The following is a 72,089-nucleotide window of genomic DNA, read 5'->3' as shown; positions in this document are numbered from 1 at the left end:
GGGGTGCAGAGGTAGCAGTCGCTACCGGGCGCAGGAGCCTGAGGGCAGGGCCGTCTTTAACAAGGGGCAAAAGGGGCAGCTGCCCCAGGCCCTGTTGCTCCTGGGGGGCCCAACGCAGCTGCCTCTTGAGCCCTGCTAGCCACTGCCCCGGGTGTCAGGCTGTCAGCTAAACAGGGGGTGCTGCCATGCCTGCCTGCCGGCACTCCAGGCAGCGTACTGTAAGAGCTGTGATTCTCTATGACCTTAGATGACATAATCACTATGTGACCAGTAATCTAGCAATATTACTGGTCACATGGCTATGAGGTCATCACGGTCCTACCAGGAGTGTTGCTGTAGAAGTTTGCCTTAACTGTGGAGCTTTTTTTGTGTGAAGATTACATCAGAAAAAGGTGACAGGGGCTGTTATGCTAGTATACTGTAAACTACTGTATAGTGGGGTGCTGTATACTGTGGGGGCCTGTATACTGTGGGGGGCTGTATACTGTGGGGGCCTGTATAGTGTGAGGGCTGTATAGTGTGGGGGGCTGTATACTGTGGGTGCTGTATATTGTGGAGTGCTATACTGCTGTACTGTATAGTGTGGGGGGCTGTATACTGTGGGTGCTGTATATTGTGGAGTGCTATACTGCTGTACTGTATACTGTGGGGGACTGTATACTGTCGGGGGCTGTATACTGTGGGTGCTGTATATTGTGGAGTGCTATACTGCTGTACTGTATAGTGTGGGGGTCTGTATATTGTATACTGTGGGTGCTGTATATTGTGGAGTGCTATATTGCTGTACTGTATAGTGTGGGGGCTGTATAGTGTGGGGGGCTGTATACTGTATACTGTGGGTGCTGTATATTGTGGAGTGCTATACTGCTATACTGTATAGTGTGGGAGGCTGTATACTGTATACTGTGGGTGCAGTATATTGTAGAGTGCTATACTGCTGTACTGTATACTGTGGGGGGCTTTATACTGTGGGGGGGGGCTGTATACTGTATACTGTGGGTGCTGTATATTGTGGAGTGCTATACTGCTGTACTGTATAGTGTGGGGGCTGTATAGTGTTGGGTGCCGTATCGTGTATAGTTTGGGGTGCTGTATATGGTGAGGTGCTATACTGCTCTACTGTATACTGTTAGGTGTTATATACTGTGGGGTGCTGTATACTGTGGGCTGCTATACTGCTCCACTATATACTGTGGGGTGCTGTATACTGTGGGCTGCTATAGTGCTCCACTATATACTGTGGGGTACTGTATAGTGTGGGGTGCTATACTGCATACTGTGTGGTGCTGTATTCTATAGGGTACTATACTGCATACTGTGGGTTGCTGTATTCTATAGGGTGCTATACTGCATACTGTGGGTTGCTGTATACTATAGGGTGCTATACTGAATACTGTGGGTTGCTGTATACTATAGGGTGCTATACTGCATACTGTGGGGTGCTGGGGTGCACTGTAACACTAGGGTGAGCCAAGCCCTGGTCTTCTTCCTGCAGAGCGGTGCCCACTTCCAGCCTGAGCCCAGCTGCCCAGAGCACTTATCCTAAGCAGCTGGAGTCTTCAGAACTGGAAGTATTTACAGTAACATAGTAATATAGTACATAAGGCCGAAAAAAGACATTTGTCCATCCAGTTCGGCCTGTTATCCTGCAAGTTGATCCAGAGGAAGGCAAATAAAAAACCTGTGAGGTAGAAGCCAATTTTCTCCACTTTAGGGGAATAAAAAATTCCTTCCCGACTCCAATCAGGCAATCAGAATAACTCCCTAGATCAACGACCCCTCTCTAGTAGCTATAGCCTGTAATATTATTAAGCTCCAGAAATACGTCCAGGCCCCTCTTGAATTCCTTTATTGTACTCACCATCACCACCTCCTCAGGCAGAGAGTTCCAGAGTCTCACTGCTCTTACCGTAAAGAATCCTTTTCTATGTTTGTGTACAAACCTTCTTTCCTCCAGACGCAGAGGATGTCCCCTCATCACAGTTACAGTCCTGGGGATAAATAGCTGATGGGATAGATCTCTGTACTGACCCCTGATATATTTAGACATATTAATTAGATCTCCCCTCAGTCATTCACTGTACTCTACCAGATGTGTGGATTTTGTGTGTGTGTGTGTGTTGTGGGCGTGATTGCCTGCTAAGGTGTGGGAAGGCGGGATCCAGGGGGCCCAAGAAAATATTTGCCCTGGGTCCAATCAATATTAGAGACGGCCTTGCCTGAGGGGGGGCCCAAAGACCCTTGTGCTGCATAAGAAGACACACAAAGCACTGAGGGAAGGGGGGCCCAAGCCTAACTCTTGCACCAGGGCCCATGAGCCTTTAGCTACGCCCCTAGACAACAGACAGTATCAGGACTCTGTTTACTGCCACATTCCCTACTTTTATACCCCTCTCCCATGCAAGGGAAACACCTACAGAAAATTATCCATGCTTTAATCACAGACTGGTTACAGGCCACACATCCCCTCCCCTCAATCTGTGAAGTAATTTAATAATCAACAATCCATTTGAGACATCCATTGTAGCCATTGTGTTTCTACCACACAACCAGACGAATACTCAACAGGTTACATACTGATTAGGTAATTAAACCTAACATTGTAAATCCATTCAACAGTACAGATGAAACATCCATTGTAGCTGAAACGCAGTCCGCTACAACCACTAATGAAATGCAATCTCAAGGGAGATCTTTATCTTTTAGTTCAAAAATGATGATTTTACATAGAAGAGTGCTTTTAGACACTGAAGATGCGAACGATAAACTCTGCTTAAATAGCATATTAAAATTAATTCCTCTCTCCGCCTTTCTGCAAGCGACTTTAGCCCTCCGTCTAATAATCAATTGACTGTGAATACTAAATCAACAGGGAGGGAGGGCGTGCTGGCCACAGATCTTCAAAATGCGGCTTGGCAGACAGTGTAACGCCGGCAGATACAAATATTATATACCCACCATAACAACATCCAGTAACCCCTTATCTAATTTCCGAACAGTTGCATGTTTTTAATAAAAGAACTGGGCACTCTCAGGATATAGGGACAATAAAAAGAGAGAATATGGTCCTCCTATTGTACTAAACAGCACTTCCTCACTATAACTAGCACTCTGAAAGTACTAATGACTTTGTATGGCATATTCCTGAAATAAAACAGCAATAAAATTGTACAATCAATAACTAAAACACAAATTGTTCACACAATAAAAAACACATAAATAGCGTGGACGCTGAATGTTCACTGGGAAAACTCCAAATGTCACTGTTGCAAGTTATTCCCAAACTCACTGATAAAGTTCTGAAGCTCCAAAGTAACAATTATTAAAGGCACCGTGGCGTGATAGTCCCACAACAAACAGGTATAGCGGCGTCCCGCTCTAGATTCAACCAGTAACGTCCCACTGGGCGAATAGCATTCAAGCCTTGTTAAATCTCCTGTCAGCAAATATTCGATGAAAAAGATGGTCTTACCGGAAAAATTTTCCTCACCACTTCACTGCACACCGTTGCTCTGCTGGGTCGCGTTTTATAAATTACCTCCAGACTTTTTGGAGCGGTCAGGTTGTTGAAATCCCACGTAGGTAAAAGTTTGGCATATGCAGCCCGGTCTCTGCTGTAGGCCGTCACGGATTCCTTATACTTTAACCTTATCGTGGTGTTGAGCGGTGTGGTACGCGGATCCGGCACTATCTGTTGGTCCTCACTCTTTCAAAGTTTGGGGTTCTGTTAGAGCTAGACGCGTTTTGGGGCTTAAGGTTGCCCCTTCCTCAGTAGTTACCAGTCCCCCTAAAAATGCTTCCTTTTATAGTCCTAGACTACTTCCTCAAAACCCGTCATGGATCCTGACTGGAATCCGGACCCACAGTTTACTGGAGCTAATATTCGCTCCTAAAACACATGGAGCTTTTTTCTTTTTTTTTTTATGCTTCTAGCGTATTAAGTTTATAAGCATTAGTATTCAATAACATACAGCCTGTTTATACAAAAAATTATTCAAAAAATTATTAAAAACACATCAAAGCAATATCAGTTTAGAAAATTATTCATACCAGTGACTTGTCTCTCTCTACTGGTTATATTGCACCAAAAAACACATCTGCACCCATGTGGTTTTGGTGCGATTTCCATGTGTTTTTTATTTAATGTTTTTTTCCTGTATGAGTTTTTTGCAAAAAAAATCTGCTCATGTTTTCTGCTGTCTTTTGGGTAGTAGACATTACATAAAAATTTAGTCTATAACTCCAAAGTAATAAAAACAATTATTTTAAGAACATATTTCAAAAAATTACAAAATTCATCAATAAAAGCTACTAGGGAGCAGTTTCAATATGACTTTGGGTCTTGCCGTTAGGTATTTCCAATAATTTCAATGTTTCGTAAAGTTGTGGGAGTGGGTGGGGGGAAATATGAGGAAGGGTCAAGGACCATCCCACCTAATAGACAAAATAGGTTGGGTTGGCCTTCAGCAGGGGGCACCCACCCCTGCTTTAGAGAAAACCAAACAACTCAAATTCTGCATTTAGCCCTCCCGGGAGTAGAGTGTTTAGTTCGAAGATACGCTGTGTCTCCAACCTTGACATTTTGTTGATGTGATTGCTTCCCCTTCAATCTCTATTCACCTTATCAATGGTCGCAAATTTCAGACCCTTTGGATTTTTATTATGCACTATTTTAAAATGATTGGACAAGGAATGTGTCTCCAATCCATTCCTGATATTGACCATATGGTCAGAAATCCGTTTTTTCTATGTCCTTTTCATCCTCCCCACATATTGTTTTCTACAAGGACATTCTATGATGTAAATTACATCAGTGGAATTACATGATAGAAATTCTTTAATTGGGTGTTTATGCTTATTGGTGGTGAAGATAATTTCACTGGTTTTCCGTGGAAAATCTGTATTTTTGCAATTACCGCACTGCCCACATTTAAAAAAAACATTAATGTTTGCCCACCCTTGGACGGAGCACCCCTGTTTGATTTGCTGTTTAATCGTTGGGGCTACTTTATTACTTAGGCTGGGGGATTTTGTGAATGTAATCAAGGGATTCACAGGAATGGCAGGGCCTACGGTTTTATCCTTTTATTAGATTAGATTAGATTTATTAGATTAGATTTATTAGGTGCCAATGTCTCCATATTATTTTTTGTACCTTTTTATAATCACTGCTAAAAGGTAAAACCATCCGTATTTCTCCTTCCTTTTGTTCTTTGTCTTTTTCTCTATCTTCTCTTTCCTTAAAAAAATCTTCCCTCTCCATATCCCTAACCTTATTAAGGGCTCCTTCCAGAAGACCCTAATTTTTCTCCAGAAATGCATCCTTTATTTCTTTTGCTTCTATTTACTTCTATTTCAAAATGCTCCTTTACAGTGCAGTAGCGCTTTAACCTTCGGAATTGGCCCTGAGGTATACAGTATTTATTAGCCAACTCGGGAGGTGGCAACTGCTATATAAAATATAGCTGTTCTTGGAGGAAGGCTTCGTACAGGTACAACATTTCACCCTACTTTCTTCCACATAAATACTTAGATCTAAAAATTCCACTTTTTCAGTACCAATGGCTCCTGAAAATTTAAGTTTATATTCGTTAAAATTAATTTCTGCTAAAGAAATGTCCAACTGCTCCCTTCCAGACTTCCATATAAAAAATATATCATTGATATACCTTTGCCAGAGCACCAGGTCCGTCCCCAGTCGGGGGGCGATGGTGTGCTCCTCCCTATTGGCCATAAACAAATTGGCATAACTGGGGGCGAACCTGGTGCCCATGGCAGTGCCCTGGGTTTGTAAATAAAAGTCCCCATTAAAATTAAAATAGTTAAGATGCTGGCCCCTTCCAGCCACCACAAGAACCCCGACCACTCCAGAGGATGTTGTAACCAACCCCACCAAGAGGGTAAATATGTGCACATAGCAATATAATTCTATATCGATACCCCGTAATCTGAATTGCAAGTAATATAATTTTATTTTCTAATCCTAACAGTACTGCTGTTTTTGGGAAAAAAAATGAACTTAATCAGCGAGAACTTGATGACGGCAGGCGCCAAATGCAGAGGCTGATTGCCAAGCTGAAGGAACCTGAAACAAAAGAGGGACATGTTGATGGTTTATAATCAAGTTAAAAAGTTGCCATGGAGGCATGTTTGTTATTTTGTTAATAAAAAAAATTTGGGTTCTGTTCTAATGTCTGACTGCATTCTTTCATATTGTTCTGTGTTAGCATAATTTCTGTCTGTCCTGATCATATTGAGTTTAGTGTAGACCGTACCCTCCACTGTTACCTTAACCTGCTGCTGCTTTCTGTCCTGATCCGTATGACTTGGCACAAGGACTGAAGGGTCCTTCCTGCAACCTGATAACTTTAAATATATATATATATATATATATATATATATATATATATATATATATATAGACACCGCAGCACATCCGTAGGTGAAAAATGGTGGATCTTTATTCACCCTTGCGACGTTTCAGTCCTCTTACTGGGACTATTTTCAAGCTTGAAAATAGTCCCAGTAAGAGGACTGAAACGTCGCAAGGGTGAATAAAGATCCACCATTTTTCACCTACGGATGTGCTGCGGTGTCTTTCCTTGTTTTATATCATACACCCTGGTAAGGTGTTTTCACCGCTGGCACCCATCGGTTTGATACTAGGTGTGCTGCCCTGATTCTACACAGTCTATATATATATATATATATATATATATATGGATGTATGTGTGTGTGTATGTATGTATGTATGTATATGTGTATGTTCCACAAAAACTCCAAAACACAACCATCAAATTCAATGAAACTTGGTATACACATCCCTTGCTACCTGGAAAGAAATCTTGCGGGGGTCTCAGCTCTCTAGGATGTACCGTTCCCAATATATGCCCAAAATATCATCTGCATTAGCCAATACAAGCCTGCCAGCCTTTCACTTAAATCCGAACTGGCAACTTAAGGGTGCTGTGGAGTTCACAGTTAAAGGACCGGTCACTGTGAAACACTGTTAAATGCAGGGGCGTTGCTAGAGTCTGAAGAGATTCGGGGCACGAGCCCACGTGAAGCCATGCCCCCACCCCATGAAGCCACGCCCTCATCACCACCGGGGGAGCTTCACAGTAGTTATTAACCCCTTTCAGCAGTCCCCCTTCAGTGAATGGGGGACTGCTGAATGGGGTTAACAACTACAGTGAAGGGCCTAGCCGTCTGGGCAACTCCACAGATCATCCATAACAGTGCCATCCACAGATCTCCCATAAGTGCCATCCACAGATCCCCCCATAAGTGCCATCCACAGATCCCCTCCTCGACCAGCGCCGCCTCCTAGCTAATTTATTCACGTCACTTGCCTCTGTGTAATCTCGCACAGGCGCACTGGGAGAGGCATCATTGAACGAGGTGCGCTGGAAGACGGCGCATGCGCACTTCGCTCAACAATGCCTCTGCCAGTGCGCCTGTGCGAGAATACACAGAGGCAAGTGAATAAATTAGCTAGGAGGCGGCGCCGCGGGCTCGTGCCGGCCCTGCATTCGGGGCACTGGTCAAAACATCTGGGGCTTTAGCCTCAAATGTTTTGACCTAACGACGCCCCTGGTTAAATGGCCGGCCATTGCTAAAGTCACTGTTATTTTATATAAATTTGCAATAAATAAATACCAGAGCAACGCCGGTCAACAGCTAGTTTATGTATAAAATAACAATATCAAACACATGAAAGCAAACGTAATAAAATATTTATTAACAAAAACAAATTATATAATATAAAAAAAAGGCCTCTAAGGCAAATTTTTGAGTTCCTTCTGGATGTCCAGCAATTCCTTATTACGGAGCTTTCTATGCTCCTCCAGCTTCCTCAATTGAATATCCAGCTAACGCTGATGCTGCTTTAACCGGGCTTGAAGTTTGCGTATTTTATTTTGGTTTGCTTTTATAGCCAGCATTTAATTGGCTTCTGCCTTCTGATGCTCAAGGAGCCTTCTTTTCAGTTTCCAAAAAACTGTTAGGGAAAAAAAAAAGACTTTCAATTATGATGAAGGCAGTAAGTAGTTTGTGTGGAACTTTTTTACAGCACTGTCCATTTACAGAACCATTTTTTTTTATTACATTTTGGAAAATTATATAGTTGGTTATTTAGTATTTCAGTATAGTATAATGTTATTTAGTGGGTTAATTCATGCAAGTTCAGTAGAGTATAATAGTATTTAGTTTCTTTGAGATGAAAGAAGAATCTACACTTTTGTGTTGCTAAGCATTTCTGTTGGCCATGGTCAATATGAATAACACATGAAAGTTCTTATCTTAAAATATAACTTCTAATACAAAAGAGCTATAAGATTTTATGAATGTAAAGGGCTTTTGGACACACTACAAGATCTAAATAGTCTTCTATAGACATAGTCGTGGCACCAGGTCTCGGAGATGCTATCAATTTAAAGACAATAATACGTACTCAGCCCCTTATCTGTTAGATAACGTACTTATTATGATGGTCTTTGATATGTTTTTCTATTATATTTAAAATGCCTATTCATTCCGCCATGTATCCCTTCTCATAGTATATATGACAGATGAAGGAACTGGTCAGTTCTCGGAAGCTCGTCGCCATGTGATATAGTAATTCATTTTTTTTGTCCAATAAAAGGTATCAATCCACCATAAATCTTATTTTGTATTTCTTAATGACAGCACAGAATTACTCTGTAATAATTATGTAATTTTTAATATTAATTAGTTGGATATTATATGGTTTTTATGTAGATTACAGAGTTATTGTGTTTTTAATTTTTCTGTCTGTCTCTCTACTTTTTTCTATTTAGAAAAATGTTTGGTCCCTTTTTCTTGTAAACATTGTATTGATATTTAATTAGCTAGCTTTGTGAACAAATTTACCTTCCTGATGGGGGGTGTAAACCGGCTCCTCCTCCTCTTCTGCCAGTGGTGGCGGAGAGGACTCCCCGGGTTAAGGTGGTTCCTCTGACTCCAAGGACATATGGGAGGGTCCAGGCTGCTCCTTTGCCTTCTTCTCCAATTCTTCCTCCTCATCAGATGTGACCACCGTCTCCTGCGATTTCCTTTTTTTTTACTGTTGGAACAGGATCCCCTGTAATTCCGGAATTATGTGAATTCAGACAAACAAGTAATGAATCATAACAAAGCTAAAAGCTAAACTAACAGGGGTTATTGGATGGTGTTATGTTGGGTATATTATTTTTTGGGGCTGTCAGCGTTAGTTATACTGTCTCGCCAGCCGTATTTTTTAATACCTGCCGTCCGCCTTCACTCCCTGTTGATTCACACGGTCACTTTATTATTAGAAGGAGGGGTAAAGTTGCTTGCCGATAGGTGCCAAGCGGACTTGATTTTTAGATGGTATTTAGGAAGAGTTTATCGCTGGTCTATTCAGTGGTTAAAGGGGCTCTTTCATGTAAAATTATGATGTTACACCAGTAACATCATGATTTCCCTAACCTTCCCCTTATTAAAATTTTACCTTTAATATTGCTGTCCGTCAACTGTATTCATCGAAAAATGCTTTTATTTTATTGTTAATTAGCTTGTATAGGTGCCCAGAGGCGGTGTTGATGTGTGTGCTGCTGCCCATGCCCCTCAGCGCTTTTCAAAGCAAACCACTTCCCTTTCACCCCTCTGGCCTGCCCTAGGTTCTTCAGTTTCCATAATCTCTTCAACCCTAGATCCTGCTCCTGCGCTGTTTAACATAATCCTTGCGCCTGAACAATACATTACCCTAATTAGTCGACTTTTTAAAATTTTGGTTCCATTTAACAAAATATAAGCATTTTTGAACCCAAAAAATCATGTTTTAATCTGAGAGCCGTATTTTATTTAAATCTTTAGCCATTTGTCTTAGGTAGTGGCTCATTTTTTGCATGATGGGGGGGGGGGGGTATACCATGGATGTAGCTATAGGGGATGCAGAGGTAGTAGTCGCTACTGGGCCCAGGAGCCTAAGGGAGCCCAATGACCCTTGTGGTGCATACAAAGACACTTGTATTATAGAAAGTGTATGCTGGTCAAGTTACACCTCTGGCTGGAGGGAAGGGGTTAGGTCAAGAATTTGGCATGGGGATGGGGGGAGGAGGTGCTGTTTTATTTTTTCCCTGAGGCAGCATGAAGGCTATGTGCTTCCCTGTCCTTGACCACTAAGCACTGAGGGAAGGGGGCCCAAGCTTAACTCTTGCACCAGGGGTCATGAACCTTTAGCTATGCCCCTGAGGCATACATCTTTTGGATTGCTTAGTGTTGCACTTTTAGTGATAGCACTTCTGTAAGGTGACAAAAAAAATTTTTTTCTAACAAATATATATTTTTTTCGGTATAATATGTAAAAGATGGAGGGCACTCAGATGTCTGTATACATAGAGAGAGAAAACAATTGGAATAAGGTATATCTCTTTTCTTTATTATTTCTAAAGTTATACCTTTCTATAAAAAATATCAATAGGTTAGTACTCTTCAAGGATAGTAGGACATAGAAGAATAAGATCTTGTTTCACAATGGTACAGATTACTCAACTTGTATCAGGAACACTGTGGTCCTTCCTATTGTGACCAATTCTACCAGATAAAATGTTTAAAATGTTTAAAATAAATCAAATATACTGTAGGTCCTTATATGACTAAAACCTACTCCTGCAGATGATCAGTCTGCATGTAGGAGTCATATATCATGTATTGAAATCCTGGGGTAATAGGTCCGCTTATGTCCTGAAAATATGTTCACTTTTAACAAAAAGCCGGAACAGTCTTACCCCATATAGGTGAGTTCCAAGGAGCAGCTGTAGGGAGGTATCCTTACTGTGTTGTCCGGTCCTCTGTGGCATGTAGCGGTGGTGCGCACGTGTTCTTCGGTGTCTTCGGTGTCTTCTTCTTAGATCGTTGCGTTCCTCTCCGCTGGACCGGAAGTGATGTTCCTATAACCGGAAGTGACGGTCCGTTGTTCCGACCAGCTGACCGATTTAAACAGCGGAATGCGAATACTGTTCACCTTTATGTTCTAGGAAGGACTGTTTTGATTTAAAAAGTCCAAGTACTATTCTTGTATAAGACCAAACGCGTTTCGGTGCACTCTTGCACCTTCCTCAGTGGTGAATAGTACTATTAATCTACCTCCTTTTATAGGGGAGGGATCATTAGAATGTCCAGGTTAAATCCAAACTGTGGGACGGAATTCCATGAGATCATGTAGTAATGCACATACTGAATTTCTTTCTACGTAAAACTAATAGTGTCACGAAGCAATGGTTAAAACGGAGCAGTAGTTAAAATATACAACTTTACAGCATCAGGGTATGTAATCATAAATAATAAAAATATATCATCATAAATATTATAAATATCTTAAATATTCGGCACCAATATTATTTTACTACAATGATATATATATATATATATATATACTTCCATATGTTACACTCATATGACAATCTAAAATTCATAAAACATGTTAAAAAGATAAATAGATGATAGGAAAAATGTATAATTGATATTATATAAAATCTATAAGATGTGTAAAAATGTAAAAAATATAAAATATAAAAATATACTGTATTTGATAGAACATAGATTATTAGGATACTTTCTTCTTTTTGCTGGTCTGGATCTGGATCTGTTCATACATCTATCTTGATTATGTAAATATGTAAATATGTATGTGGATGGGGGGGGACATCACGGTTATAGGAACATCACTTCCGGTCCAGCGGAGAGGAACGCAACGATCTAAGAAGAAGACACCGAAGACGCCGAAGAACACGTGCGCACCACCGCTACATGCCACAGAGGACCGGACAACACAGTAAGGATACCTCCCTACAGCTGCTCCTTGGAACTCACCTATATGGGGTAAGACTGTTCCGGCTTTTTGTTAAAAGTGAACATATTTTCAGGACATAAGCAGACCTATTACCCCAGGATTTCAATACATGATATATGACTCCTACATGCAGACTGATCATCTGCAGGAGTAGGTTTTAGTCATATAAGGACCTATATTTGATTTATTTTAAACATTTTAAACATTTTATCTGGTAGAATTGGTCACAATAGGAAGGACCACAGTGTTCCTGATACAAGTTGAGTAATCTGTACCATTGTGAAACAAGATCTTATTCTTCTATGTCCTACTATCCTTGAAGAGTACTATCCTATTGATATTTTTTATAGAAAGGTATAACTTTAGAAATAATAAAGAAAAGAGGTATACCTTATTCCAATTGTTTTCTCTCTCTATGTATACAGACATCTGAGTGCCCTCCATCTTTTACATATTATACCTTATCAAACATTTTGGCAATTGGTACTGCCTTATTTGGAGAGAGCACCTAGCCGTGTTTTACAAGTCAGTAGAGCCTTTGCAATCTTTCCCATATATTTTTTTCGATCTTTATCAGAGTCGTTAGGTCATGTGATATCTTTATTGTGCCGGTTGATACGGACGTGTCAATACGTAATATGTCTACTTTAATTTTTTTCATTTATTTTTAACAATTTCTTTATTTGGTAAGACAAAAATGACACTTAAATTTTTTTTGGGTTGGAAAAATAATTTTTTTTAAGTTTTATTTTCAATTTATTTTGGGTCCCATTCTGGGACTTCAAATTTTGGGGTCTGAACCCCTTTACAATGCATTCAATTACTTCTGTAATGGAATGCATTGGCTGTAGGAGTATTACAGTTGTAGGAGTAATACAGCTTCCTGCCTGTGAAATCCAGGGGCTGGATCTCACAGGCAGTTCACCGGAAGGCAGCCCCGATGCCTCAGGAAGGTATCGGGCTGCCTTCCAAGCCATCAGGTCCCCGTGGTACAGCAGCACGGGGACCCGATGGAGACACCGGACCAGATCCCCCAAGTACCACGGTCAGCGCTGGGGTTAATGCGCCGGCATCAGTGATTTCACCGATGTGGGCATAAGCAGCAGGTGTCCGGCCATTAGTGATGGACAGAACCCTGCCGCTTATCAGGTGGTCGCAGAAACTCCTGCAACCGACCGATCAAATCCCTCTACATGTACGGCGCTGGTCGTTAGTTGTCAAAAGATGAAATACGGATGTAGTAGAGTTAACACACATGCTTTATGAGACATATAATGTAAACTAAATTAAACTAAATCCTTTTTTTTGTATGGCTTTTGTTTCAAGATAACGTAATAAGTTATTAAATTTGCCTTAAGAGTTTGTGTGTTAACCTTGATACATCATAGCAGCATCTTTGAATATATACATTACAATGTTGTAGAGGAAGATAAAGTCATGTAAGCAGCACTATACCTGGGCATATTCTCTCACTTTCTTTATGGATGCTATCCATACGGTGGCGCTTTAAATCGCACAATTTTTTTTGAATAGATGCCTTTGTGGGCCTCCGATCAAATTTTTCTGCTATCTCCTCTATCAGCTCCGTGATAATGGCGTCCTTCACCGCATGTTTCCTGGTGCGATGGTAGCCCTTTTCCAACATGCGCTGCAGAATAAAGATGCAAGCATATAATCCCAATTATTTGAAATACAAGTTTTCAACAAAAAGGTCCTCAACAAAACAGCAAATAGTAGTTACGTATTTGAAGGGAAAATATTATATTTAATGTTACAGTGATAATTTAAGATCAGATTCTATTGCGATTATATGTGTGTGAGCTATCAGATATTGCCCAGCTGAGCTGCGCTGTACCTGTCTAATGAAGTGACGGGACGGCATTGGGTGTACAGCAGGTTCGCCTCCCCGTGGTGCACCCTGGGTAATGTTAAATTAACCAGCAAATACTTACAGTGAGACAAAGAAAGCTCATGGACATAAAATATAATCTCTCTCTCTCTCTCTCTCTCTCTATATATATATATATATATATATATATATATATATATAGTTTGTGTGTGTATGGTATATAGTGTGTGGCATTTAGTGTGTGGTATTTTGTGGCAGGAAAATGGATGGGCTATGGGCATCTGAGCAGTGTCGAACTGGGGTACCTAGGGCCCACCAATAAAATTAATTTTTGGGGGACCACCGAACGGATACATTTAAGTATAATAAATAATCTAACACGTTTTTTTATATGAACATAGGCTGGTTGAGGTGTTGTACATTGAACCTATGTATGTAGTGCAGTAAGTCTACTGTGTTATGTGCCATTTGTGCAGGTGGTGGGAGACTAGGGGCCCGTCTTGCTCAGGGGCTCACCGGGGGATTCCCCTGTACCCCTGTGGGCCAGTCCTAGCTTGCATCTGACAGATATTTATCTGTTGTCCATACAGACATACATGCTACAGACATAGTGCTGTGATGTCACAAATATTACTTATGCACCAATCAGTAATATATACTCTTTAGTGGGGGGGGTGGGGGAGGAAAATTCGGATCAATAATGAAAATATTCGCATTTACGAATATTTAGAATTTAAAGATCGATTCCAGCCTGCTTCTTGCGCTAATGGGCACTGGGCAGGGAGGAATCAATATATATTCTAAACAGAATTACTGTTCTGCGAAAAAAAATAAAGAATGAAACTAGAATATGAAGCACTGTTGAAATTATTTTAATATATTCGTTATTTCGAATATCCGATTATTTAAAATTTCTAGAATAAGTACAGTTTTTCGCAAGATAGAATATACTGTCGGATCTGAGTTTCTCCTGCAGCTCAGATCCGATGGTATATTCTAACACACAGGCGTTCCCATGGTGACGGGGACACTTGTCGGGGAAGATTATTCCGAAAAACTGTGTACTACAGATTGAAAGCAAAGGTGAATATTCTAAATAATGAATTTATAGCAATATAGTGAATATTTGTAAATACACAAATATGAACTTCCTATTTGGGAAAAAAAATCACACTATTAAAATAAAATACTATAGCACTATATTAGCTAAATTACACTCTATTTGTGTATTTTACGAAAATTCTCTATATTGCTATAACTTCGTTTTTTAGAATATTCGTTATATGCTAAAAAACTAAGTTAAAGCAATATAACGATTATTTGCTATATTGCTATAACTTAGTTTTTTAGAATATTCGCAATATTCGATTATTCGTGAAACAGGAAAGGAAAGTTACCCTGCCTTATACAGTTAAAAGAAAATCGCAATATGCGAATAATTAAATGGCATATTGTTTGCGAAAAATAGAATAATTACGAATATTCGATTTCGACGAATATAAAACGAATATTCAATCGAATATTTGCAAAATCTAATATGGCAACTCCCGCTCATCACTACCTTAAAGCAGCCCCAGTAGCCTTATAGCAGCCCCCAGTAGCCTTTCATCAGCCCCCAGCAGCCTCTTCATCAGCCCCCAGAAGTGTCTCATACATATAAAATAAAACACTTACCTTTTGCCTCCTGCTCCTAAACGCCGTCACTCCTCTCCTCTAGCGCGATCTGCATCCTCCTGCTGTTGGCTGTGCTGTGAAGGCTGCGCACAGCGTGATGTCACAGAGCGCCTCACGCTGTGCGCAGCCCTGCTAAGCCAACAGCCAAGGACCAGGAAGCGGTGAGTACAAAGCCTTCACCGCTTGCTGGTCCTCCACTACTAATGAGCGCTTCCATAATGGAAGTGGCTCATTAGTATTTGCCCCATAAGATGCAGGGGCATTTCCCCCCCACTCTTTGGGGGGGATGCGTCTTATGGGGTGAAAAAGAGGCAGCTGCCTTGGGCCCCCCAAGAGCAACTGGGCCTGGGGCAGCTGTCCCTTTTGCCCTGCGTTAAAGACGGCCCTGAATAGATCATTCCTAAATAGACTACTACCTACAGAACAGTTTAGGTTAAAAACTGGAAACTATGATTTTTTTTTTTATATTCTGTGATGCAATATATTGCACTATTAAGCCGTTTTAGAAATGCATATGTATTGTCAATTAAGATATTTAAGAATCATGTTTCTGTGTGCAAAATAGGTTGTTTAGCATGATGGATAACCCATTCTATCACAGTGTAATACTCTGATGCATTGGTTGCACATTAGAGAGCAATTATTCAGACAAACCTATTCACATTTTACACTCTTAATTAATAAGCAATCAAGAAATTATCTTCCGTTGGGGAGCTAGGAGGAAGATTGATTCCTAATTAACCTTGACTGGTAGGAAATCTGCACAGTGATGTTTCTTTATCCATTTGATACATTATTATAGTCCCTCAGCAAAATGCTACAGCTTAGCCTTCTCTTGGAAATGTAAATGTGTATTGTGTTTACTTTTTTACAATTAATTTAGCAATTTTCTTGTAATTCTTATCTACTTCTTATTAAAGCATTTTGGAATTCCCGAAACTAGAAACTGTTACTTGAAAACAGAAAGAACAAAATTATTTGCAACTTTTGATCTAAACAAACCAACACACAAATGGATGTTTCATTTTCTGTGTTTCTTTCACAATTAGAGTTTAGGATGATTTTAAAAATATCCCATTTTGTGGGTACAGTTTTATTTTTGGGGACTTTGTCCAAGTCAGTTAGGCCAATGGCCTCTCTTAGTTGGCTATATTTATATATTATTTTTTTTAATATTTTTTTGCATGTTTGTTCCTCCCTGAAGATTGGAAGGTTATTATTTTATGGTCACTATTTCCCAGGTGTCCCCCAACCTGCAAGTCTGTTGTTCTTTCACGTATATTGGTTAGTACTAAGTCCAGTATGGCCTCCAGTCGGGTCCAAAACCAGTGGTGAAAGGTAATTGTCTTTGGTCATTGCCAAGAACCTGTTTCCTTTATGAGATCTTTGGGTTTTAGATTCCGAGTCTATATCTGGGAAGTTGAAGTCCCTCATAATAACAACTTCATGATTTGCCTCCTAATCTATCTTATTTAGTTGATTTTCTGTTATATTTGGTGGCTTATAATAAACTCCTATTAGTATTTTATTATTGTTTTTGCCTCCATCTATTTCTACCCACAGTGACTCCACATGTTCATGTCCACTTATATCTTCCTGGAGTGTGGGCTTTAGACATGACTGTATTAAGGCAAACCCCTTCCCCTGTACAGTTTTGAAAATCCTTTCTAAACAGACTGTAACCCTATATGTTACCTACCCAGTCATAGCTATCATCCAGCCATTTGTGAGTTATTCCCACTATGTCAAAGTCGTCCACACACATCACTAATTCCAGTTGCCCAGTTTTATTATTTAGGCTTCCGGTATTAGTATACATACAATTGAGAGATTTTTTTTTATATTATTTACCCTACACCTTTTCATTATGAACTATTCTAGTCCCTCCTTGCATGCCTCCTCTAGGTCTCTATCTGCACGTTCTCCCACTCCTATAATGTAATTACCCTCCATCCCAGTTTAAACACTCCTCCAACCTTCTAGCTATCTTTTCCCCTAAAACAGCTGCACATTTCCCATCTAGGTGTGGCCCATCCCTACGATAGAGCTTGTAGCCGAAAGAAAAATCAGCCCATTCTCCAGGAACCCAAACTCTTCCTTCCTACACCTGTTTTTGAGCCATTTGTTAACCTCTCTAATCTAACACGCCTTTATTGTGTAGCTCGCGGTACAGGTAGTATTTTGGAAAGCACTACCTTTGAGGTCCTTGCCCTAAGCTTCTGACCTAAACCACTAAAAAAAATGTATGGACACTCCACCTATCTCTTTGTCATTGGTTGGAACTCGAGTGCCAGGAAGACAACACACCGTTCAATGATACCGGTATTTGTGACAGATTGCCCTACTTGTACCCCTAATATTTGAGTTTCCACTACCAGCACCTGTCTGGCCAGCCCTGCTCTCCTGGTACCCTGCTTACTAGAGCCGACATTCCCCTAACTGGAAGAGCAAGTGTCTTGCTGCAGCAGTGCTCTCCCTGAACTAACATCCCCCTCATCTGCCAACTTTGCAAACTTTTTGGGGTGTGTTAGATTAGGGCTAGCCTCCCTGGCACTCTTCCCTTTACCCTGCTTCCTAAATGTTATCCAGATTACTACCTCACTTTCCTGAGCCTCCATGCTACCACCTTTCCCCACATCTACCCCATAGAGTGGCTGCTCAGTGAGCAGAAAACTATTTTTCAAATTGCCAACTTGCTTGTTTAGATACACAATGTTGGGATTCCAAACAAGTAATTTGCTCACATTTTTAACAAAGATATACACCCTCAAATGGCTGTTCTAGGACTGCATACATTTGACACCATTTTTACTGGACTGTATTCTCAATAATGAACACATACTAATGGGGATTATGCAAGAAAATAGAAAGAAAAAACACAATACAACAGTGTAGTGTTAATCAACTTACTGTAGTCACCTCCTAAAGTCCCTGAATCTCAAGTCACTTAATCTAAATTCACACACTGGAAATCAAATACGCGTACGCTCACAAACTCGTGTTGTTTGTCTGTTGTTTGTATTGATGCTATTCCCAAACAACTTTAAACTAGACTGCTTTATCTTCCTCTGTATTGTTAGCCAAAGCCACGAGAAAAGGCTACACATAAGGTATAACAGAAAGATTTACACTCGTTCTGTGTTCTTAACTTGCTCCTGGTTTTGGCTCACTGATGGAAATCACTACCCAAACAATCACTAAAACACTAGCATGTTAATTAGGCCTTAAGCTGGCTATACACAGTCAGGTTTTGATCAGGTTTTCAGATTTTCAGGTTTTCAGTTTAGTAGCTAAAACAAGTGGTTTGTAAGTATTAAAATTGACAGATCCCACATATCTTTTTTTTTAATCCACCCAGTGGCATGCCTAGGGTGTTTTTCTGCCCCCCCCCCCCCCTCTCCAATACTTGACCACGTACCTCTTACATCCAGGGACATCTCCTGTCATGTAGACCTTCTCTTTCCTCTTCTCCTCCGTTTGACTGCCATGACAAATTCTTTGAGCCGCATCTTGTCTCTACAGTTTGCAATACAGACATGTTAAATTTCTCAGTTTTTCCATCAACTTCCCCATCCTGGTATCCCCACAGTGTCATCCTGCTGCCACCCCCAATACTGTGCCTGTTGTGCCGCCCAATGCCCTGGGTACTATACTGCTAAAAAAAAAGTTACCCCAGTAGACATAATTGGCATCATTTATCAAACTGGTGTAAAGTAGAACTGGATTTCCAAAAGAGTTGTCAAAAATGAAAGGTGGAATCTGATTGGCTGCTATGGGCAAATAAGCCAGTTCTACTTTACACCAGTTTGATAAATTACCCCAAATGTCCCTATAGTGTCCACAGCAGCTATATTGTCCCCTAGAGTGCCCCCAGTAATTAAAACACATATATTGTGCTCCAGGCAATAATCCCTGTATAGTGTCCCCAGAAATAATAGAATTGCCCCAACAGTGCCTCCCCAATAACAACGTCCCCCCTACACTGCCCCTACACAGTAATTTCCCTCAAACTGCCCCTACACAGTAATTTCCACTACACTGCCCCATATAGTAATTTTCCCCACACTGCCCCCACACAGTAATTTCCCCCACACTGCCCCACACAGTAATTTCCCCCACACTGCCCCATATAGCAATTTCCCCCCACACTGCCCCATATAGCAATTTCCCCCGCACTGCCCCATATAGCAATTTCCCCCGCACTGCCCCATATAGCAATTTCCCCCACACAGTAATTTCCCCCACACTGCCTCCATATAGTAATTTCTCTCACACTGCCCCAAAATAGTAAATTCCCCCACACTGCCCCAAAATAGTAAATTCCCCCACACTGCCCCATATAGTAATGTCCCCCACACTGCCCCATATAGTAATTTCCTCCACACTGCCCAATATAGTAATTTCCCTCACACTGCCCCATATAGTAATTTCCCCCACACTGCCCCATATAGTAATTTCCCCAACACTGCCCCATATAGTAATTTCCCCCACACTGCCCCATATAGTAATTTGCCCCACACTGCCCCCACACAGTAGTTTCCCTCTCACTGCCTCACACAGTAATTTTCCTTTCTCTGCCCCATATAGTAATTTGCACCACACTTCCCCCATACAGTAATTTCCCCCAAACTGCCTACATACAGTAGTTTCCCTCACACTGCCCACCACAGAAATTTCCCTCACACTGCCCCATATAGTAATTTCCCCCACACTGCCCAATATAGTAATTTCCCCCACACTGCCCCATATAGTAATTTCCCCCACACTGCCCCATATAGTAATTTCCCCCACACTGCCCCCATATAGTAATTTCCCCCACACTGCCCCCATATAGTAATTTCCCCCACACTGCCCCATATAGCAATTTCCCCCACACTGCCCCATATAGCAATTTCCCCCACACAGCAATTTTCCCCACATTGCCCCCAAATAGTAAATTCCCCCACACTGCCCCATATAGTAATTCCCCCCACACAGTAATTTACCCCACACTGCCTCCATATAGTAATTTCTCCCACACTGCACCAAAATAGTAAATTCCCTCACACTGCCCAAAATAGTAAATTCCCCCACACTGCCCCATATAGTAATTTCCCACACACTGCCCCATATAGTAATTTCCCCTACACTGCCCCATATAGTAATTTCCTCCACACTGCCCCATATAGTAATTTCCCTCACACTGCCCCATATAGTAATTTCCCCCACACTGCCCCATATAGTAATTTCCCCCACACTGCCCCATATAGTAATTTCCCCCACACTGCCCCATATAGTAATTTCCCCCACACTGCCCCATACAGTAATTTCCCTCACACTGCCCCATATAGTAATTTGCCCCACACTGCCCCCACACAGTAGTTTCCCTCTCACTGCCTCACACAGTAATTTCCCCCTCTCTGCCCCATATAGTAATTTGCACCACACTTCCCCCATACAGTAATTTCCCCCAAACTGCCCCATATAGTAATTTGCCCCACACTGTCCCCACACAGTAGTTTCCCTCTCACTGCCCTACACAGTAATTTCCCCCAAACTGCCCACATACAGTAGTTTCCCTCACACTGCCCCCCCCACAGAAATTTCCCCCACACTGCCCCATATAGTAATTTCTCCCACACTGCCCCATATAGTAATTTCCCCCGCACTGCCCCATATAGCATTTTCCCCCACACTGCCTCCATATAGTAATTTCTCCCACACTGCCCCATATAGTAATTTCCCCCACACTGCCCCATATAGCAATTTCCCCCACACAGTAGTTTCCCTCACACTGCCCCACACAGTAATTTCCCCCACTCTGCCCCATATATTAATTTGCACCACATTTCCCCCATACAATAATTTCCCCCAAACTTCCCACATAGAGTAGTTTCCCTCACACTGTCCCCTATAGTAATTTTCCCCACACTGCCCCATATAGCAATTTCCCCCACACTGCCCCATATAGTAATTTGCCCCACACTGCCCCCACACAGTAGTTTCCCTCTCACTGCCCTACACAGTAATTTCCCCCACTCTGCCCCATATAGTAATTTGCACCACACTTCCCCCATACAGTAATTTCCCCCACACTGCCCACATACAGTAGTTTCCCTCACACTGCCCCCACACAGAAATTTCCCTCACACTGCCCCATACAGGGAGTGCAGAATTATTAGGCAAATGAGTATTTTGACCACATCATCCTCTATGCATGTTGTCTTACTCCAAGCTGTATAGGCTCGAAAGCCTACTACCAATTAAGCATATTAGGTGATGTGCATCTCTGTAATGAGAAGGGGTATGGTCTAATGACATCAACACCCTATATCAGGTGTGCATAATTATTAGGCAACTTCCTTTCTTTTGGCAAAATGGGTCAAAAGAAGGACTTTACAGGCTCAGAAAAGTCAAAAATAGTGAGATATCTTGCAGAGGGATGCAGCACTCTTAAAATTGCAAAGCTTCTGAAGCGTGATCATCGAACAATCAAGCGTTTCATTCAAAATAGTCAACAGGGTCGCAAGAAGCGTGTGGAAAAACCAAGGCGCAAAATAACTGCCTATGAACTGAGAAAAGTCAAGCGTGCAGCTGCCAAGATGCCACTTGCCACCTGTTTGGCCATATTTCAGAGCTGCAACATCACTGGAGTGCCCAAAAGCACAAGGTGTGCAATACTCAGAGACATGGCCAAGGTAAGAAAGGCTGAAAGACGACCACCACTGAACAAGACACACAAGCTGAAACGTCAAGACTGGGCCAAGAAATATCTCAAGACTAATTTTTCTAAGGTTTTATGGACTGATGAAATGAGAGTGAGTCTTGATGGGCCAGATGGATAGGCCCGTGGCTGGATTGGTAAAGGGCAGAGAGCTCCAGTCCGACTCAGACACCAGCAAGGTGGAGGTGGAGTACTGGTTTGGGCTGGTATCATCAAAGATGAGCTTGTGGGGCCTTTTCGGGTTGAGGATGGAGTCAAGCTCAACTCCCAGTCCTACTGCCAGTTTCTGGAAGACACCTTCTTCAAGCAGTGGTACAGGAAGAAGTCTGCATCCTTCAAGAAAAACTTGATTTTCATGCAGGACAATGCTCCATCACACGCGTCCAAGTACTCCACAACGTGGCTGGCAAGAAAGGGTATAAAAGAAGAAAATCTAATGACATGGCCTCCTTGTTCACCTGATCTGAACCCCATTGAGAACCTGTGGTCCATCATCAAATGTGAGATTTACAAGGAGGGAAAACAGTACACCTCTCTGAACAGTGTCTGGGAGGCTGTGGTTGCTGCTGCACGCAATGTTGATGGTGAACAGATCAAAACACCTACAGAATCCATGGATGGCAGGCTTTTGAGTGTCCTTGCAAAGAAAGGTGGCTATATTGGTCACTGATTTGTTTTTGTTTTGTTTTTTAATGTCAGAAATGTATATTTGTGAATGTTGAGATGTTATATTGGTTTCACTGGTAGAAATAAATAATTGAAATGGGTATATATTTGTTTTTTGTTAAGTTGCCTAATAATTATGCACAGTAATAGTCACCTGCACACACATATATCCCCCTAAAATAGCTAAAACTAAAAACAAAATAAAAACTACATTGAGAACATGGTTGTTGTTCAATAATAAAATTAATCCTCAAAAATACAACTTGCCTAATAATTCTGCACTCCCTGTATAGTAATTTCCCCCACACTGCCCGATATAGTAATTTCCCCCACACTGCCCCCATGTAGTAATTTCCCCCACACTGCCCCATATAGCAATTTCCCCCACACTGCCTCCATATAGTAATTTCTCCCACACTGCCCCCAAATAGTAAATTCCCCCACACTGCCCCAATATAGTAATTTCCCCCACACTGCACCATATAGTAATTTGCCCCCACACTGCCCTCACACAGTAGTTTCCCTCACACTGCCCAACATAGTAATTTCTCCCTCTCTGCCCCATATAGTAATTTGCACCACACTTCCCCCATACAGTAATTTCCCTCAAACTTCCCACATACAGTAGTTTCCCTCACACTGCCCCCCCCCACAGTAATTTCCCCCACACTGCCCCATATAGTAATTTCCCCCACACTGCCCCATATAGCAATTTCCCCCACACAGTAATTTCCCCCACACTGCCCCCAAATAGTAAATTCCCCCACACTGCCCCATATAGTAATGTTCCCCACACTGCCCTATATAGTAATTTCCCCCACACTGCCCCATATAGTAATTTGCCCCACACTGCCCCCACACAGTAGTTTCCCTCGCACTGCCCCACACAGTAATTTCCCCCACTCTGCCCCATATAGTAATTTGCACCACACTTCCCCATACAGTAATTTCCCCCAAACTGCCCACATATAGTATTTTCCCTCACACTGCCCCCCACAGTAATTTCCCCCACACTGCCCCATATAGTAATTTGCACCACACTGCCCCTATACAGTAGTGTCCCCCACACTGCCCCCATACAGTAGTTTCCCCCACACTGCCCCATACAGTAGTTTCCCTCACACTGCCCCCACACAGTAATTTTCCCGACACTGCCCCCATAGAGTAGTGTCCCGCACACTACCCCCATAGAGTAGTGTCCCCCACACTGCCCCCATAGAGTAGTGTCCCCCCACACTGCCCCCACACAGTAATTTTGCCCACACTGCAACCATATAGTAATTTCCCCCACACAGTAATTTCCCCCCATACTGCCCCCACACAATAATTTCCCCCCATACTGCCCCCACACAATAATTTCCCCCCATACTGCCCCCACACAATAATTTCCCCCCATACTGCCCCCACACAATAATTTCCCCCCATACTGCCCCCACACAATAATTTCCCCCACACTTCCCCCATATAGTAATTTCCCCCACACAGTAACTTCCCACACACTGCCCCACACAATCATTTCCACCACACTGCCTCCACATAGTAATTTCCCCATACTGCCCCATATAGTAATTCCCCCCGCACTACCCCCATATAGTAATTTGCCCCACACTGCCCCATATAGTAATTTACCCCACACTGCCCCCACACAGTAGTTTCCCCCACACTGCCCCCACACAGTAGTTTCCCCCACACTGCCCCACGCAGTAATTTCCCCCACACTGCCCCATATAGTAATTTGCACCACACTGCCCCATACACTTATTTCCCCCCCACTGCCCGCATACAGTAGTTTCCCTCAAACTGCCCCACAGTAATTTCCCCCACACTGCCCCATGCAGTAGTTTTCCTCACACTGCCCGCACACAGTAATTTACCCCACACTGCCTCCATATAGTAATTTGCACCACACTGCCACCATACAGTAGTGTCCCCCACATTGCCCCATATAGTAATTTCCCACACACTGCCCCCACACAGTAATTTTGCCCACACTGCCCCTATATAGTATTTTCCCCCACACAGTAATTTCCCCCACTCTGCCCCCACACAATAATTTCCCCCACACTGCCCCATATTGTAATTTCCCCCACACAGTAACTTCCCACACACTGCCCCACACAATCATTTCCACCACACTGCCTCCACATAGTAATTTCCACATACTGCCCCATATAGTAATTCCCCCCGCACTACCCCCATATAGTAATTTGCCCCACACTGCCACATATAGTAATTTACCCCACACTGCCCCCACACAGTAGTTTCCGCCACACTGCCCCACGCAGTAATTTCCCCCACACTGCCCCATATAGTAATTTGCACCACACTGCCCCCATACACTTATTTCCCCCCCACTGCCCGCATACAGTAGTTTCCCTCATACTGCCCCACAGTAATTTCCCCCACAATGCCCCATGCAGTAGTTTTCCTCACACTGCCCGCACACAGTAATTTACCCCACACTGCCTCCATATAGTAATTTGCACCACACTGCCACCATACAGTAGTGTCCCCCACATTGCCCCATATAGTAATTTCCCACACACTGCCCCCACACAGTAATTTTGCCCACACTGCCCCTATATAGTATTTTCCCCCACACAGTAATTTCCCCCACTCTGCCTCCACACAATAATTTCCCCCACACTGCCCCATATTGTAATTTCCCCCACACTGCCCCCACACAGTAATTTCCCCGACACTGCCCCATACAGTAGTGTCCGCCACACTGCCTCCACACAGTAGTTTCCCTTACACAGTAGTTTCCTCCACATTGCCCCATATAGTAATTTGCCCCATATAGTAATCCCTATTCCCTCCCATAATTATTGCCCTCACATAATTATCCCTCCCATAATACTTTGCCCCCACACAAACATAGTATCCCACCATAATATTTAAAAAATAAAAATATAAAAGCTAAATACTCACCTATGTCCAGGCGTTTGCTTGCACAGACTTCGCTTTGCTGCTGTGTCCCGACATAGGCGATGATGTCATTGCGCACGCCTGCGCCAGGATATTACTACCGCATAGGCCTCAGGCCTACTAGGCCAGTACAGTGCTTTCAGTAACATGGCTATAATGCAATGAGATGTCCAGATGCAAACTATAAATGGAGACTGGTTTCTAAACAAACAAACAGTCATTTCTTCAGTTCTTGCAAGAATGCAACTATGTAACTATGTATGGCCATAAGCCTATGAACTGTTAATAAAGATACTTTAAAAAAAAAAATAAAAATCGCTGTTTTTGCAGGAATTTTATATAGAACTAGTTGCCGGAAGCTGAGGTGAGAGTAGTCTGCCAGCAAATATACCTGATCATGACAAGATCAGTCTCACACTCCATCACTCTTTTTTCCTGATAAAACTCCTTGCTTACAGCCGAATGAAAATCAGAAAAGCTTCAGATTTGGTTTTATTAAAATTGGTTCATTCATCCCTAGTGTATTATATTGCATTCATTTATATCACTTTTCCCCCCTAAGATAAACTTAAAAATTAAGATATCATTAAAGAGGTTATCTAAGATTTCACTTTTTTTTCCTTTTCTTGTGTTTACCCTGGCTGCAACCCTGCAACCTGGCTGCAAACCTGCAATTTACTAATTTATTTGCAGTGCCTTATTTGTACTTTTCTTGAGTTCTTGAGTAGGGATGAGCGAACTCAAACTGTATAGTTCGGGTTCGTACCGAATTTTGGGGTGTCCGTGACACGGACCCAAACCCGGACATTTTCGTAAAAGTCCGGGTTCGGGTTCGGTGTTCGTCGCTTTCTTGGCGCGTTTGTGACGCTTTCTTGGCGCTTTTTGAAAGGCTGCAAAGCAGCCAATCAACAAGCGTCATACTACTTGCCCCAAGAGGCCATCACAGCCATGCCTACTATTGGCATGGCTGTGATTGGCCAGAGCACCATGTGACCCAGCCTCTATTTAAGCTGGAGTCACATAGCGCCGCCCGTCACTCTGCTCTGATTAGCGTAGGGAGAGGTTGCGGCTGCGACAGTAGGGCGAGATTAGGCAGATTAACTTCTCCAAAGGACTTGATTAATCGATCGATCTGCAGCTGTGCATCATTGAGCTGCTGAAATTCAATTGCTCACTGTTTTTAGGCTGCCCAGACCGTTTGTCAGTCATTTTTTTCTGGGGTGATCAGTGGCCATTTTGTGTCTTGTGGTGCGCCAGCACAAGCTGCGACCAAGTGCATTTAACCCTCAATGGTGTGGTTGTTTTTTGGCTAAAGCCTACATCAGGGTGAAGCTGTCACACCAAGTGCATTTAACCAGCAATAGTCTGTTTATTTTTTGGCCATATACTACATCAGGGGCAAGCTGCGCCTGTCACCAAGTGCATTTAACCCTCAATGGTGTGGTTGCTTTTTGGCTAAAGCCTACATCAGGGTGAAACTGTCACACCAAGTGCATTTAACCAGCAATAGTCTGTTTATTTTTTGGCCATATACTACATCAGGGGCAAGCTGCGCCTGTCACCAAGTGCATTTAACCCTCAATGGTGTGGTTGTTTTTTGGCTAAAGCCTACATCAGGGTGAAGCTGTCACACCAAGTGCATTTAACCAGCAATAGTCTGTTAATTTTTTGGCCATATACTAAATCAGGGGCAAGCTGCGCCCGTCACCAAGTGCATTTAACCAGCAATAGCCTGTTCATTTTTTGGCCATATACTGTCAGAACTATTGAGTATGAATAAAGTCCATAATTATAAGGCCTATATAAGTGAATGGACATGAGCCTAAGGGACAACCATTTTGTCTTATTTTAAGGCAGAGTGAATTCAGGATTTTTTTTTTACTCTGAAATTGCTAACCTAAGGTTTACGATATATACCAAAGTGTTTACCTAAGTCTGTTTTGTGAGAAGGAGATGTCCCAAGGTCTAATGAAATGTGATGGCCTAGATAAGACAATGTATTTGAATTCTGATGATTTTAGTAAATAGAAAGACTCTAATCTTTCTTTGTGATTTTTATATTAATCAATATACAGTAGGAGTAGATTGATTTTATATAATCAATTTTAATAGGTGTGCTGAATATATAGTATATATATAAGAGTATAGTCCTCATAGATATATTCAATTGTAAGATTAGAAATGAGGTATAAACTCCTCTGTCATGTTTAGAATCTGTCTCAGTGGAACACACAAATTAATTATTTCTTTCCTGGAATGGAAAAATGTGGACACAGGTGATCATGAACAAACCCTGTCTCATCCAAGAACAATGAATTGAAATAGCCCTATTTATCTTGATTTAATCAAGTCTGGTCAAAAGACTTAAGGATACACAAGTTAGTTGACCAAGTATAAAACTCATTGTCTCTTCAAGATCTTCTCAAGGTTTGTCTGAAACCTTAGATTACATTTTATTGCTATTATATGAATAAGAGAAATAAATTAATGCTTCGATTTTTGTATGGAATACTAGTGCCATCTAGTGTTAGGGTAACAAAGATCTAGGGTATATTTTTCCCTAGAGGGAGGTTCTATTAATTATAAAGTGAGGTCACTAGTTAATGATAAAACTTGGCCAAGCCCTTTCTAAGAGAGGATAAAAAGATGGTATGGGCTGACAGAAGGATCGATCTCGCTCTCTCTCTGAACATCATCTTGACCATCTTGCCAGTCATTGGAGGCAGCCATCTTAGAACCATTGAAACTGATTTCTGCTAGCTGACATTTTGGTATAGTATAACCTTACCTATATTTTATAGGATAATTAATTAATATAATACATATCTATAGATATATTCAATTAACCATACTTTGTGTATAGTATCTGTTTTGGAATAAGATTGGGGTGTACCTGCAGCATCATCCTGAAAATTAATCCAATACAGGGAGATTAAAAATATACTAGTGAAAACACGGTATTATCTCCAAGGAACTGAATTCAGTTCTAGACCAGTATGGTTGATAATATATATATATTTATATAGATAAAAGATAAACCAGATTTGGGTTTAATCTGACATTTGTCGGCTGAGAGAAATCAAGTATTAAATTGACTTTTAAAATAAGTGAGGGGTATTATTATAAGAAGACATAATTGTGTATATATATATATATATGTTCTCAATTATTTTTGTCTTTACCACTATTTTGCATATCATTGAGTGAATTTTATTACCGCCAATTTTTGTTATATATATTATTTTGCACTATAAATTGTATTAATAAATTACATATATATTTTGTCTGTAACTGGGTTTTGTCTTCAATTCAACGCAGATCACGAGCTTGTTTTAGCTTGATATTTATGATAATAAGTTAGAATCTCCTTTATTACCGATTTTAATTTATTCACATAAATCAAATAGACTGTCAATCGGAGACAGCATAAATATTCCGACATTAAATTGGAGGTCCCTACCGAGATCTGCTTGTAATAGAAACAAAATTTTGGGGTGCAAAATATATATTTGATAAAGTTATTGTGGTACTTGTAGTGCAACAAGTAAAAAAATGTCTGATAACAATGGCGAGGCTAGCCAAGGCATGCAGGCTGCTGCTGCAGTGGTAAAGACTGATATGCATGATAGAAAGACTCAAGAATTAATTGAATACAGGTCCTTCTCAAAAAATTAGCATATTGTGATAAAATTAATTATTTTCTGTAGTGTACTGATAAACATTAGACTTTCATATATTTTAGATGCATTACACACCAACTGAAGTAGTTCAAGCCTTTTATTGTTTTAATATTGATGATTTTGGCATACAGCTCATAAAAACCCAAAATTCCTATCTCAAAAAATTAGCATATCACGAAAAGGTTCTCTAAACGAGCTATTAACCTAATCATCTGAATCAACTAATTAACTCTAAACACCTGCAAAATATTCCTGAGGCTTTTAAAAACTCCCAGTCTGGTTCATTACTCAAAACCGCAATCATGGGTAAGACTGCCGACCTGACTGCTGTCTAGAAGGCCATCATTGACACCCTCAAGCAAGAGGGTAAGACACAGAAAGAAATTTCTGAACGAATAGGCTGTTCCCAGAGTGCTGTATCAAGGCACCTCAGTGGGAAGTCTGTGGGAAGGAAAAAGTGTGGCAGAAAACGCTGCACAACGAGAAGAGGTGACCGGACCCTGAGGAAGATTGTGGAGAAGGACCGATTCCAGACCTTGGGGGACCTGCGGAAGCAGTGGACTGAGTCTGGAGTAGAAACATCCAGAGCCACCGTGTACAGGCGTGTGCAGGAAATGGACTACAGGTGCCGTATTCCCCAGGTCAAGCCACTTTTGAACCAGAAACAGCGGCAGAAGCGCCTGACCTGGGCTACAGAGAAGCAGCACTGGACTGTTGCATGTCATTCGGAAATCAAGGTGCCAGAGTCTGGAGGAAGACTGGGGAGAGGGAAATGCCAAAATGCCTGAAGTCCAGTGTCAAGTACCCACAGTCAGTGATGGTCTGGGGTGCCATGTCAGCTGCTGGTGTTGGTCCACTGTGTTTTATCAAGGGCAGGGTCAATGCAGCTAGCTATCAGGAGATTTTGGAGCACTTCATGCTTCCATCTGCTGAAAAGCTTTATGGAGATGAAGATTTCATTTTTCAGCACGACCTGGCACCTGCTCACAGTGCCAAAACCACTGGTAAATGGTTTACTGACCATGGTATTACTGTGCTCAATTGGCCTGCCAACTCTCCTGACCTGAACCCCATAGAGAATCTGTGGGATATTGGGAAGAGAAAGTTGAGAGACGCAAGACCCAACACTCTGGATGAGCTTAAGGCCGCTATCGAAGCATCCTGGGCCTCCATAACACCTCAGCAGTGCCACAGGCTGATTGCCTCCATGCCACGCCGCATTGAAGCAGTGATTTCTGCAAAAGGATTCCCGACCAAGTATTGAGTGCATAACTGAACATAATTATTTGAAGGTTGACTTTTTTTGTATTAAAAACACTTTTCTTTTATTGGTCGGATGAAATATGCTAATTTTTTTAAATAGGAATTTGGGGTTTTCATGAGCTGTATGCCAAAATCATCAATATTAAAACAATAAAAGGCTTTAACTACTTCAGTTGGTGTGTAATGAATCTAAAATATATGAAAGTCTAATGTTTATCAGTACATTACAGAAAATAATGAACTTTATCACAATATGCTAATTTTTTTAGAAGGACCTGTATATTGTGTTGGGTCATATGCATGACAGGTTGGATATTAAGAGAGAGTTAAAAGATTGGAGGTTTGAATTGGAAAAGAGAGCTGTAGAATATGCAGATGATATCTGGTCTGATAAATCCCGGTTTGCTGATTATCTCTGTCACATTTCCCAAGCTAAACATAAGAAAGATAAGGATTCATTAATCCTTCAATCTTGGCCTGAATTTGTATATTTAGTTATTGAAATAGCAAAGCAATTAGAAAAAGCAAAATATAAAAATGTTGAACAGGCATATGAAATTGATAAATTTCAAAAAGATTTATCTGAAATGGAAAATAAGGCGGCCATGGTTTCTGGTGAATTAGCACAATGGTCTGCTAAATTATCAGAATATAATGACAGAGACAGTCAACAGCAGGAAGTTATTAGGACTCTGGAATGGAAATTAAGTCAGGCTACTAATGAATTGTCTAAATGTCAATTGTCTATGGTGGATCTAGATGAGGAATGTAAAAAGTTGTATAAGGACAATAGAAATTTACAAACAGAATTAGATAACCGGGATCTTGACCCTCTTCAATTCAGACAGCCTAAGGATTCTAATAGAGTGCAGGTAAAATATTCCAGGGGGGAATTAGATGCAGAAAGTAAATATGACAACCCCTTTAATGGAGAAGAATTAATGGCTCTGAGAGAACATTCTCTTCCTAAATTAAGACCGATTTCACCTCCTAGGTCCTCTAAAAGTTCAGTACAGAGATCTTATCAACCCATGATAGACACTACTAAAGTGATCAAATTTCTCAAGGAAACTGTGGGTCAATTTGCAAAAAAGGGTTCACCCTCCATAATAAGTCATTTGGAAATATATGAGGAGGCCATGAAAACTTTACATTTAGAAAAGGACATACAGAAACTTGAATTTATTACCTGGGTATTCGAACCAAAACACCGGTATTTCTTTAATTCCCTTAGAGATATGGGTAGGGATTCTTGGTCAGATGTGGTCGCAGAAATAAAAACTGAATTTGGTCCCTATAAGTCCGCTACTGCTGCAAGGAGGGCCTTATTTACCCTGAAATGTAGACATAATCAAAGTCCCAGGGAATTTTTGTCAGTCCTCAAAAATGCCTATAGTTTATCCGAAAAAGATCCCAATTTTGAAGGTAGTGAATTTATCCAGTTATTTTATGACGCTTTGCCCAATAAAATAAAATTTATTTTGGCCAGGGATTACCATCCCAGAAAGACTCTGGATTGGTTACTCACTGAGAGTACAACTCTGTACGCTGCAATACAAAATTGTGACGAGTCTCCGGAAATAGCAGAAACTCACATAAAAAGAGATCAGGGAAAATTTGAAAGCCCTAAAAGAAGTTATGCTGATGTGTTAAAAACTCCTAGACCTTCCGAGCCAAATAAAATTCAGCCTAGGCCAGATGGGAATAAGGGTCCAAATGTTGCTGAAAAGAACCCAAACTACCAGAAGGAGTTTAGAAATAGACGGTTCCCTCCTTTTCAAAGATATCAGAATAATTATTATAGGGGATATCAACGTAGGCCAGAAAGGGCTCAAAGTGGTTCTGAGTCAGATGGTTCTGGGAGATCACAATCATATCGGTACCAAAATCAATCTCCCAAAGGTTATGGGAGAAAGAGAAGTAACCTATATGATCGAATGGATCAAATCCAAGATCAGTTTGGTATGTTAATGCAACGGATGGAGGAATTGTCTAAAACAATCACTGCTAACCCTAAAAATCCTTTTTTAGGGGTAACCTCTCCTGTAGAGAATCCTCCCCAAATATAAAGGGGGAGAAGCAGGTAAGTATGTCAAATGTTGCAGAGGTTGATGACTTAAATGTATGTAAAGTGGAGCAATCTAATATAATTGTTCTTCCCTTTAAAAGGAATTTAACCCTTACAAAGCCACATGGCAAGGGGGAGGGGAAACCTGTTTGTTCTGTCTTACAGCACACAAAGTCCTCAGCTGCACAGAAGAAGACATGCGATCCTGCTCATAAAAGGAAGGAGGAGGAGTTGAGGACAAGTATAACTGCTGTGCAGGAAAACCCTTTCAATAATCATGCCAAATATCTTTGTTCCATACAGGAAATAGATAATAGATATTATATGAAAGTTGAATTATTTGATAATTTCTCGCCAATAATAGCCTTGATAGATACAGGTAGCCAAGCAACTTTATTATCTGTAAAATACTTCCAACAATTGCAGGATGTATCTTCTAACAGGTATAAGTTAAAAAGTTTTAATGCTAACCTGGTAAGTGTCTCAGGCAATGCCCTCAAGGTTTTAGGTAAAGCTTGGCTGGATTTTAAAGTAGGAAACAAAGTAATTAGCCATCCTACATTGATCGTGGATATGCCCATTGATAGATTAATTATTGGCATCGATTTCCTGAAAAGATTAAGTCCAGTTATTGATTTTGTTAATAAGGTGATATGGTCTCAAGTGAGGATGCCCATTAATTATGAACAATCACAATCCTATCACAATAGGCGTAACTGCCATGTGATAGAGGAAAGGCCGGATTCCATTGAGGTACATTTCCGAAATAGCCAAGTCCCTGATGTCTCTTTCCTGCAAATCACTCCAAATTCCACTATAGGTGAACAGGAAGATAACACCATATGTGTGTCTCCTGAACGAGTAAAAGATGTATGTTTGGAAGGGGATGTTCTTACAATCCACCTACACCCAGAAACTACTGACCCTATGGGGTTTAATGGTCACGAACAATTCCTAGTGGGAATGGAAAAGGTGGATGATGAGATGTTCTTCCTAGTACAGGTGAATGACTTAGGAAGAACTAAGAGGGCTAAATTGGATTTGCGCCATGAAAACAGTTATATTAGTAGGGATCTACTAAATCAAGTGGTCAATTCTAAAGTGATTCGATATCCAAATCCACAAGATAATTGGATACATGACTTAGATAATGATTCTGATGATCATAATATAATTGCAAAATGTATATTAACCATTTCTATTGCAGGAAAATCGGCTACTCATTTATTCCTGGTGCTTGATGAACCCAGATATCCTATGTACATTGGCAACGATATTTTACATCGTTTTGCTATCCATGTGGATATAGTGAATTCCACATTGTGGACAAGATTAAAGGGGGATCCTGAAGGTTTTATGGATGAACATGAAGCACTCAAGTCATCCCAGATACTGCCTTATGCAGTCAGTGTATTAGTGCCACGAGATATAATCATCCCTCCAGGTACTAATAATTTCCTGTTACCCATTCAGGTGTCAAAAGGCCAAAAATTAAAGAATGGTGATGCATTGATATGCCTATCAAACAGAATGCAACAATTAGGTATTTCAGTAAATCATACCCCTATGGTGAATTTACAAACCTTTAAAACCCAAATAATTGTGAATAATGGTATGCCAAATGAAGTGCATTTGTCTAAAGACACTATCATTGGTATGGCATTAGATTCAGATTATTATACTTTTGGGTTTCAGAATATAATTATTGGCCTAATACCTGAATCGTATCTAACAGAAGAACAATTGGTTGAACAAACATTTTATTCTTCTCCTGAAGGATTGTTCACCATTAGTTCAGTATATCCTTTTAATCTTGAAGAAGGTACCTGTAAGGTAGAGGAATCCTCTCTTACCTTTGATCATACAATCAATGAGCAGGAAGCCCAGGAATATCATGAGTTTGCTGAAAAAGCAGGTAAGTCAAATCATGACCTCACTGACAGGTTGGAGGAAACCTATGAAATAGGTCAACCAGAAGTTTTTCCAGGGTTTATGGAAATGGTCCAGCAACAAATTTCATTAGCTGATGGATGCTCCAATGACCCAGAGCGACAACAACTAAAGGAAGTTCTCTTAGAATTCAAGGATATCTTTGCTAAAGATTCCTTTGATTGTGGTCTGACTGACATACACATTGCTAGGATTCAGACTGATCCTGAGGCACCTCCCGTTTATATCAAGCAATATTGTCTTCCACTAGCTTGTTACGACTCGCTAGCGGAAATAATCCAAAATCTCAAGGAGAGAGGTATTATAAGACCAGTGCACAGTTCTTATAACAATCCTATTCTTGGAATTCTTAAACCGAATGGTCAATGGCGTTTATGTGCTGATCTTCGTCAGCTAAATAAACGTGTATATATGTCCGGCTGGCCCGTGCCATATATAGACCAATGCTTGGTACAAATGCAAGGCGCTAGGATCTTTACCACCTTAGATTGCGCTCAGGGATATTGGACCATCAAAGTAAGCCCTGAAGATCAATACAAATTAGCCTTTACTTTTGGTAAAGAACAGTTTGCCTGGACTAGACTACCGTTTCGGTACATAAATTCAGGTCATGAATTTGCTGTATTTTTACATAAGACTATGCCTGATGCCACAGAAAGAGGAAATTTAACTTATGTAGATGATATTTTGATGAAAAGTACTTCATTTGACCAGCATATTCAAGAAATTAGGCATGTACTGAATCAGTTGAAAGAGGCAGGTGTGAAAATGTCTTTACAGAAAGCCCAGTGGTGTCGAACTAAGGTAAATTTCCTTGGACATGAGGTTACCTGTGAAGGCCTGAATCCCCAGAAGAAAAAGGTGGAGGCTGTTATGAAATCTAAAACGCCTACCAACATTAGTGAATTAAGATCATTTCTGGGTATGATGAATTACTCCCGTAAATTCATTGATAACTATGCTGAGATTAGTAAACCATTGCTGACATTGTTAAAGAAAGGTGTACCCTGGACATGGGGGGAGGATCAGGAACAAGCTATGTCTGAGCTTAAAAGGAGACTCACCCAAGCCCCATGTCTAGCTTATCCCGAGGGGGGTAAACCCTTTTATCTGGAAACTGGTTTTACAAATCTTAGTATTAGTGCTGTCCTATGCCAAAAACAGGATAAATTGCATAAAGTTATAGCTTATGCAAGTAAATCACTGTCACCAGTAGAAATAAAGTTTAGCAACTGTGAAAAAGCTTTACTAGCCACAGTCTGGGCGCTTCAAAACTTTAGAAGTTTTGTACAGGGTGAGAAAATCATTGTTGAAACGGCCCATCAACCCCTACAATATCTACAGAGTGATAAAATTAGGGATGGTAACTTGTCTAACAGCAGGATCACTGCTTGGACCTTGTCTTTACAAGGATGGCCGTTGGAAGTTCAGTATAAGCAAAATAAAAAGTGTCCAGTAGCCCAAGGACTTGCTGAACTGCATAATTGCGCTGCTAATTCTCAAACGGAAGAACTGATAGATGATTTTCTAGAGGAACAAAAATCTTCCCCTTACAAAGCGTATGAAGACGACTATTGCTCTCTACTCCCTTGTGCGTACATAGATGGTTGTGCTTACCACACCATTGTAGGGGACGAAAGAAAACTAGTGGCAGGAATTGGTATCACGTGGATAGATGGGTGCCCGAGTATTTCAATAGGTTATAGTATTGGTGCTAAGAGTAGCCAGGTAGCTGAATTAGCAGCTGTCTACCAAACCGTTAAAATGGCTATAGAGCACAATATAAAGGAATTCGTCATAGTTACCGATTCAAATTATGTGCGGAACAGTTTTGTAGAATATATGCCCACATGGAAGAGGAGTCATATGTTACGGTCCAATAACAAACCAGTGAAACACGCCAAGTTGTTTTGTGCCATAGATGAGCTAGTCCGACATAATGATCTAACCATTTATTGGAAAAAGACTAAAGGTCATTCCAAAACCCAAAATAAAGATAAAGAGGGTAATGACCTAGCTGACAAACTAGCCAAACAAGGAGCCATAAATGGTGATCATGTGAATATAGATCATCTACTAGAGATGATTCCCATTGACGCTATCACTAGACAACAGGCTAAGGCCCAAACTGAAAATAGTATCGCTCAATGGAGCCAAGAATCTTCTAGTGAGGATCTGATTAAAAGCCAGAAGGAAGATGTTATATTGGGAATCTTCTATAAACATATTGAGGATCCTAATAATAATCCCATATCGGAGGATAATTATACTCAAAAAGAAGACCTCCGATTACTTATGAAATCCAAATCCCAATTTAGTATTCAGGATGGGTTATTAATGAGAACCTCTAAAAATGGTATTCAGCAGTGGGTAGTTCCTACTACATTTAGAGGTTTAATGTTACAGCATGCCCATGATGCACCTACAGCTGGTCATCGTGGAGAAAAGATTACATATGAGTCACTACGTGATTATGCCTACTGGCCTCATATGTTAAAGGATGTCCAAAGTTATTGTCAAGGTTGTTTGGTATGTGCGCAATTTCAACCGCAAGGTCCTAAACATCGTGCTCCACTTCAGAAGAAAGGTTTTTCATTACCATGGTCTGACATCCAAATCGATTTTATTGGTCCTGTTACCTGGTCATCCCGAGGTAATAAATACATGTTAACCGTCACTTGTGTATTTACAAAATGGGTAGAGTGTCTACCGGCCCGCAATAACACAGCCGAGACCTGTGCATTTTTGTTGATTAACCATGTATTTTCCAGATTTGGGTTACCGTTAAGGATTGATTCAGATCGTGGATCACACTTTGTAAGTGAGGTAATGGCGAAGATGTGGAAGATGTTGGGTGTGAAGAGAAAATTACACATTGCTTATCGTCCAACATCTAGCGGATCCGTTGAGCGCTATAACCAGTCTATTGTCAACATCCTTAAGAAATATGTTAAGGAGTCGGGTAAAGACTGGGATATAAGGTTACCATTAGTACTCATGGCCATTAGAGCTACTCCAAGTACGGCTACCCAGATGTCACCTTTTGAGCTGATGACAGGAAGAAGAATGGTACTTCCTCAACATCTGTTGTATCGCACATCAGATCATAACCTGATCAATGCAGCCACGACACATCAGTATGTGGAAGACCTTCGTAAGTATCTTCAACACGCGTTTGCTTTCGCGCAGATGAATCTTGAGAAAGCCGCCGTAAGTAACAAAACTTATTATGATTTGAAAACTACCAAAAAGGAATATGAGGTAGGAGATAGAGTGTATCTCTATAACTTTGCCCGGGATCGGGTAAAAGAAAGAAAATTTCTACCATCATGGAAAGGTCCGTATGATGTAATTGATAAAATATCACCTGTAGTTTATAAGGTGAAAATTAATACCAAAGATGGTTTCATCGAGAAATGGGTCCATGTAAATCAATTGCGAGTATGTCATCCAAGATCAGAACTAAGAATCATAGAAGATGACGCTGAATAAGAGAATGAATAAGGATGCGTTAATCTAATTTCTCTCCGTTCACGGATGTTTCAATTCTGGGGTTTCCATATAAAGCATTTTACATAGCAACGCTAGGGAAACTGTATATCTCAAAAGAAAAAAATAAATAAATATGTATATATATATATATATATATATATATATATATATATACTGTATTCATACTTTCATTTTCCTTTATAGGAAAAGGACAGGCAGAACCAGACGTGATTCCTGGCGATGATGATGACAACAAAGATACAGATATCGTGCAGATGGTGTTGATTCAAGAGGTCCAATTAAAGACGGAACTAATCATCAACCCGAATCTACAGTCGTGTTTCAGATGTCCCAGGATTGTGAATGATGGCTAAGAAGATTATATTTCAAGAATCTTTGCGAAACTGGATCCAAGGACATTCATTGGATGAAGATACCGGATATCACCATTTTAGCTTGGGAAAGGAACCAAATTGGTACATTATGCATGAGAACAAAGTCACAGCAATAATGGCATGATTGGTGCCAAGTTTTGCATTTTCTCACATGCTAAAACCATTGGACACAGAATCTCTGTGATAATATACTTTTCCAGGATTGACGTTATGATGCGATAAAAGACTCAGATACAATATTGATGAACATGAAAATTCTTCCGACCTTCTCCCAGTTAGGTCTTAAGGGGATCCTTGACTAACGTGGGAAGAAGGGGGGGGGATTTATCAGAACTATTGAGTATGAATAAAGTCCATAATTATAAGGCCTATATAAGTGAATGGACATGAGCCTAAGGGACAACCATTTTGTCTTATTTTAAGGCAGAGTGAATTTAGGATTTTTTTTTTACTCTGAAATTGCTAACCTAAGGTTTACGATATATACCAAAGTGTTTACCTAAGTCTGTTTTGTGAGAAGGAGATGTCCCAAGGTCTAATGAAATGTGATGGCCTAGATAAGACAATGTATTTGAATTCTGATGATTTTAGTAAATAGAAAGACTCTAATCTTTCGTTGTGATTTTTATATTAATCAATATAGGAGTAGATTGATTTTATATAATCAATTTTAATAGGTGTGCTGAATATATAGTATATATATAAGAGTATAGTCCTCATAGATATATTCAATTGTAAGATTAGAAATGAGGTATAAACTCCTCTGTCATGTTTAGAATCTGTCTCAGTGGAACACACAAATTAATTATTTCTTTCCTGGAATGGAAAAATGTGGACACAGGTGATCATGAACAAACCCTGTCTCATCCAAGAACAATGAATTGAAATAGCCCTATTTATCTTGATTTAATCAAGTCTGGTCAAAAGACTTAAGGATACACAAGTTAGTTGACCAAGTATAAAACTCATTGTCTCTTCAAGATCTTCTCAAGGTTTGTCTGAAACCTTAGATTACATTTTATTGCTATTATATGAATAAGAGAAATAAATTAATGCTTCGATTTTTGTATGGAATACTAGTGCCATCTAGTGTTAGGGTAACAAAGATCTAGGGTATATTTTTCCCTAGAGGGAGGTTCTATTAATTATAAAGTGAGGTCACTAGTTAATGATAAAACTTGGCCAAGCCCTTTCTAAGAGAGGATAAAAAGATGGTATGGGCTGACAGAAGGATCGATCTCGCTCTCTCTCTGAACATCATCTTGACCATCTTGCCAGTCATTGGAGGCAGCCATCTTAGAACCATTGAAACTGATTTCTGCTAGCTGACATTTTGGTATAGTATAACCTTACCTATATTTTATAGGATAATTAATTAATATAATACATATCTATAGATATATTCAATTAACCATACTTTGTGTATAGTATCTGTTTTGGAATAAGATTGGGGTGTACCTGCAGCATCATCCTGAAAATTAATCCAATACAGGGAGATTAAAAATATACTAGTGAAAACACGGTATTATCTCCAAGGAACTGAATTCAGTTCTAGACCAGTATGGTTGATAATATATATATATTTATATAGATAAAAGATAAACCAGATTTGGGTTTAATCGGACATTTGTCGGCTGAGAGAAATCAAGTATTAAATTGACTTTTAAAATAAGTGAGGGGTATTATTATAAGAAGGCATAATTGTGTATATATATATATATATATATATGTTCTCAATTATTTTTGTCTTTACCACTATTTTGCATATCATTGAGTGAATTTTATTACCGCCAATTTTTGTTATATATATTATTTTGCACTATAAATTGTATTAATAAATTACATATATATTTTGTCTGTAACTGGGTTTTGTCTTCAATTCAACGCAGATCACGAGCTTGTTTTAGCTTGATATTTATGATAATAAGTTAGAATCTCCTTTATTACCGATTTTAATTTATTCACATAAATCATATAGACTGTCAATCGGAGACAGCATAAATATTCCGACAATACTACATCAGGGGCAAGCTGCGCCCGTCACCAAGTGCATTTAACCTTCAGTAGTGTGGTTGGTCAAGCTGTCACACCAAGTGCATTTAACCAGCAATAGTCTGTTCATTTTTTGGCCATATACTACATCAGGGGCAGGCTGCGCCCGTCACCAAGTGCATTTAACCCTCAGTAGTGTGGTTGGTCAAGCTGTCACACCAAGTGCATTTAACCAGCAATAGTGTGGTTATTTTTTGGCCATATCCCAGTCTAATCCTGTCACTAAATCCATACCGGTCACCCAGCGCCTAAATACTAGGCCTCAAATTTATATCCCGCTAAATCTGTCGTTACCGCTGTACTGTTGTGGCTGGGCAAGTTATTTAGTGTCCGTCAAAGCACATTTTTTGTTCAGGGTTGAAATACAATTCCCAATTTAGCAATTTCATAATTTAGTGGTTTCTGCTATATCAGAGCTATTTGAAATCTATCCCTAAAAGGGTATATAATATTCAAGGTGCACATAGGGTCATTCAGAATAACTTCACACACATGCTACTGTGCATTTCCAAGTCTAATTCTGTCACTAAATCCATACCGGTCACCCAGCGCCTAAATACTAGGCCTCAAATTTATATCCCGCTAAATCTGTCGTTACCGCTGTCCTGTTGTGGATGGGCAAGTTATTTAGTGTCCGCCAAAGCACATTTTTTTGTTCTGGGTTGAAATATAATTCCCAATTTAGCAATTTCATAATTTAGTGGTTTCTGCTATATCAGAGCTATTTGAAATCTATCCCTAAAAGGGTATATAATATTCAAGGTGCACATAGGGTCATTCAGAATAACTTCACACACACGCTACTGTGCATTTCCAAGTCTAATTCTGTCACTAAATCCATACCGGTCACCCAGCGCCTAAATACTAGGCCTCAAATTTATATCCCGCTAAATCTGTCGTTACCGCTGTCCTGTTGTGGATGGGCAAGTTATTTAGTGTCCGCCAAAGCACATTTTTTGTTCTGGGTTGAAATATAATTCCCAATTTAGCAATTTCATAATTTAGTGGTTTCTGCTATATCAGAGCTATTTGAAATCTATCCCTAAAAGGGTATATAATATTCAAGGTGCACATAGGGTCATTCAGAATAACTTCACACACACGCTACTGTGCATTTCCAAGTCTAATTCTGTTAGTAAAATCCATACCGGTCACCCAGCGCCTAAATACTAGGCCTCAAATTTATATCCCGCTGAATTTGAATACAATACATTGGGCCAAATAATATTTTTGTTGTTGTGGTGAACCATAACAATGAGGAAAACATCTAGTAAGGGACGCGGACGTGGACATGGTCGTGGTGGTGTTAGTGGACCCTATGGTGCTGGGAGAGGACGTGGCCGTTCTGCCACATCCACACGTCCTAGTGTACCAACTACCTCAGGTCCCAGTAGCCGCCACAATTTACAGCGATATATGGTGGGGCCCAATGCCGTTCTAAGGATGGTAAGGCCTGAGCAGGTACAGGCATTAGTCAATTGGGTGGCCGACAGTGGATCCAGCACGTTCACATTATCTCCCACCCAGTCTTCTGCAGAAAGCGCACAGATGGCGCCTGAAAACCAACCCCATCAGTCTGTCACATCACCCCCATGCATACCAGGGAAACTGTCTCAGCCTCAAGTTATGCAGCAGTCTCTTATGCTGTTTGAAGACTCCGCTGGCAGGGTTTCCCAAGGGCATCCACCTAGCCCTTCCCCAGCGGTGGAAGACATAGACTGCACTGACGCACAACCACTTATGTTTCCTGATGATGAGGACATGGGAATACCACCTCAGCATGTCTCTGATAATGACGAAACACAGGTGCCAACTGCTGCGTCTTTCTGCAGTGTGCAGACTGAACAGGAGGTCAGGGATCAAGACTGGGTGGAAGACGATGCAGGGGACGCTGAGGTCCTAGACCCCACATGGAATGAAGGTCGTGCCACTGACTTTCACAGTTCGGAGGAAGAGGCAGTGGTGAGACCGAGCCAACAGCGTAGCAAAAGAGGGAGCAGTGGGCAAAAGCAGAACACCCGCCGCCAAGAGACTCCGCCTGCTACTGACCGCCGCCATCTGGGACCGAGCACCCCAAAGGCAGCTTCAAGGAGTTCCCTGGCATGGCACTTCTTCAAACAATGTGCTGACGACAAGACCCGAGTGGTTTGCACGCTGTGCCATCAGAGCCTGAAGCGAGGCATTAACGTTCTGAACCTGAGCACAACCTGCATGACCAGGCACCTGCATGCAAAGCATGAACTGCAGTGGAGTAAACACCTTAAAACCAAGGAAGTCACTCAGGCTCCCCCTGCTACCTCTTCTGCTGCTGCCGCCTCGGCCTCTTCCTCTGCCTCTGGAGGAACGTTGGCACCTGCCGCCCAGAAAATCAGGGGATGTACCACCAACACCACCACCACCTCCGTCACCAAGCGTCTCAACCATGTCACACGGCAGCGTTCAGCTCTCCATCTCACAAACAGTTGAGAGAAAGCGTAAATTCCCACCTAGCCACCCTCGATCCCTGGCCCTGAATGCCAGCATTTCTAAACTACTGGCCTATGAAATGCTGTCATTTAGGCTGGTGGACACAGACAGCTTCAAACAGCTCATGTCGCTTGCTGTCCCACAGTATGTTGTTCCCAGCCGCCACTACTTCTCCAAGAGAGCCGTGCCTTCCCTGCACAACCAAGTATCCGATAAAACCAAGTGTGCACTGCGCAACGCCATCTGTAGCAAGGTCCACCTAACCACAGATACGTGGACCAGTAAGCACGGCCAGGGACGCTATATCTCCCTAACTGCACACTGGGTAAATGTAGTGGCAGCTGGGCCCCAGGCGGAGAGCTGTTTAGCGCACGTCCTTCCGCCGCCAAGGATCGCAGGGCAACATTCTTTGCCTCCTGTTGCCACCTCCACCTTCTCGGCTTCCTCCTCCTCTTCTTCCACCTGCTCATCCAGTCAGCCAGACACCTTCACCAACAACTTCAGCACAGCCCGGGGTAAACGTCAGCAGGCCATTCTGAAACTCATATGTTTGGGGGACAGGCCCCACACCGCACAGGAGTTGTGGCGGGGTATAGAACAACAGACCGACAAGTGGTTGCTGCCAGTGAGCCTCAAGCCCGGCCTGGTGGTGTGTGATAATGGGCGAAATCTCGTTGCAGCTCTGGGACTAGCCAATTTGATGCACATCCCTTGCTTGGCGCATGTGCTGAATTTGGTGGTGCAGAAGTTCATTCACAACTACCCCGACATGTCAGAGCTGCTGCATAAAGTGCGGGCCGTCTGTTCGCGCTTCCGACGTTCACATCCTGCTGCTGCTCGCCTGTCTGCGCTACAGCGTAACTTCGGCCTTCCCGCTCACCGCCTCATATGTGACGTGCCCACCAGGTGGAACTCCACCTTGCACATGCTGGACAGACTGTGCGAGCAGCAGCAGGCCATAGTGGAGTTTCAGCTGCAGCACGCACGGGTCAGTCGCACTACAGAACAGCACCACTTCACCACCAATGACTGGGCCTCCATGCGAGACCTGTGTGCCCTGTTGCGCTGTTTCGAGTACTCCACCAACATGGCCAGTGGCGATGACGCCGTTATCAGCGTTACAATACCACTTCTATGTCTCCTTGAGAAAACACTTAGGGCGATGATGGAAGAGGAGGTGGCCCAGGAGGAAGAGGAGGAGGAGGAGGAAGAGGGGTCATTTTTAGCACTTTCAGGCCAGTCTCTTCGAAGTGACTCAGAGGGAGGTTTTTGGCAACAGCAGAGGCCAGGTACAAATGTGTCCAGACAGGTCCCACTAATGGAGGACGAGGAGGACGAGGATGAGGAGGAGGTGGAGGAGGATGAGGATGAAGCATGGTCACAGCGGGGTGGCACCCAACGCAGCTCGGGTCCATCACTGGTGCGTGGCTGGGGGGAAAGGCAGGACAATGACGATATGCCTCCCACAGAGGACAGCTTGTCCTTACCCCTGGGCAGCCTGGCACACATGAGCGACTACATGCTGCAGTGCCTGCGCAATGACAGCAGAGTTGCCCACATTTTAACGTGTGCGGACTACTGGGTTGCCACCCTGCTGGATCCACGCTACAAAGACAATGTGCCCACTTTACTTCCTGCACTGGAGCGTGATAGGAAGATGCGCGAGTACAAGCACACGTTGGTAGACGCGCAACTAAGAGCATTCCCAAATGTCACAGGGGAACAAGTGGAAACCCAAGGCCAAGGCAGAGGATTAGCAAGAGGTCGCCAAGGCAGCTGTGTCACGGCCAGCTCCTCTGAGGGCAGGGTTAGCATGGCAATGATGTGGAAAACTTTTGTCAACACGCCACAGCTAACTGCACCACCACCTGATACGCAACGTGTTAGCAGGAGGCAACATTTCACTAACATAGTGGAACAGTACGTGTGCACACCCCTCCACGTACTGACTGATGGTTCGGCCCCATTCAACTTCTGGGTCTCTAAATTGTCCACGTGGCCAGAGCTAGCCTTTTATGCCTTGGAGGTGCTGGCCTGCCCGGCGGCCAGCGTTTTGTCTGAACGTGTATTCAGCACGGCAGGGGGCGTCATTACAGACAAACGCAGCCGCCTGTCTACAGCCAATGTGGACAAACTGACGTTCATAAAAATGAACCAGGCATGGATCCCACAGGACCTGTCCATCCCTTGTCCAGATTAGACATTAACTACCTCCCCTTAACCATATATTATTGTACTCCAGGGCACTTCCTCATTCAATCCTATTTTTATTTTCATTTTACCATTATATTGCGAGGCTACCCAAAGTTGAATGAACCTCTCCTCTGTCTGGGTGCCGGGGCCTAAATATATGCCAATGGACTGTTCCAATGTTGGGTGACGTGAAGCCTGATTCTCTGCTATGACATGCAGACTAATTCTCTGCTGACATGAAGCCAGATCCTCTGTTACGGGACCTCTCTCCTCTGCCTCTGTGTTGGGCCTAAATATATGCCAATGGACTGTTGCAGTGGTGGCTGACGTGAAGCCTCATTCTCTGCTATGACATGCAGACTAATTCTCTGCTGACATGAAGCCAGATTGTCTGTTACGGGACCTCTCTCCTCTGCCTGGGTGCTGGGCTTAAATTTATGAAAATGGACTCTTACAGTGGTGGGTGACGTGAAGCCTGATTCTCTGCTATGACATGAAGACTGATTCTCTGCTGACATGAAGCCAGATTGTCTGTTACGGGACCTCTCTCCTCTGCCTGGGTGCTGGGCCTAAATTGATGAAAATGGACTCTAACAGTGGTGGGTGATGTGAAGCCTGATTCTCTGCTATGACATGAAGACTGATTCTCTGTTACGGGACCTCTCTCCTCTGCCTGGGTGCTGGGCCTAAATATCTGACAATGGACTGTTGCATTGGTGGCTGCCGTGAAGCCTCATTCTCTGCTATGACATGCAGACTAATTCTCTGCTGACATGAAGCCAGATTGTCTGTTACGGGACCTCTCTCCTCTGCCTGGGTGCTGGGCCTAAATTGATTAAAATGGACTCTTACAGTGGTGGGTGACGTGAAGCCTGATTCTCTGCTATGACATGAAGACTGATTCTCTGCTGACATGAAGCCAGATCCTCTGTTACGGGACCTCTCTCCTCTGCCTGTGTGCTGGGCCTAAATATATGCCAATGGACTGTTGCAGTGGTGGCTGACGTGAAGCCTCATTCTCTGCTATGACATGCAGACTAATTCTCTGCTGACATGAAGCCAGATTGTCTGTTACGGGACCTCTCTCCTCTGCCTGGGTGCTGGGCCTAAATTGATGAAAATGGACTCTTACAGTGGTGGGTGACGTGAAGCCTGATTCTCTGCTATGACATGAAGACTGATTCTCTGCTGACATGAAGCCAGATCCTCTGTTACGGGACCTCTCTCCTCTGCCTGGATGCTGGGCCTAAATATCTGACAATGGACTGTTGCATTGGTGGCTGACGTGAAGCCTCATTCTCTGCTATGACATGCAGACTAATTCTCTGCTGACATGAAGCCAGATTGTCTGTTACGGGACCTCTCTCCTCTGCCTGGGTGCTGGGCCTAAATTTATGAAAATGGACTCTTACAGTGGTGGGTGACGTGAAGCCTGATTCTCTGCTATGACATGAAGACTGATTCTCTGCTGACATGAAGCCAGATCCTCTGTTACGGGACCTCTCTCCTCTGCCTGTGTGCTGGGCCTAAATATATGCCAATGGACTGTTGCAGTGGTGGCTGACGTGAAGCCTCATTCTCTGCTATGACATGCAGACTAATTCTCTGCTGACATGAAGCCAGATTGTCTGTTACGGGACCTCTCTCCTCTGCCTTGGTGCTGGGCCTAAATTTATGAAAATGGACTGTTGCAGTAGTGGGTGACGTGAAGCCTGATTCTCTGCTATGATTTGAAGACTGATTCTCTGCTGACATGAAGCCAGATTGTCTGTTACGGGACCTCTCTCCTCTGCCTGGGTGCCGGGGCCTAAATATCTGAGAATGGACTGTTCCAGTGGTGGGTGACGGGAAGCCAGATTCTCTGCTATGGGACCTCTCTCCAATTGATTTTGGTTAATTTTTATTTATTTAATTTTTATTTTAATTCATTTCCCTATCCACATTTGTTTGCAGGGGATTTACCTACATGTTGCTGCCTTTTGCAGCCCTCTAGCCCTTTCCTGGGCTATTTTACAGCCGTTTTATTGCCGAAAAGTTTGGGTCCCCATTGACTTCAATGGGGTTCGGGTTCGGGACGAAGTTCGGATCGGGTTCGGATCCCGAACCCGAACATTTTCGGGAAGTTCGGCCGAACTTCTCGAACCCGAACATCCAGGTGTTCGCTCAACTCTATTCTTGAGTTAATTTATTTTACACACTTATATAGCACTGCTATATTCTGCAGCACTTTTCAGACATTAGCATCAAGCTGTCCCCAATGGGGCTCACAATCTAAGTACCCTATCAGTATGTCTTTGAAGTGTGGGAGAAAACCGGACTACCCAGAGGAAATCCACACAAACAGAGAGAGAGCATACAAACAGATATTGTCCTTGGTCATATTCAAACCTAGGACTTCAGCGCTAACCACTGAGCCACCAAACTGCCCAATTTCAGAGAGTTGTCAGGAGACTGGACCCTCTGTGAAGACTTGATTTCCTTTGATGTCATTGCCAGGAATCCAATGGTGCCCTCCGTCGGAATTCCTGGCTGATTGGTTGCGATGTCAGTCCCATGCGCTTGTGGATTGGGCTGGATGATGCTCCTGAGTAACTGTACAGGTGAAACTCGAAAAATTGGAATATCTTGCAAAGTTCATTTATTTCAGTAATGCAACTTAAAAGGTAAAACTAATATACAAGATAGACTCATTACATGCACAGCGAGATATTTCAAGGTTTTATTTGTTATAATTTGAATGATTATGGCTTACAGCTTATGAAACCCCAAAGTCACAATTTTGAGGTACCTTTTGCTCAGGGGATATGGATTAATTAGCTGACTAGAGTGTGACACTTTGAGCCTAGAATATTGAACCTTTTCACAAAATTCAAATTTTAAGCTGCATTAATGCAATTCCTTTTAATTTGCATTACTGAAATAAATGAACTTTTTCACAATATTCTAATCTTTCGAGTTTCACCTGTACATGCTCTGCTATGGTGATCTCTATTAGGCTAATATATCTGAACTTCCTTCTTTACACTGCACATGCTTTTGAGTGTGTTAACTCACAAAGGCTGCATTTTTGGCACACTAATCTGGGAAAGGTGTAATGGGCATATACTCTTCTAGTTGAGCTGCAGTATTGTGGCTGCAGCTCTGAAATGCCCACAGCCAGCTAGTTTTGGTTGTAAACAACAGGGAGCTGCATGGGGTATGCAGAGACAGATTCAGAAGAAGTTAAGAGGTACATTATTGTCTTCAGTAGAATAACAGCTGTTTTGAAGAAAATGACATCACAATTGTATGGTCACACACAACCCCTTTAATGTACAGTATTGCACATAATTTTTAAAATAATTAAAGAGATGAGCTCTTTGGATTTCAAGTTAAAACAAAAATCTGACAGCAAAGTCCCACTTTCCTGTGCTCCGCTGGCTGAATACTTGGCTTTATAGTAAACCTGCACTTTTCCTTTCTCTCTGAGGCGTACAAGTGAGAAATGAAAGAAAAGTCTACTTTATTTTCTTAGAGATTCCCTGAGGAAAAAGTTGTTGACTCTTATTGCCTTTTTCTCCTTATGGTTGAAAAGATAATCTTCATGCATGATAAAATATTCTGGACTTAGCCTCTGCCAAATGCAGTTTAACTTACTGACATATATGTAAGAGGTCTGTTGACAAGGTTTTTCATACATTAAAGGGATAAAGAAGATCCATTTACATCATGTGTTTTAAAAACTTAAAGAGATAAATGCTGACACTCAAGTAAGAAGATTCTAGTACTATGAACAAAGAAAAAAAAAGTGGCAGTTTTCAGAATATTCAAAAATTTAGATGAAATGTGTATTGCAACTAAATACAATCCTTAAATTTTACCATCAATTCTGGTGGGGAAAAATCATGATGGAGAAAAAAGATAGAGGGCCACATGATACAGGGAGTATGTGTGTTTGTGTGTGTGTGAGGGGAGCAGGGGGGCTCTGATTTGACAGAGGCTAACAGATACCCTGGATCAGCCAACCAGCGGAGCAGTAGGCAGCTAGATGCCCAGCTAAACCAGCAGAAGCACCACAGTGTGTTCAATTTCAGAATTTGAAGGAGTGTGTGGTATGATCAGCTACTAAAGTCATAAGCAACTACTGTAGTGTGACAGGGACACTATATAGAAAGAATACAAAGATTTAATAGTGTCGATTTTACAGGGAAAGCTTTCAAGGAGTTGGTCATGTGATGCTGCTCACACTGTGTTTAACCCCTTAAGGACATAGGGCGTACAGGTACGCCCTTGTGTCCTGGTACTTGAGGACACAGGGCGTACATGTAAGCCCTGTGTATTTTCGATCACCGCCGCACGGCGGGCGGTGATCGGACCCCCGTGTCTGCTCAAATCATTGAGCAGGCACTTGGGGCAAATGCGCAGGGGGATCCTGTGACCCCCCATGTATGCGATCGCAGAAAACCGCAGGTCAATTCAGACCTGCGGTTTTCAGCGTTTCCGGGTTATTCGAGTCACTGAAGACCCGATAACCCGGAACAGGATGGTGGTGTGATTTCACCCCACCAATCACTATCCAGCGATCCTGAGTGGTGATGGTGACATCACCACTCAGGATCGCTTCTGACTGGTCTGTGGGCGGTCCGGCGGCAGATTCAAAAGAGGCAGGCGCTCCTCTTCTCCTCCTTTTGTGTTCCGGAGCCGGAGGAGAGAGGAACTGCCTGCACGTGTCCGCCATCTCTGCCAGCAGCACCCGATCTGTGCCCCCAGGACCCGATCTGTGCACCCAGGACCCGATCTGTGCCCCCCAGCACCCCCATCAGGTACATAGGGAAAGCATAGGGAAAGTTTGGGTTAGGCGGGGAAAAAAAAGGGAAAGTTAGTTTGTAAACCTTTATTGCATTACCCTAGTTAGGGTGTCTGGGGTCAGCTGACCCTAGAACCCCCAGGGGTGCTGCCGCTTGCCCCCCACCACCTTTTTTGGGGTGCAGTTTTTTTTTTTTGTGTACGCTGACTGTGGCCGGCACTCTTAGCATTCGGCCACTGTTAGCGCATCGCACACCCCACCGCTGATCAACTTTGGACGGTTGATCAATGGTTTTGAAATTTTTTCCCCACATTTTTCTCCCTTTATTTAGTTAGTTTATTTAATTTTTTTCTGTTAGTTTTAGGGTGAGTACGTGAACACCCGTGCCCCCACACACACGCACACTAAATAAAGATTTCCACACACGCACATATACACGCAGACACACACTCCCCTATGGCCCGTCGGACGTTCTCGGCTGAGGAGGCATACGCCCAGCTTGCCTCCGACTCAGAGAGTCCCAGTGAGGACGAGGATGACCCCACATTCCTGTTGTCATCCGCGTCCTCCTCATCATCTAGCGATGATGATGAGCCCCCAAGGCGGCGGAGACGCCGCCAGGCGGAGCAAGGGGAACGCCATGTTAGGGACCCTGTGGCCCACACTAGTACGAGCAGCTCTGGGGCTCGTACTGATTTCCCGGCCCACCAGTTAAATCCACCGGAGCACCCTGCCGGTGAACTAGTCTGGTGCAGCCCAGAGCGATATGACCCCGTGATTCCTGATTTTGTAGGCCAATCAGGAATCCAGATTTCCACAGTGGGCTAAACTGAATATTACTTTTTTTGTCATTTTTTCAGTGACCCACTGGCAAATCTGATGGTGGAGCAGACAAACCTGTACGCCCAACAGTTCGTTGCCGTTGCTCAACACCCGGGCTCCGTTTTGGCCAGGCCCGGTGGCTGGACGCTGGTCAGTGCAGCCGAAATGAGGAAATTTTGGGGCCTCGTGCTGCATATGGGCCTGGTCCAGAAACCCAGTGCCAGGCTGTACTGGAGTGGGGAAGTCCTATACCAGACCCCACTTTACAGTACGGCCATGACACGCTCCCGGTTTGAGGCCATCCGGAAATGTCTGCATTATTCCGATACTGCAGCATGTCCCCCCCCCCCCCCCCCCGAGATGATCCTGCCCATGACCGTCTGTATAACATACGGCCGGTCATCTATCACTTTGGGGCCAAATTCATGGAGGCCTATGTATCTGGAAGGGAGGTCGTGGTTGATGAGTCTCTCATTGCGTTCAAGGGGAGACTCATTTTCCGCCAGTATGTGCCCTCCAAGCAGGCGAGGTATGGCGTGAAGCTATACAAAATTTGTGAGAGTACTTCAGGGTACACTTACAATTTTCATGTATACGAGCGGTGAGATTCCCGGATTCAACCCCCAGAATGTCCCCCCACTCGGTGTTACCGGGAAACTTGTGTGGAACCTTATGTACCCACTGCTAGATAAGGGTTACCACTTTTACGTGGATAACTTTTATACCAGTATCCCCTTGTTCCAGTCCCTTGCCGCCAGATCCACGTCCGCTTGTGGGACCGTGCGGAAAAATCAACACGGCCACCCTGCCCACCCCCTCCAGGTACCTATCCCCAGGGGTGAGACCCGTGCCCTTACCACTGGAAACCTGTTGCTGGTCAGGTATAGGGATGTCCTTATGCTGTCCACAATTCATGGTAATGGCATCACCCCTGTCCCTGTGCAAGGTACCGCGGCAATGGTCCTCAAGCCATGCGCCATGCGCAAAAACCCGGGCATGGTACAAAAAAGTTGCGGTCTACTTGGTACAGGTTGCCATGTACAACTCTTTTGTACTATCCCGAAGCGCTGGCAGCACAGGGACATTTCTCCAGTTCTATGAGGCAGTCCTCAGGGCCCTGATCTTTTCGGACCGGGAAAGAGCAGGCCAGAGTACCTCGGGAACTGTAGGCGCCCGGATCGTCCCAGGCCAACACTTTCAAGGTGTGGTCCCCCATACTGGAAAGAAGGGACGAACCCCAAAAAAGTGCAGAGTGTGTCGCAGGAGGGGGATATGGAAGGACACGACTACTCAGTGCGACACGTGCCCCGATCATCCAGGCCTCTGCATTGACGGTTGCTTCAGGTAGTATCACACTTCCATGGAGTACTAAATTTATATCCCAATTTAGCACTGACATCGGATAAAAAAAAATGGTTCTCAGACTTGAGACACCCAAATAAACTAAAATAACTTATTAAAAGTAGACATATTAGGTATGGCCGCGTCGGTAATAATCTCCTCTATAAAAATACTCCATGACCTAACCCCCCAGATTAACACGGTCCAGAAAAATAAATAAAAAAAAAGGTGCAAAAAAAGTCATATAGCCCCCAAAATAGTGCCAATAAAACCGTCCGCTCATCCCGCAAAAAATGACCCCCCCATAAGATGACCCCCCAAAAAGAATAATATAGTCAAAAACCTAAATAATTGTAAAAAAAAAACGTAGACTTATTAGGTTTTTCCGTGTCCATAAGAATCTCCTCTATAATAATATCCCATGACCTCACCCCCTAGATTAACACAGTTAAAAAAAAAAAAAAAAAAAAAAAAATGCCAAAAACGCTATTTTTGCCACTTTTCCATTTCAATCAGTTTTTTCCAGGAACAAAACAAGGGTTAACAACCAAACAAAAGTAAAAATTTATTACCCTGATACTGCAGTTTACAGAAATGCCACATTTGTGGTCGTAAACGGCTTTATCAGTAAAAGGGAGGCTGCAAAAGGAAAGGACCGACATGGTTTCTGGAAGGCCGATTTTGATGGCCTTTTTTTATTGACACCATGTCCCTTTTGAAGCCCCCCGATGCCTCCCTAGAGTAAAAACTCCCTAAAAGTGATCCCATCTAAGAAACTACACCCCTCAAGGTATTCAAAACTGATTATACAAACTTTATTAACCTTTTAGGTGTTCCTCAACAGTTAATGGCAAATGGAGATGAAATTTCAGAATTTCAATTTTTGGTAACCTTGCCTCACAAAAATGTAATATAGAGAAACCAAAAATCATACTTACCCTAAAAATAGTCCCCCAAAAAATGCCACCTTATCCCGTAGTTTCCAAAATGGGGTCCCCTTTAGGGAGTTTCTACTCCAGGGGTGCATCAGGGGGGTTGAAACAGGACACGGTGTAAATAAACCGGTCCATAAAAATCAGCCCTCCAAAAACCAAACGGCGCACCTTTCACTCTACGCCCCGCGGTGTGGCCGTACAGTAGTGTACGACCACATATTGGGTGTTTCTGTAAACTGAGGAGTCGGGGCAATAAATATACAGTCTTGTTTGGCTGTTAACCCTTGCTTTGTTAGAGGAAATAATGGGTTAAAATGGAAAATAAGGCAAAAAAATTAAATTTTCAAATTTCATCCCCATTTGCCAATAACTCTTGTGCAACACCTAAAGGGTTAACGACATATGTAAAATCAGTTTTGAATACCTTGAGGGGTGTAGTTTCTTAGATGGGGTCACTTTTAGGGAGTTTCTACTCCAGGGGTGCATCAGGGGGCTTCAAATGGGACATGGTGTAAATAAACCAGTCCATAAAAATCAGCCCTCCAAAAACCATACGGCGTACCTTTCACTCTACGCCCCGCTGTGTGGCCGTACAGTAGTGTATGACCACATATTGGCTGTTTCTGTAAACGGCAGAGTCAGGGCAATAAAGATACAGTCTTGGCTGTTAACCCTTGCTTTATTAGTAGAAAAAATTGGTTAAAATGGAAAATTAGCCAAAAAAATTAAATTCTCAAATTTCATCCCCATTTGCCAATAACTCTTGTGCAGCACCTAAAGGGTTAACAACGTATATAAAAATCAGTTTTGAATACCATGAGGGGTGTAGTTTCTTAGATGGGGTCATTTTTGGGCGGTTTCTATTATGTAAGCCTCGCAAAGTGACTTCAGACCTGAACTGGTCCTTAAAATTTCTGAAACATTTCAAGATTTGCTTCTAAACTTCTAAGCCTTATAACATCCCCAAAAAATAAAACATCATTCCCAAAATAATTCAAACATGAAGTAGACATATGGGGAATGTAAAGTCATCACAAATTTTGGGGGTATTACTATGTATTACAGAAGTAGAGAAACTGAAACTTTGAAATTTGCAAATTTTTCCAAATTTTTGTTAAATTAGGTATTTTTTTTGTGCAAAAAAAAATGATTTTTTTGACTTCATTTTACCAGTGTCATGAAGTACAATATGTGACGAAAAAACTATCTCAGAATGGCCTGGATAAGTCAAAGCGTTTAAAAGTTATCAGTACTTAAAGTGACACTGGTCAGATTTGCAAAAAATGGCCTGGTCCTAAGGTGAAATAAGGCTGTGTCCTTAAGGGGTTAAAGTTGCTTGGTGCTACAGCAATTCAGCCTTTTTTTATATGAACAGAAAATACTTTTTCTCAAAACTTCAAGTTTCTACTGTTTATTATTGCCAGAACAGCACCCCAATAGCTGTCGCAGAGAAATCACACATTTTTTCAGGGTATGAAATTCATCCATTTTGTTAAACATGTTACATTATAGCAAAAGCATTTTAAGGCAATAATGACATTTTTATACCAGTGAATTAAATGTAGAGTTCAAAGAAATGTCATGGCTAACACTTCACTATTATATTGGTGGTAGAGGGTGCATCATTGAATCACACTATGTGTTTTATTGTGCAAAAAATTTATTGTTGAACCAGTCCAGTGATATTAAATGCATACTTAGTCCAAAGAAATGTCACTGCCAACACTGCATTGCTATAATGTTGATAGTGTGCATACTATTGCATCACACCATGTATTGTATGGTACAAAAAAATCATTGTTTGTTAAACCAGTCCAGTGTCTTAAATGAATAGTCCCCCAATGTTTTTTACTGTCAACACTACATTGCTATATTGGTGGGAGCAGGCACATTATTGCATTGTATATTTTATAGTACAAAAAATTAATTGCTGAAACAGGCCAGTGATATTAAACACATACATAGTTCAAAGAAAGTATACCATCAACACTGCATTATTCAGATAGTAAATTGTCAATAGCAGTGTCTACAGTGTTTGTACAAGGAGAGGGACCTTTAATTTGCACCTGTCTTTAAATTATAGAGAACAGCTGCAGTTTTTCTATTACCATTTAAAAATGGTAGTCAGAGTGTGTGTAGTAGCACCAGCCATCCAGCCTGTAATAGTAGTGACACTGGTAGCCATAGTGGTTGTGGTAAGGGCAGTGGAAGCAACAGTGGCACTCGGGACAAATACAGAGCAATAAATTGGGAGAGGGGTTAAAGAGCACACAATGCCATGTTACAGTCTGAAATAGTTGAAATCAAATATATATATATATATATATATATATATATATATATTCAATTTAGCGCAAATAATATGCAACAAATATTCTAAAAAACGAAGTTATAGCAATATAGCGAATATTTGTAAAATACACACATAGACTATAATTTAGCTAATATAGCGCTATAATCTTTTTTTTTATAGTCAAATTTTCTGAACTTCAGATTTGGAAAAGAATGTACACTATAAAAAAAAAAAATACTATAGCACTATATTAGCTAAATTGTAGTCTATATCTGTATTTTACGAATATTCGCTATATTGCTATATATTCTTGTTTTAGAATATGCCGAATATTCTAAAAACTATATATATATATATATATATATATATATATATATTCGCTATTTAGAATATTCGTCTTTTTTTTTCAATCTGTACTGTTATTCCACTTTGGCATACTCCTCCCCGACAAACGTGTCCGTCACCATGGAAACGCCTGTGGGTTAGAATATACCATCAGATCTAAGTTTTCATGATCTCAGGGGAGTATGCAAACAACTGTACAGATTGGAAAAGAAAGGTGAATATTCTAAATAACGAATATATTCCCTATATTTCTATATATTTGTTTTTTAGAATATTTGTCATTTTTTTTCCATATCAAAACATGATAATTTGCTTGTGGGACAATGACTCATTGACCCACAAGATAGAAGCAGGGAGGAATCATGTTTTCAGATGTTAAAAAATAAGGAATATTCAATATAGCGAATATATAGCACTATAATCGAAATATTTGCAAATTAGCGAAGTTGCGATATTCACAATTAATATTTTCTATTTGAATATTCACGCTCAACAGTAGTAGTCAATTACTTAATCGGGGAGGGGAGCACAAGATAAGCTTGAACCCTCTCCTCCCTCGTCGAGGTCACCTTAACCACTACAGGAACGCGGTACGCAGGATCGCGTCCTGGCGGCGGCCCTGAAATTCCTCCTGGACGCGCCGGCGCGTCCTCTCGTGAGACGCGAGATTTCCTGTGAACGCGCACACACAGGCACATGCGTTCACAGGATCGGCAGGTAAACAAGTGCATCTACAGCCTGCCAGAGGCGATCGTTCGCTGGCAGGCTGTAGATGCGATTTTTTTAACCCCTAAAAGGTATATTAGATGCTGTTTTGATAACAGCGTCTAATATACCTGGTCCTCTGGTGGTCCCTTTTGCTTGGATCGACCACCAGTGGACACAGGGAGCTCTGCAAAGTAGCACCAATCACCACTACTTTACACCCCCCCTGTCACTTATTAACCCCTTATTAACCACTGATCACCCCATATAGACTCCCTGATCACCCCCCTGTCATTGATCACCCCCCTGTAAGGCTCCATTCAGACGTCCGTATGTGTTTTGCGGATCCACGGAACCACGGATCCGTGGATCCGCAAAACACATACGGACATCTGAATGGAGCCTTACAAGGGGGGGTGATCAATGACAGGGGGGTGATCACCCCATATAGACTCCCTGATCACCCCCCTGTAAGGCTCCATTCAGACGTCCGTATGTGTTTTGCGGACAAGAATAGGACATGTTCTATAGGCTCTACAAAAAATGCAGTGTTTGCCCGATCAGGCCTGTTCTTGTGCGCACACCTGCGTTTAGTCTGCCCCACCGCAGTGACAGAATTTTTTTTTCTGATCACTGCAAAAACACAGTAAAATTGCTGTGGCGCTATAAAAAGATCACTTTTGAGGGGCAAGGCGAGTTCATAGAAGATTTATTTTATTTTTTTGGCACAAGTTAGCGGAAATTGTATATTTTTTTCTCCTTACAAAGCCTCATATTCCACTAACTTGTGACAAAAAATAAAATCTCACATGAACTCACCATACCCCTCACGGAATCCAAATGCGTAAAAATTTTTAGACATTTATATTCCAGACTTCTTCTCATGCTTTAGGGCCCCAAAAATGCCAGGGCAGTATAAATACCCCACATGTGACCCCATTTCGGAAAGAAGACACCCCAAGGTATTCGCTGAAGGGCATATTGATTCCATGAAAGATTGAACTTTTTGTCACAAGTTAGCGGAAAGGGAGACTTTGTAAGAAAAAAAAATAAAAAATTTCCGCTAACTTGTGTTAAACAAAAAACTTCGATAAACTCGCCATGCCCCTCACGGAATACCTTGGGGTGTCTTCTTTCCAAAATCGGGTCACATGTGGGGTATTTATACTGCCCTGGCATTTTAGGGGCCCTAAAGCGTGAGAAGAAGTCTGGAATCCAAATGTCTAAAAATGCCCTCCTAAAAGGAATTTGGGCCCCTTTGCGCACTTAGGCTGCAAAAAAGTGTCACACATGTGGTATTGCCATACTCAGGAGAAGTAGGGCAATGTGTTTTGGGGTGTCTTTTTACATATACCCATGCTGGATGAGAGAAATATCTCTGTCAAATGACAACTTTGTATACAAAAATGGGAAAAGTTGTCTTTTAGAGAGATATTTCTCTCACCCAGCATGGGTATATGTAAAAATACACCCCAAAACACATTGCCCTACTTCTCCTGAGTACGTTGCTACTACATGTGTGACACTTTTTTGCAGCCTAGGTGGGCAAAGGGGCCCAAATTCTAAAGAGCACCTTTAGGATTTCACAGGTCATTTTTTACACATTTGGATTTCAAACTACTTCTCACGCATTAGGGCCCCTAAAATGCCAGGGCAGTAGAAATACCCAAAAAGTGACCCCATTTTGGAAAGAAGACACCACAATGTATTTCGTGATGGGCATAGTGAGTTAATGGAAGTTTTTATTTTTTGTCACAAGTTAGTGGAATATGAGACTTTGTAAGAAAAAAAATATTAAAATAAAAATAAATCATAATTTTCCGCTAACTTGTGACAAAATAAAAACTTCCATGAACTCACTATGCCCATCAGTGAATACCTTAGGGTGTCTACTTTCCGAAATGGGGTCATTTGTGTTTTTTTTTACTGTCTGGCCATTGTAGAACCTCAGGAAACATGACAGGTGCTCAGAAAGTCAGAGCTGCTTCAAAATGCGGAAATTCACATTTTTGTACCAAAGTTTGTAAACGCTATAACTTTTACGCAAACCAATAAATATACACTTAGTCCATATTTTTTTATCAAAGACATGTAGAACAATACATTTAGCGAAAAATATATATAAAAATGAAGTTTAAAAAAAAAAATCAACTGAAAGTGAAAAATGTATTTTTTTTTGCAAAAATGTCGGTAAATTCAAATTAATAACAAAAAATGTCAGCAGCAATGAAAAACCACCAAATGAAAGCTCTATAAGAAAAGGAGGTAAAATTCATTTGGGTGGTAAGTTGTATGACCGAGCAATAAACCGTGAAAGTAGTGCAGTGCAGAATTGTAAAAAATTGTCTGGTCATTAAGGGTGTTTAAGCTAGGGGGGCTGAGGTGGTTAAAGAGTGTAGTGGAGTTTTTGCAGGGACTTTAGCCACCTCAGCTCGCCTAGCTTTAACCCCCTTAATTACCAGACCACTTTTTACAATTCTGCACTACACTACTTTCACGGTTTATTGTATACAACTTACCACCCAAATGAATTTTACCTCCTTTTCTTCTCACTAATAGAGCTTTCATTTGGTGGCATTTCATTGCTGCTGACATTTTTACTTTTTTGTTTTTATTAATTGAAATTTACCGATTTTTTTGCAAAAAAATGACATTTGTCACTTTCAGTTGCAAAATTTTTCAAATAAAACTACATTTGTATATAAATTTTTCTCTAGATTTATTGTTCTACATGTCTTTGATAAAAATTAATGCAATAAGTGTATATTTATTGGTTTTCCTAAAAGTTATAGCGTTTACAAACTATGGTACAAAAATGTGAATTTCCACATTTTGAAGCAGCTCTGACTTTCTGAGCACCTGTTATGTTTCCTGAGGTTCTACAGTGCCCAGACAGTAGAAACACCCCACAAATGACCCCATTTCGGAAAGTAGACACCCTAAGGTATTCACTGATGGGCATAGTGAGTTCATAGAAGTTTTTATTTTTTGTCACAAGTTAGCGGAAAATGATGTTTTTTTTTTCTTACAAAGTCTCATATTCCACTAACTTGTGACAAAAAATAAAAAATCCATGAACTTACTATGCCCATCACGAAATACCTTGGGGTGTCTTCTTTCTAAAAAGGGGTCACTTGTGGGTTATTTCTACTGCCCTGGCATTTTAGGGGCCCTAATGCGTGAGAAGTAGTTTGAAATCCAAATGTGTAAAAAATGCCCTGTGAAATCCTAAAGATGCTCTTTAGAATTTGGGCCCCTTTGCCCACCTAGGCTGCAAAAAAGTGTCACACATGTGGTATCTCCGTACTCAGAAGAAGTAGGGCAATGTGTTTTGGGGTGTATTTTTACAAATACCCATGCTGGGTGAGAGAAATATCTCTCAAAAATTCAACTTTTCCCATTTTTTTATACAAAGTTGTCATTTTAGAGAGATATTTCTCTCACCTTGCATGGGTATATGTAAAAAGACACCCCAAAACACATTGCCCAACTTCTCCTGAGTACGGCGATACCATATGTGTGACACTTTTTTGCAGCCTAGGTGGGCAAAGGGGCCCAAATTCCTTTTAGGATTGCATTTTTAGACATTTGGTTTCCAGACTTCTTCTCACGCTTTAGGGCCCCTAAAATGCCAGGGCAGTATAAATACCCCACATGTGACCCCATTTTGGAAATAAAACACCTCAAGGTATGAGTTCATAGAAGATTTTTGTTTTTTTGGGCACAAGTTAGCGGAAATTGATTTTTTTTTTGTTTTTTTCTCACAAAGTCTCCCTTTCCGCTAACTTGTGACAAAAAGTTCAATCTTTCATGGACTCAATATGCCCCTCAGCGAATACCTTGGGGTGTCTTCTTTCCAAAATGGGGTCATTTGTGGGGTGTTTGTACTGCCCTGGCATTTGAGGGTCTCAGCAATCATTACATGTATGGCCGGCCAGCATTAGGAGTTTCTGCTATTCTCCTTATATTGAGCATACGGGTAATAAGATTTTATTTTTTTTCGTTCAGCCTCTGGGCTGAAAGAAAAATTGAACGTCACAGATTTCTTCATTCGCGTCGATCAACGTGGATGAAAAAATCTCTGCCCAAAAAAAAAAAAAAGGAGGGGAAAGGCGTCTGCCAGGACATAGGAGCTCCGCCCAACATCCAAACCCACTCAGCTCGTATGCCCCGGCAAACCCAATTTCTCCATTCACATCAATCAATGTGGATGAATAAATCATTGCCAGGATTTATTTTCTATTTATTTTTTATATACAAAGTGTTAGCCAAAGCATATGAACACCGCCCCTCAGCTCATAAGCCTCGGCAAACAATTTTTTTTTACTGCAGAGGAGAAATCTCGTCTTGCAGCGCTGCATACACTGACTTTTGTGTAATCTGACAGCAGCGGAATGCTTCTGTCAGAATACACATCCGTGCTGCAGCTGGTTCATTGGATGGTCCACCTAGAAGGTAAAAAAAAAAAAGCAACGCAATAAATTTATTAACATTAACTTTATATAACATTTGAACAGAACATTAACTTTTATAAACTTTATTGAACTTTTGGAACAGAACATTAACTTTTTTGCTTACCGGTGATTTTTTGTTTTTGTTTTGCTTTTTTTTTACCTTTATAGGACAAATCTCTCCTTCCCCATGGGACAATGTGCAAAGCGCAAATCGCCCAGAGATATGGCGAAGTACATTATGCACTTTGTCCCAGGTGAAAGGAGAAGTTTGCAGCAGCTCTGTGTGAAAGGACCCTAAGAGCCCTGTGTGCCTGTCCTGTGTGACGCAATCCCTATGCTAATAGTGTACCTGTGTGTGGTACTTCCGGAAACACTCCCCTAAGCATAGTGCAGGGTGGTCAGGGCAGTCAGGACAGAAATAGCGGGTGTCACACCTTATTCCACTCCTGCTACAGACATGACATCCTTTTCGGGGTGGCGCTTGGGTTGAGGTACCAGCAACGACATTGGGGAAATGTCGCTCATGTAGACGGCTCACTACACTGGTGGATTGGGCCACGGAACCTCATGGATACAGGAGGTTCTCGATGATCTCTTCCTAAAATTTGAGGAAGGATCCTGTTCTCCCAGCCTAACTGTAGAGAACAAGACTATTGTACATATACAATTGAATTAAATATACAGACACCATTGTTATACCAGCTTCTGGTGCGGCGGGACACTAAATAAGGAGCCAACATCTGGTCATTGAAGTCTACCCCTCCCATGAGCAAATTATAGTCGTGGACTGAGAGGGGCTTTTCAGTGACACTGGTTGCTCGTTCAATTTTTATTGTCGTGTCTGCGTGAATGGAGGAGAGCATGTAAACGTCACGCTTGTCTCTCCATTTCACCACGAGCAGTTCTTGGTTACACAAGGCAGCCCTCTCCCCCCTTGCAAGACGGGTGGTAACGAGCCGTTGGGGGAAGCCCCGGCGACTAGGTCGCGCGGTGCCACAGCAGCCAATTTGTTCTATAAACAAATGCCTGAAGAGGGGCAGATTTGTGTAGAAATTGATTAGAAGAAAGAACCAGCACTCCTTGCGATGTAGTTATCAATCTTTTATTTGCCACTCATGGGTAGAGATGACGTGCGTTTCAGCACATGCAAGTGCCTTTGTCAAACTCAAGCAAACAGCAAGTGGCAATGAAATGAACATCAACATATGTTTAAATAGCCCGCCCCTCATCACATGATAGAAACCCTCAAGTCATATGATTCTGACATCATGTTGGCAAGGCAACCAAGGTATGTTTACTAACATCCAGAAAGAGAAAAAGAAAAAGAATTGTGATCCTCCTGTATCATCGAAGATCGTTGTAGGTCAGTTACACTGCGGAGACATATATAAAATGTAGAAACAAAAATAATTACCTAAATCAAGCAAAAACAAATGGTTATACGCAATAATCATCTCCTACATATTCTCATAGAAAACTGCTCACCACGTACTCCCGATTTAACCCCTTGGGTGTCATCGTTTGTAGGCGGTGAATCCAATTGGCTTCACGCTTCAATATTAACTCCACCCTATTACCTCCCCTTTGAGGGGGCAGTAACTCCTCGATAATTTGTAATCGAACTTGAGACACATTGTGTTTTTGTTGAAAAAAATGCAAAGGGATCAGCAATAATACATTTTCATTGCTAACTAGGGGGAGTTTTTTCTGTGGTATCTGCTCTATTGGAGATGTTTCACATTTGTTACGTTGATGTGTCAGTAACCATTCTGGGTATCCCCTTTGCCTGAACCTATTGGTCATCTCTTGGAGATGAACAGTACGGGTAATGGGATCACTAACAATTCTATTGACTGGAATTGTGAATAAGGTATAGACTTTTTAGTAGCAGGTGGGTGATTACTTTCGTAGCTAAGCAGGCTATTACGATCTGTATTTTTAGTATACAAATCTGTTTGACATTCACCATCCTGAACTTTTATAACCCAAGTGTCCAAAAAGGGTATTTTAGAAAAATCAGTATGTGCTGTAAACTTTAATTAGGGCCATATACTATTAATAAAAGCAAGAAATTCTTGGAGGGTCACAGTCTTGCACCGCCATATGCAAAACACATTGTCTATAAAGCGCTTCCAAAAAATGCAATGCTCTTGAAAAAGTGGATGAGGATATATAAAATCCTGTTTGAACTGAGCCATATAGCAATTTGAATACGGCAGGGTGACATTGAACCCCATCGCGGTCCCGCGACACTGTTGATAGTATCTTGAAAAAGAAAATAATTTCGGGTCAGAACTGTGGTCAAAAGTGCAAGGAAAAAATCTTTCTGATGTGGTGTATATTCACTACGATCCAACATGTTCCGCACTGCGGTTAATCCTTTGTTATGAGTTATGGAGGTGTATAAGCTACACACATCTAGAGTCACAAGTATACAATCTGTATCAATTTTAATTTTTCTAAGTTCCTCTAAGAAATGGTGAGTGTCCCTTAAATATCAAAGGGCGGTCTGTGTTAAGGGTGTAAGAATTTTTTCAAGGAGGATAGCAGGAGGAGTCAGTATTGAATCAGTTGCTGCGACTATTGGTCGTCCTGGAGGACGTTCCATGCATTTGTGTACCTTGGGGAGGGTATAAAATACAGGGGGGATGGGGCATTGTTTAATGAGAAATTCTGCTAATTTCCGATTTATGGTGGCATTCGATTCCTATTGCTCAATTATATTTTCAAGCTCACGTTTGAAATCAAAAATCGGATCCCTTGGCAAAATTATATACGTTTCATTATCGGATGATTGGCCTAAAATTTCTTGCACATAGTAATCTTTATCAAGAATCACCAGGGCTTCCCCTTTGTCTGCAGGTTTAAATATAAGTGTATCATCATCCAATAGATGACGAATAGTCTGTCTCTCCAAAATCGAGAGATTCTGATGTAAATAACACTCTCCCCCTTGTTTCAGCTGAGTTAATAGCTTATCAATATCCCTCTTGACCAGCCCTATATATGTTTCTACAGGGTGTTCACTCTTAGGAGGCATATAATGGCTTTTCAGATGTAAATCAAATTGCTTCAAGTCAATAAACCAGTAATTTCTTTAGAATGTCCAATGTCCCCTAATGCGGACTCTCCCTCCTTGGAGAAATATGCTTTTAGCCGCATAGATCGGAAAAAACGTTGGCGATCCATGTCCAAATTGTGTGAAATTGTCCACATAAAGATGGTACCCCTTGCCAAATAAGGGTGACACCAAGTCCCCGACTGTCTTCCCACTGCTCCCCAGGTAGTCAGGGCAACCGACCAGCTCCAGGGTCTGATCTTTACCCTCATAGACACAAAATTTGTGCGTATAGCCTGTGGCCCTTTCACAGAGTTTATACAATTTGACCCCATACCAGGCGCGCTTGCTTGGGATGTATTGTTTGAAGCCAAGGTGCCCGGTAAAATGTATAAGGGACTCGTCTATGCAGATGTTTTGCTCAGGGGTATACAAATCTGCAAATTTGGTGTTAAGGTGGTCTATGAGGGGCCAAATTTTGTGGAGACAGTCAAAAGCTGGGTGGCTTCTGGGACGAAAGGTGCTGTTGTCACTAAAGTGCAGGAAACGCAGGATGGTCTCAAATCGTGTCCTGGACATGGCGGCAGAGAACATGGGCATGTGATGAATTGGGTTCGTGGACCAATATGACCGCAATTCATGCTTTTTTGTCAGGCCCATGTTGAGGAGAAGGCCCAGAAAAGTTTTAAATTCGGAAACTTGGACGGGTTTCCACCGGAAAGACTGGGCATAAAAGCTTCCCGGGTTGGCGGCTATAAATTGAGTGGCATACCGATTTGTTTCTGCCATGACTAAGTCCAAGAGCTCCCCAGTCAAGAACAGCTCAAAAAACCCCAGTGCCGATCCGATCTGAGCTGTCTCAACCCGAACTTCAGACTGGGCGGTGAAAGGGGAACTACTGGTGCGGCTGAAGTTGGGGGCTGCCAATCAGGGTTTGCCAGCACCTCAGGGACTCTAAGGGCTCTATGGGCATGTCTGTGCAGTGGCTGCGACAGGGGAACTAATGCACGCGCCACCGTACCAGCTTCAACTGCTCGCCACTTCACCATGTTCTACGGCAGTACTGGTACTAGGTCCAGGATGGGCTGGGCTGTGCTGCTGGTGTATGCCTCACCGCGTAATCCGACAGCGCCCTCTCCACTCTGCTGCCCTTGAAGCGGATCCTGCGCAACTTGTGGTCTAGCAACACGGGGCCGGGTACGCCTGGTGGTATCAGGGACCTCAACCTCATTGTCTGAACTTTGGGTCAGACTGACACTGCTTTCTACAGGTTCGTATTCTGACCCGCTGGATTCGTCAGATGAGGGTTTCCATTCCTCATCCAACTGGGTCAGAAGCCTGTAGGCCTCTTCAGAAGAATGCCCCTTATTTGCCATTTAGTCAACTAAATTTAGGGTGTATTCCCTGAGACTACCCAAGAAAAAAAGCAAGCCTGTCTTATAAATGGGAGACTAGCGAAGTACCAGAAGCCACTGCGATTGATAACAATAATAATTTTTGTCACTGCGGCGGGGCGGGCGTGGGTGAACGCATGTGTGGGCGACCGATCAGGCCTGATCGGGCAAACACTGCGTTTTGGGTGGAGGGCGAGTTAAGGTGACATTAATACTATTATAGATCTGACAGTGATAAGTTCTGATCACTTACAGATACTTTGTTTTATCTTTGTTTTCACTGCACATATCTGTGAAAAAGGAATATGACCTGTAATTTGATCCAATATGTACCTTTGAATGTAATTGTTAAAGTTATATTAAAACCTAATAAAATGTATTTAAAAAAAAAGACTATGAAACCAATAGATGGCGCTGTTCATGAGTCATGAACAGCATCATCTATAGGATTCATAGTCTTATCATAAGACTATGAAACCAATAGATGGCGCTGTTTGTAAGTCATGAACAGCGCAATCTATTGGATTCATAGTCTTTTCATAAGACTATGAATCCAATAAATGGCGCTGTTCATGAGTAGTGTTGATCGCAAATATTCTAATCACTAATTTTTATCGCAAATTTTCAATGCAAAATGGTATTTCAGCTGAAAAACAAGCATATTCAGCTAATTTGCATATGCACACAATTATGCAAATTAGTTTACAAGACAAGACTATATAGAAAGGTTATTTGACATTATGTTAGGAAAATCAGAAAACTTTTTGACACCCTAATGATAATGATCTAGGTCCACCCAAGTCATCCAACAGTTATGAAGCAACTTTGAGGCTTACTGGCTCTCAGTCAGATGTGTGCTGGTTTAGAATGTCTCATAATGCACAAGGCTGTCATTGCAAGGTATGCTGACTGTATCTGTCTCATGGATAGATTGTTGGCTTGCCCCTACCTGGCTTTTGGCATATAGCCTTTGTGTGGTTGTCTATTATATGTCATAGGTAATGGGAGGCCAAAATGTATCCAGATATCCCTCCCATGCTGTTTTCAAACCATTTAGGTGGTGTTTTCATCAATTTATAACCTTCTTCTTTGAACCAGATGCTCTCTCTTCTTCAGAGCAGGGGGTGCCTGGTTTAATGCACTGGTCTCCCATTGATTTTCATTGTGCTTAAGCTTCCACAGTATTCGGCCGAGCACTGTGATGTGCCAAGCATAGCAATGCTCGAGCCGAACTGCTGTTTGGCCGAGCATGCTCGCTCAACACTAATAGGGAGGCATCATCTACACTATAAAAGGAGAACAGGGTGCAATAGGAGAGTGTACAGCCTGGGTAATAGGAGCAATTAGTGTTACACCTTCTGCACTAATAGGAGATCCAAATTGGTGTTATAGTGCTGCTTTTAGGTTGTTTGCACTATATGATACTATAAAAAGATTTATTATACTTACAAACAGATTCTTGTTGAAAGCATATAAAATCATAAAAGTGCACACACAGGTGTCAACCGACCCGGGTTTCGCTTATGCGCTTCTTCAGGAGCGAACAGCCGCACTTAATAATCCAATCTTATAAACCTCATCAACATCCCACCCCCTTCTGACATCATCAAATCAGGTTCATACCCCCACAGTTGTGCAGAGACTTTACAATAAAAACATTATAAATCATCATTACTAGAGTTCAGCGGACACCTGGCTGTTCGGGTTTGACGGGTTCGGCCGAACTTCGGAAAAAAGTTTGAGTTCGGGACCCGAACTTGACCCTGAACCCGAACCCCATTGAAGTCATTGGGGAACCGAACTTTTGAGCACTAAAACGGCTATAAAAATGTCATGGAAAGGGCTAGAGGGCTTCAAATGTCGTCAAAATGTGGTTAAGAGCATGGCAAGTGCTCTGCAAACAAATGTGGATAGGGAAATGACTTAAAATAACATAAAATACGTAAAAATAAAAAATAATCATCTTGATCTAGGAGGACCAGGTCCATATGGAGTAGGAGGTTGAGGAGGCGGTGGATGTGGCGGTGTAGGTGGAAGTGGCGATGGAGGAGGTAGCCTACACTGCTTTTTGGTTGAATTTTATTTTTATTTTTTTAAATTAGGGTACACCCCAAAACATTGGGAAATAAAACCCTCCAGTCATGTTTAACACATGTTCAGACAATACACTGGCTGCAGGGCAGGCCAGCACCTCCAAGGCGCAAAGGGCAAGCTCAGGCCATGTGTACAATTTGGAGACCCAGAAGTTGAAGGGGGAAGACACGTCATTCAGTACGTGTAGGCGTGTGCACACTTACTGCTCCACCATGTTGGTGAAAATGCTGCCTCCTGCTAAGACGTTCCATATCAGCTGGTGGTGCTGGTTGTTGTGGTGTGCTAACAAAGCTTTTCCACATTTCAGCCATGCTAACCCTGCCTTCTGATGTGCTGGCGGTGCCCCAGCTGTGTTGGCAACCTCTTCCTCATTCTCTGCCTTCGCCTTGTGCTTCCACTGTGCCCCCGCTGTCAGGTGGGAATGCCACCAGCAGCGCATTTACCAGCATGCGCTTGTACTCGCGCATCTTACGATCACGCTCCAGTGACGGAATTAAGGACGGTACATTGTCCTTGTAACAGGGATCCAGCAGCGTGGCCACCCAGTAATCAGCACAAGTTAGAATGTGGGCAGCTCGGAGGTCGTTGCGGAGACAATGCAGCATGTAATCGCTCATGTGTGCCAGGCTGCCCAGAGGCAACGAAAAGCTGTCCTCTGTGGGAGGTGTATTGTCTGTGTCCTCTGTATCCCCCCATCCATGCACCAGTGATGACCATGAGCATGGTGAACATGGTTCCTCCTCCTCCATCTCCTCCTCCTCATCCTCAAGAAATGTGCCCTGGCTGGACAATTGTGTACCTTGGGTTTGTGGGTGCAGGAACCCACCCTCAGAGCCACTTAGGAATGACTGGTTGAAAACCCTACAAAATGATCCCTCCTCCTCCTCCTGTGCCACATCCTCTTCCATCATCGTCAGGAGAGTTTTTTTTTCAGTTTTTTCAAGGAGGCATAGAAGTGGGATAGTAATGCTGAGAACGGTGTTATCGGCACTGGCCATGTTGGTGGAGTACTCAAAACAGCGCAACAAGGAACACATAGAGACCCAGTCATTGGTGGTGAAGTAGTGCTGTTCCTCCGAGAGAATCACCCGTGTGTGCTGCAGCTGAAAATCCACTATCGCCTGCTGCTGCTCGCACAGTCTGGCCAGCATGTGCAAGGTGGAGTTCGACCTTGTGGGCACATCGCATATGATGTGGTGAGCGTGGAAGGCCGAAGTTATACTTCAGCGCTGACAGGCGAGCAGCAGCAGGGTGAGAACGCTGAAAGCGCGCACAGACAGACTGCACTTTATGCAGCAGCTCTGACATATCGAACTAATTTTTAAGAAATCTCTGCACCACCAAATTCAGAACATGCGCCAGGCAAGGGATGTGCGTCAAACCGGCTAGAGCTGCTACGAGATTTCGCCCATTATCGCACACCACCAGGCCGGGCTTGAGGCTGACTGGCACAAACCACTCATCGGTCTGTTGTTCAAGGCCCGTCCACAGCTCCTGCGCGGTGTGGGGTTTGTCCCCCAAACAGATACGTTTTAAAACTGCCTGCTGTCATTTACCCCTGGCTGTGCTGTAGTTGGTGGTGAAGGTGTTACGCTGACCAAATGAGGAGCTGGTAGAGGATGAGGAAGCAGAGTAGGAGGAGGAAGCAACAGGAGGCAAACTGAAGCACCCTGCAATCCTCGGTGGTGGAAGGACATGCGCCAAACTGCTATCTGCCTCAGGCCAAGCCGCCACTGCATTTACCCAGTGTGCTGTTATGGAGATATAACATCCCTGACCGTGCTTACTGGCCCACATATCCGTAGTCAAGTACACCTTGCCACAGATGGTGTTGCGCAGTGCACACCTTATTTTGCCCCCTACTTGGTTGTGCAGGGAAGGGATGGCTCGCCTAGAATAGTAGTGGCAGCTGGGCACGACGTACTGTGGGACAGCCACCTCCAGAATGCTTTTAAAACTATCCGTCTCCACCAGACAGAATGACAGCATTTCAAAGGCCAGTAATTTAGAAATGCTGGCATTCAAGGCTAGGGATCGCTGGTGGGTAGGGGGGTACTTCCTCTTCTACTCCAGCGTTTGGGAGATGGAGAGCTGAATGCTTCCGTGGAACATTGTGGAGATGCTTGGTGACCCAGGTGTTGGGGTTGCTGGCAGATCCTCTGTTTGCGGGGTGCCAGGTGGCACTGTCATTCCAGAGGTGGATGAAGAGGCCGCGAATGCAGCAGAAGAGAAAGCAGGAGCCAGAGACCTTTCTTGGTTTTTGAGGTGTCTACTCCACTGTAGCTCGTGCTTTGCACTTAAATGCCTGGTCATGCAGGTTGTGCTCAGGTTGAGAATGTTTATGCCTCGCTTCAGGCTCTGATTGCACAGCGCACAAACCACTTGTGTCTTGTCGTCAGCACATTGTCTGAAGAACTGCCAAACCAGGGAACTCCTTGGAGCTGGCATTGGTGTGCTTGGTCCTCCCATGTACTCATCTTGAAAGATAAGTGGTTGGGCATTGGTGCACTCAATCTCTTCCACTCCTGGGGCAGGGCTAGGTGGATGGCCCGGGGAAACCCTGCTAACAGAGTCATCAAAAAGCAGAGGAGACTGCTGCATGACTTGGGGCTCAGACTGCTTGGCTGATTTGCAAGGGGGTGAGGTGAAAGACTGATGCACATTGGCTGCAGGTGCCAACTGTGGTCTTTCAGCAGGAGACTGGGTGGGAGACAATGTGAAGGAACTGGATCCACTGTCAGCAACCAAATCTACTATCGCCTGTACTTGTTCAGGCCTCACCATTCGTAGAGCTGCATTAGGTCCGACCAAATACCGCTGCAGATTCTGTTGCCTACTCGCACCTGACAAAGGGGTTTCACTTGTGCGTGTAGCTGGCACAGATCGACCATATCCTCGCCCTGCAACAAGAGCTCTACCAGCAGCACCACAACCTGGGCCACGTCCCTTATTTGATGCTCTCCTCATATTTCTTGAATTTAGGATATTGCCCTAAATGGGTGTTTAATTAATAGTAGAATAGAACAACAGTATGTAAAGGGTGTATCTCACACAGCCTGAACCAGACTAGGCCTCAATTAAAGATTTTTTGGCCCAAAATGGCTGTATTTGAAATGCCTGACTCAAACCCCTGTATGTAAAGGGTGTATCTCACACGGCCTGAACCACTGTAGGCCTCAATTAAAGATTTCTTTGCCCAAAATGGCTGTATTTCAAATGCCTGAATCAAATCCCTGTATGTAAAGAGTGTATCTCTCACGGCCTGACCCACTGTAGGCCTGAATTAAAGACTGGTGCACCAAAAAACTGTATTTCAAATCTCTGAATCTAACCCAAATGTATTAAGGGTGTATCTCACAATGACATATGCAACAAAGGCTGCCCAAAAACTTTTTTTGCCCAAACAAGTGTTTGTTTAACCCCTTGAGGACACAGCCTTATTTCACATTAAGGACCAGGCAATTTTTTGCAAATCTGACCAGTGTCACTTTATGTGGTGATAACTTTAAAACACTTTTACTTATCCAGGCCATTCTGAGATTGTTTTTTTGTTGTCACATATTGTACTTTATAACACTGGTAAAAAATGTTGCCAAATTTTCAATTTTTATCCATTTTTTTCCACTAACAAAGCAAGGGTTAACAGCCAAACAAAACTCTGACTATGCGGTTTACAGAAACACCCGATATGTGGTTATACACCACTGTACGGCTCCATGTAAGGGCGTAGAGAGAAACGAGTGCTGTGTGGTTTTTGGAAGGCAGGTTGCGCTGAACTGATTTATTTACACCATGTCCCATTAGAAGCCCCCTGATGAACCCCTAGAGTAGAAACTCCAAAAAAGTGACCCCATTTTGGAAACCACAGGATAAGGTGGCAGTTTTTTTGGTACTATTTTAGGGTACATATGATTTTGGGTTGCTCTATATTACACTTTTTGTGAAGCAAAGTAACAAAAAATAGAAATTCTGAAATTTCATCTCCATTTGCCATTGACTCTTGTGGAACACTTAAAGGGTTAAAAAAGTTTGTAAAATCAGTTTTGAATACCTTGAGGGGCGTAGTTTCTTAAAGGGGGTCACTTTTTGGAGTTTCTACTCTAGGGGTGCATCGGAGGGGGCTTCAAATGGGACATGGTGTCAAAAAACAAGTCCAGCAAAATCTGCCTTCAAAAATTCATATGGCATTCCTTTCCTTCTGCGCCCTTCTCTGTGACTATACAACGGTTTACGACCACGTATGGGGTGTTTCTGTAAACTACAGAATCAGGGCAATAAATATTGAGTTTTGTTTGGCTGTTAACCCTTGCTTTGTTACGGAAAAAATTGATTAAAATAAAAAATGTACCCAAAAATACCTGTTTTGGCACCGTTTTTATTTTTTATCATTTACAACGTTCATCTGACAGATTATATAATGTGCTATTTTTATAGAGAAGGTTGTTATGGACCCAGGGATACCTAATATGCTATTTTATAAAAAATGTATTTAAGTCTTACACAATAATATCATTTTTGAAACAAAAAACAAATCATTTTAGTGTCTCCATAGTCTAAGAGCCATAGTTTATTTTTTAATTTTTTGGGCAATTGTCTTACTTAGGGTTTCATTTTTTGCAGGATGAGATGACTGCTTTAATGATATGA

The sequence above is a fragment of the Bufo gargarizans genome, chromosome 5, assembly GCF_014858855.1.
Source record: "Bufo gargarizans isolate SCDJY-AF-19 chromosome 5, ASM1485885v1, whole genome shotgun sequence".
In the NCBI taxonomy this organism is placed as follows: Eukaryota; Metazoa; Chordata; class Amphibia; order Anura; family Bufonidae; genus Bufo; species Bufo gargarizans.
The sequence above is the reverse complement of the archived record's forward strand: the minus strand, read 5'-3'. Positions refer to the sequence as shown.